Source organism: Perissodus microlepis, chromosome 23 (genome assembly GCF_051167445.1).
Source record: "Perissodus microlepis isolate ML-2025 ecotype Zambia chromosome 23, ASM5116744v1, whole genome shotgun sequence".
In the NCBI taxonomy this organism is placed as follows: Eukaryota; Metazoa; Chordata; class Actinopteri; order Cichliformes; family Cichlidae; genus Perissodus; species Perissodus microlepis.
In genome coordinates this window covers 14,647,084-14,719,172 of record NC_140482.1, presented here as the reverse complement: position 1 = coordinate 14,719,172, position 72,089 = coordinate 14,647,084, and the positions used below count along the sequence as shown (strand labels likewise).

General features: G+C 36.0%; 2 long non-coding RNA genes across 3 annotated transcripts; one reads left to right on the top strand and one right to left on the bottom strand.

Moving 5' to 3' along the window:
- Positions 1-16,636: 16,636 nt before the first annotated feature.
- LOC146361055 (uncharacterized) lies at positions 16,637-18,841 on the top strand. Its single transcript, XR_014799535.1, has 3 exons — positions 16,637-16,916; positions 17,342-17,399; positions 18,355-18,841. It is a non-coding gene; the product is annotated as an uncharacterized LOC146361055 (long non-coding RNA).
- Positions 18,842-20,746: 1,905 nt separating this feature from the next.
- Positions 20,747-26,302, bottom strand: LOC146361054 (uncharacterized). 2 transcript variants are annotated; one of them, XR_014799511.1, is made up of 9 exons: positions 25,944-26,301; positions 25,363-25,443; positions 23,398-23,579; positions 23,142-23,285; positions 22,805-23,029; positions 22,170-22,319; positions 21,809-21,917; positions 21,582-21,703; positions 20,747-21,439 (listed from the first exon to the last, which is right to left on the bottom strand). It is a non-coding gene; the product is annotated as an uncharacterized LOC146361054 (long non-coding RNA). The 2 variants fall into 2 exon arrangements; XR_014799512.1 differs by having other exon boundaries at positions 22,805-23,257; positions 25,944-26,302.
- Positions 26,303-72,089: the final 45,787 nt, after the last annotated feature.

The window sequence follows — 72,089 nt, the reverse complement described above, 5'->3', positions numbered from 1 at the left end:
ATTTCGCCGAGACAGTGCGTTTCTGACTATTACATGCATTTGAATGGAGTTCTCGCACGAAACAAAGTATAGGTTTTCATCTTGTGAATAACTCGAAAATCTTAGCCCAAACAGCTTTAAAACCTGTTTGCTCAACACGGGGATATAGAATTCTATAAGATACAGCCATAAATATGTGTGTCTGAGCCTTCTATCAAAAGTTAAAGCTAACTTCATGAAGTTGTACAAAAAGGCTTTATTTCGCCGAGACAGTGCGTTTCTGACTATTACATGCATTTGAATGGAGTTCTCGCACGAAACAAAGTATAGGTTTTCATCTTGTGAATAACTCGAAAATCTTAGCTCAAACAGCTTTAAAACCTGTTTGCTCAACACGGGGATATAGAATTCTATAAGATAAAGCCATAAATACGTATATCTGAGCCTTCTATCAAAAGTTACAGCTAACTTCATGAAGTTGTACAAAAAGGCTTTATTTCGCCGAGACAGTGCGTTTCTGACTATTACATGCATTTGAATGGAGTTCTCGCCAGAAAACAAAGTATAGGTTTTCATCTTGTGAATAACTCGAAAATCTTAGCTCAAACAGCTTTAAAACCTGTTTGCTCAACACGGGGATATAGAATTCTATAAGATAAAGCCATAAATACGTATATCTGAGCCTTCTATCAAAAGTTAAAGCTAACTTCATGAAGTTGTACAAAAACACTTTATTTCGCCGAGACAGTGCGTTTCTCACTATTACATGCATTTGAATGGAGTTCTCGCCAGAAAACAAAGTATAGGTTTTCATCTTGTGAATAACTCGAAAATCTTAGCTCAAACAGCTTTAAAACCTGTTTGCTCAACACGGGGATATAGAATTCTATGAGATAAAGCCATAAATACGTATATCTGAGCCTTCTATCAAAAGTTACATGTAACTTCATGAAGTTGTACAAAAAGGCTTTATTTCGCCGAGACAGTGCGTTTCTGACTATTACATGCATTTGAATGGAGTTCTCGCACGAAACAAAGTATAGGTTTTCATCTTGTGAATAACTCGAAAATCTTAGCCCAAACAGCTTTAAAACCTGTTTGCTCAACACGGGGATATAGAATTCTATAAGATACAGCCATAAATATGTGTGTCTGAGCCTTCTATCAAAAGTTAAAGCTAACTTCATGAAGTTGTACAAAAAGGCTTTATTTCGCCGAGACAGTGCGTTTCTGACTATTACATGCATTTGAATGGAGTTCTCGCACGAAACAAAGTATAGGTTTTCATCTTGTGAATAACTCGAAAATCTTAGCTCAAACAGCTTTAAAACCTGTTTGCTCAACACGGGGATATAGAATTCTATAAGATAAAGCCATAAATACGTATATCTGAGCCTTCTATCAAAAGTTACAGCTAACTTCATGAAGTTGTACAAAAAGGCTTTATTTCGCCGAGACAGTGCGTTTCTGACTATTACATGCATTTGAATGGAGTTCTCGCCAGAAAACAAAGTATAGGTTTTCATCTTGTGAATAACTCGAAAATCTTAGCTCAAACAGCTTTAAAACCTGTTTGCTCAACACGGGGATATTGAATTCTTTGAGATTAAGCCATAAATACGTATATCTGAGCCTTCTATCAAAAGTTAAAGCTAACTTCATGAAGTTGTACAAAAACACTTTATTTCGCCGAGACAGTGCGTTTCTCACTATTACATGCATTTGAATGGAGTTCTCGCCAGAAAACAAAGTATAGGTTTTCATCTTGTGAATAACTCGAAAATCTTAGCTCAAACAGCTTTAAAACCTGTTTGCTCAACACGGGGATATAGAATTCTATAAGATAAAGCCATAAATACGTATATCTGAGCCTTCTATCAAAAGTTAAAGCTAACTTCATGAAGTTGTACAAAAACACTTTATTTCGCCGAGACAGTGCGTTTCTCACTATTACATGCATTTGAATGGAGTTCTCGCCAGAAAACAAAGTATAGGTTTTCATCTTGTGAATAACTCGAAAATCTTAGCTCAAACAGCTTTAAAACCTGTTTGCTCAACACGGGGATATAGAATTCTATGAGATAAAGCCATAAATACGTATATCTGAGCCTTCTATCAAAAGTTACATGTAACTTCATGAAGTTGTACAAAAAGGCTTTATTTCGCCGAGACAGTGCGTTTCTGACTATTACATGCATTTGAATGGAGTTCTCGCACGAAACAAAGTATAGATTTTCATTATGTGAATAACTCGAAAATCTTAGCTCAAACAGCTTTAAAACCTGCTTGCTCAACACGGGGATATAGAAAAGATAAGATAAAGCCATAAATACGTATATCTGAGCCTTCTATCAAAAGTTACATGTAACTTCATGAAGTTGTACAAAAACACTTTATTTCGCCGAGACAGTGCGTTTCTGACTATTACATGCATTTGCATGGAGTTCTCGACATAAAAAACAAAGTATAGGTTTTCATCTTGTGAATAACTCGAAAATCTTAGCTCAAACAGCTTTAAAACCTGTTTGCTCAACACGGGGATATTGAATTCTTTGAGATAAAGCCATAAATACGTATATCTGAGCCTTCTATCAAAAGTTACATGTAACTTCATGAAGTTGTACAAAAAGGCTTTATTTCGCCGAGACAGTGCGTTTCTGACTATTACATGCATTTGCATGGAGTTCTCGCCAGAAAACAAAGTATAGGTTTTCATCTTGTGAATAACTCGAAAATCTTAGCTCAAACAGCTTTAAAACCTGTTTGCTCAACACGGGGATATTGAATTCTTTGAGATTGAGCCATAAATACGTATATCTGAGCCTTCTATCAAAAGTTAAAGCTAACTTCATGAAGTTGTACAAAAACACTTTATTTCGCCGAGACAGTGCGTTTCTGACTATTACATGCATTTGAATGGAGTTCTCGCCAGAAAACAAAGTATAGGTTTTCATCTTGTGAATAACTCGAAAATCTTAGCTCAAACAGCTTTAAAACCTACTTGCTCAACACGGGGATATTGAATTCTATGAGATAAAACCATAAATATGTGTGTCTGAGCCTTCTATCAAAAGTTACAGCTAACTTCATGAAGTTGTACAAAAAGCCTCTATTTCGCCGAGACAGTGCGTTTCTGACTATTACATGCATTTGAATGGAGTTCTCGCCACAAAACAAAGTATAGGTTTTCATCTTGTGAATAACTCGAAAATCTTAGCTCAAACAGCTTTAAAACCTGTTTGCTCAACACGGGGATATTGAATTCTTTGAGATTAAGCCATAAATACGTATATCTGAGCCTTCTATCAAAAGTTAAAGCTAACTTCATGAAGTTGTACAAAAACACTTTATTTCGCCGAGACAGTGCGTTTCTCACTATTACATGCATTTGAATGGAGTTCTCGCCAGAAAACAAAGTATAGGTTTTCATCTTGTGAATAACTCGAAAATCTTAGCTCAAACAGCTTTAAAACCTGTTTGCTCAACACGGGGATATAGAATTCTATGAGATAAAGCCATAAATAGGTATATCTGAGCCTTCTATGAAAAGTTACATGTAATTTCATGAAGTTGTACAAAAACACTTTATTTCGCCGAGACAGTGCGTTTCTGACTATTACATGCATTTGAATGGAGTTCTCGCCCGACACAAAGTATAGGTTTTCATCTTGTGAATAACTCGAAAATCTTAGCTCAAACAGCTTTAAAACCTGTTTGCTCAACACGGGGATATTGAATTCTTTGAGATAAAGCCATAAATACGTATATCTGAGCCTTCTATCAAAAGTTACAGCTAACTTCATGAAGTTGTACAAAAACACTTTATTTCGCCGAGACAGTGCGTTTCTGACTATTACATGCATTTGAATGGAGTTGTTACCACAAAACAAAGTATAGGTTTTCATCTTGTGAATAACTCGAAAATCTTAGCTCAAACAGCTTTAAAACCTGTTTGCTCAACACGGGGATATAGAATTCTATGAGATAAAACCATAAATACGTGTGTCTGAGCCTTCTATCAAAAGTTAAAGCTAACTTCATGAAGTTGTACAAAAACACTTTATTTCGCCGAGACAGTGCGTTTCTGACTATTACATGCATTTGAATGGAGTTCTCGCACAAAACAAAGTATAGGTTTTCATCTTGTGAATAAGTCGAAAATCTTAGCTCAAACAGCTTTAAAACCTGTTTGCTCAACACGGGGATATAGAATTCTATAAGATAAAGCCATAAATACGTATATCTGAGCCTTCTATCAAAAGTTACATGTAACTTCATGAAGTTGTATCAAAAAGGATTTATTTCGCCGAGACAGTGCGTTTCTGACTATTACATGCATTTGAATGGAGTTCTCGCACGAAACAAAGTATAGGTTTTCATCTTGTGAATAACTCGAAAATCTTAGCTCAAACAGCTTTAAAACCGGTTTGCTCAACACGGGGATATAGAATTCTATAAGATAAAGCCATAAATACGTATATCTGAGCCTTCTATCAAAAGTTACAGCTAACTTCATGAAGTTGTACAAAAACACTTTATTTCGCCGAGACAGTGCGTTTCTGACTATTACATGCATTTGAATGGAGTTCTCGCACGAAACAAAGTATAGGTTTTCATCTTGTGAATAACTCGAAAATCTTAGCCCAAACAGCTTTAAATCCTGTTTGCTCAACACGGGGATATAGAATTCTATAAGATAAAGCCATAAATACGTATATCTGAGCCTTCTATCAAAAGTTACAGCTAACTTCATGAAGTTGTACAAAAAGGCTTTATTTCGCCGAGACAGTGCGTTTCTGACTATTACATGCATTTGAATGGAGTTCTCGCCAGAAAACAAAGTATAGGTTTTCATCTTGTGAATAACTCGAAAATCTTAGCTCAAACAGCTTTAAAACCGGTTTGCTCAACACGGGGATATAGAATTCTATAAGATAAAGCCATAAATACGTATATCTGAGCCTTCTATCAAAAGTTACAGCTAACTTCATGAAGTTGTACAAAAACACTTTATTTCGCCGAGACAGTGCGTTTCTGACTATTACATGCATTTGAATGGAGTTCTCGCACGAAACAAAGTATAGGTTTTCATCTTGTGAATAACTCGAAAATCTTAGCCCAAACAACTTTAAATCCTGTTTGCTCAACACGGGGATATAGAATTCTATAAGATAAAGCGATAAATACGTATATCTTAGCCTTCTATCAAAAGTTACAGCTAACTTCATGAAGTTGTACAAAAAGGCTTTATTTCGCCGAGACAGTGCGTTTCTGACTATTACATGCATTTGAATGGAGTTCTCGCCAGAAAACAAAGTATAGGTTTTCATCTTGTGAATAACTCGAAAATCTTAGCCCAAACAACTTTACATCCTGTTTGCTCAACACGGGGATATAGAATTCTATAAGATAAAGTGATAAATACGTATATCTGAGCCTTCTATCAAAAGTTACATGTAACTTCATGAAGTTGTACAAAAAGGCTTTATTTCGCCGAGACAGTGCGTTTCTGACTATTACATGCATTTGAATGGAGTTCTCGCCAGAAAACAAAGTATAGGTTTTCATCTTGTGAATAACTCGAAAATCTTAGCTCAAACAGCTTTAAAACCTACTTGCTCAACACGGGAATATTGAATTCTATGAGATAAAACCATAAATATGTGTGTCTGAGCCTTCTATCAAAAGTTACAGCTAACTTCATGAAGTTGTACAAAAAGGCTTTATTTCGCCGAGACAGTGCGTTTCTGACTATTACATGCATTTGAATGGAGTTCTCGCACGAAACAAAGTATCGGTTTTCATCTTGTGAATAACTCGAAAATCTTAGCTCAAACAGCTTTAAAACCTGTTTGCTCAACACGGGGATATAGAATTCTATAAGATAAAGCCATAAATACGTATATCTTAGCCTTCTATCAAAAGTTACAGCTAACTTCATGAAGTTGTACAAAAAGGCTTTATTTCGCCGAGACAGTGCGTTTCTGACTATTACATGCATTTGAATGGAGTTCTCGCCAGAAAACAAAGTATAGGTTTTCATCTTGTGAATAACTCGAAAATCTTAGCTCAAACAGCTTTAAAACCTGTTTGCTCAACACGGGGATATAGAATTCTATAAGATAAAGCCATAAATACGTATATCTGAGCCTTCTATCAAAAGTAACATGTAACTTCATGAAGTTGTACAAAAAGGCTTTATTTCGCCGAGACAGTGCGTTTCTGACTATTACATGCATTTGAATGGAGTTCTCGCCAGAAAACAAAGTATAGGTTTTCATCTTGTGAATAACTCGAAAATCTTAGCTCAAACAGCTTTAAAACCTACTTGCTCAACACGGGAATATTGAATTCTATGAGATAAAACCATAAATATGTGTGTCTGAGCCTTCTATCAAAAGTTACAGCTAACTTCATGAAGTTGTACAAAAAGGCTTTATTTCGCCGAGACAGTGCGTTTCTGACTATTACATGCATTTGAATGGAGTTCTCGCACGAAACACAGTATCGGTTTTCATCTTGTGAATAACTCGAAAATCTTAGCCCAAAGAGCTTTAAATCCTGTTTGCTCAACACGGGGATATAGAATTCTATAAGATAAAGCCATAAATATGTGTGTCTGAGCCTTCTATCAAAAGTTACAGCTAACTTCATGAAGTTGTACAAAAAGGCTTTATTTCGCCGAGACAGTGCGTTTCTGACTATTACATGCATTTGAATGGAGTTCTCGCACGAAACAAAGTATAGGTTTTCATCTTGTGAATAACTCGAAAATCTTAGCTCAAACAGCTTTAAAACCTGTTTGCTCAACACGGGGATATAGAATTCTATAAGATAAAGCCATAAATACGTATATCTGAGCCTTCTATCAAAAGTTACAGCTAACTTCATGAAGTTGTACAAAAAGGCTTTATTTCGCCGAGACAGTGCGTTTCTGACTATTACATGCATTTGAATGGAGTTCTCGCCAGAAAACAAAGTATAGGTTTTCATCTTGTGAATAACGTGAAAATCTTAGCCCAAACAGCTTTAAAACCTGTTTGCTCAACACGGGGATATAGAATTCTATAAGATAAAGCCATAAATACGTATATCTTAGCCTTCTATCAAAAGTTACAGCTAACTTCATGAAGTTGTACAAAAAGGCTTTATTTCGCCGAGACAGTGCGTTTCTGACTATTACATGCATTTGAATGGAGTTCTCGCCAGAAAACAAAGTATAGGTTTTCATCTTGTGAATAACTCGAAAATCTTAGCTCAAACAGCTTTAAATCCTGTTTGCTCAACACGGGGATATAGAATTCTATAAGATAAAGTGATAAATACGTATATCTGAGCCTTCTATCAAAAGTTACATGTAACTTCATGAAGTTGTACAAAAAGGCTTTATTTCGCCGAGACAGTGCGTTTCTGACTATTACATGCATTTGAATGGAGTTCTCGCCAGAAAACAAAGTATAGGTTTTCATCTTGTGAATAACTCGAAAATCTTAGCTCAAACAGCTTTAAAACCTACTTGCTCAACACGGGGATATAGAATTCTATAAGATAAAACCATAAATATGTGTGTCTGAGCCTTCTATCAAAAGTTACAGCTAACTTCATGAAGTTGTACAAAAAGGCTTTATTTCGCCGAGACAGTGCGTTTCTGACTATTACATGCATTTGAATGGAGTTCTCGCACGAAACAAAGTATCGGTTTTCATCTTGTGAATAACTCGAAAATGTTAGCCCAAACAGCTTTAAATCCTGTTTGCTCAACACGGGGATATAGAATTCTATAAGATAAAGCCATAAATATGTGTGTCTGAGCCTTCTATCAAAAGTTACAGCTAACTTCATGAAGTTGTACAAAAAGGCTTTATTTCGCCGAGACAGTGCGTTTCTGACTATTACATGCATTTGAATGGAGTTCTCGCACGAAACAAAGTATAGGTTTTCATCTTGTGAATAACTCGAAAATCTTAGCTCAAACAGCTTTAAAACCTGTTTGCTCAACACGGGGATATAGAATTCTATAAGATAAAGCCATAAATACGTATATCTGAGCCTTCTATCAAAAGTTACATGTAACTTCATGAAGTTGTACAAAAAGGCTTTATTTCGCCGAGACAGTGCGTTTCTGACTATTACATGCATTTGAATGGAGTTCTCGCCAGAAAACAAAGTATAGGTTTTCATCTTGTGAATAACGTGAAAATCTTAGCCCAAACAGCTTTAAAACCTGTTTGCTCAACACGGGGATATAGAATTCTATAAGATAAAGCCATAAATACGTATATCTGAGCCTTCTATCAAAAGTTACATGTAACTTCATGAAGTTGTACAAAAACACTTTATTTCGCCGAGACAGTGCGTTTCTGACTATTACATGCATTTGAATGGAATTCTCGCACGAAACAAAGTATAGGTTTTCATCTTGTGAATAACTCGAAAATCTTAGCTCAAACAGCTTTAAAACCTGCTTGCTCAAGACGGGGATATTGAATTCTATGAGATAAAACCATAAATATGTGTGTCTGAGCCTTCTATCAAAAGTTACAGCTAACTTCATGAAGTTGTACAAAAAGGCTTTATTTCGCCGAGACAGTGCGTTTCTGACTATTACATGAATTTGAATGGAGTTCTCGCACGAAACAAAGTATAGGTTTTCATCTTGTGAATAACTCGAAAATCTTAGCTCAAACAGCTTTAAAACCTGTTTGCTCAACACGGGGATATAGAATTCTATAAGATAAAGCCATAAATACGTATATCTGAGCCTTCTATCAAAAGTTACATGTAACTTCATGAAGTTGTACAAAAAAACACTTTATTTCGCCGAGACAGTGCGTTTCTGACTATTACATGCATTTGAATGGAGTTCTCGCACGAAACAAAGTATAGGTTTTCATCTTGTGAATAACTCGAAAATCTTAGCTCAAACAGCTTTAAAACCTGTTTGCTCAACACGGGGATATTGAATTCTTTGAGATTAAGCCATAAATACGTATATCTGAGCCTTCTATCAAAAGTTAAAGCTAACTTCATGAAGTTGTACAAAAACACTTTATTTCGCCGAGACAGTGCGTTTCTGACTATTACATGCATTTGAATGGAGTTCTCGCACGAAACAAAGTATAGGTTTTCATCTTGTGAATAACTCGAAAATCTTAGCCCAAACAACTTTAAATCCTGTTTGCTCAACACGGGGATATAGAATTCTATAAGATAAAGCGATAAATACGTATATCTTAGCCTTCTATCAAAAGTTACAGCTAACTTCATGAAGTTGTACAAAAAGGCTTTATTTCGCCGAGACAGTGCGTTTCTGACTATTACATGCATTTGAATGGAGTTCTCGCCAGAAAACAAAGTATAGGTTTTCATCTTGTGAATAACTCGAAAATCTTAGCCCAAACAACTTTACATCCTGTTTGCTCAACACGGGGATATAGAATTCTATAAGATAAAGTGATAAATACGTATATCTGAGCCTTCTATCAAAAGTTACATGTAACTTCATGAAGTTGTACAAAAAGGCTTTATTTCGCCGAGACAGTGCGTTTCTGACTATTACATGCATTTGAATGGAGTTCTCGCCAGAAAACAAAGTATAGGTTTTCATCTTGTGAATAACTCGAAAATCTTAGCTCAAACAGCTTTAAAACCTACTTGCTCAACACGGGAATATTGAATTCTATGAGATAAAACCATAAATATGTGTGTCTGAGCCTTCTATCAAAAGTTACAGCTAACTTCATGAAGTTGTACAAAAAGGCTTTATTTCGCCGAGACAGTGCGTTTCTGACTATTACATGCATTTGAATGGAGTTCTCGCACGAAACAAAGTATCGGTTTTCATCTTGTGAATAACTCGAAAATCTTAGCTCAAACAGCTTTAAAACCTGTTTGCTCAACACGGGGATATAGAATTCTATAAGATAAAGCCATAAATACGTATATCTTAGCCTTCTATCAAAAGTTACAGCTAACTTCATGAAGTTGTACAAAAAGGCTTTATTTCGCCGAGACAGTGCGTTTCTGACTATTACATGCATTTGAATGGAGTTCTCGCCAGAAAACAAAGTATAGGTTTTCATCTTGTGAATAACTCGAAAATCTTAGCTCAAACAGCTTTAAAACCTGTTTGCTCAACACGGGGATATAGAATTCTATAAGATAAAGCCATAAATACGTATATCTGAGCCTTCTATCAAAAGTAACATGTAACTTCATGAAGTTGTACAAAAAGGCTTTATTTCGCCGAGACAGTGCGTTTCTGACTATTACATGCATTTGAATGGAGTTCTCGCCAGAAAACAAAGTATAGGTTTTCATCTTGTGAATAACTCGAAAATCTTAGCTCAAACAGCTTTAAAACCTACTTGCTCAACACGGGAATATTGAATTCTATGAGATAAAACCATAAATATGTGTGTCTGAGCCTTCTATCAAAAGTTACAGCTAACTTCATGAAGTTGTACAAAAAGGCTTTATTTCGCCGAGACAGTGCGTTTCTGACTATTACATGCATTTGAATGGAGTTCTCGCACGAAACACAGTATCGGTTTTCATCTTGTGAATAACTCGAAAATCTTAGCCCAAAGAGCTTTAAATCCTGTTTGCTCAACACGGGGATATAGAATTCTATAAGATAAAGCCATAAATATGTGTGTCTGAGCCTTCTATCAAAAGTTACAGCTAACTTCATGAAGTTGTACAAAAAGGCTTTATTTCGCCGAGACAGTGCGTTTCTGACTATTACATGCATTTGAATGGAGTTCTCGCACGAAACAAAGTATAGGTTTTCATCTTGTGAATAACTCGAAAATCTTAGCTCAAACAGCTTTAAAACCTGTTTGCTCAACACGGGGATATAGAATTCTATAAGATAAAGCCATAAATACGTATATCTGAGCCTTCTATCAAAAGTTACAGCTAACTTCATGAAGTTGTACAAAAAGGCTTTATTTCGCCGAGACAGTGCGTTTCTGACTATTACATGCATTTGAATGGAGTTCTCGCCAGAAAACAAAGTATAGGTTTTCATCTTGTGAATAACGTGAAAATCTTAGCCCAAACAGCTTTAAAACCTGTTTGCTCAACACGGGGATATAGAATTCTATAAGATAAAGCCATAAATACGTATATCTTAGCCTTCTATCAAAAGTTACAGCTAACTTCATGAAGTTGTACAAAAAGGCTTTATTTCGCCGAGACAGTGCGTTTCTGACTATTACATGCATTTGAATGGAGTTCTCGCCAGAAAACAAAGTATAGGTTTTCATCTTGTGAATAACTCGAAAATCTTAGCTCAAACAGCTTTAAATCCTGTTTGCTCAACACGGGGATATAGAATTCTATAAGATAAAGTGATAAATACGTATATCTGAGCCTTCTATCAAAAGTTACATGTAACTTCATGAAGTTGTACAAAAAGGCTTTATTTCGCCGAGACAGTGCGTTTCTGACTATTACATGCATTTGAATGGAGTTCTCGCCAGAAAACAAAGTATAGGTTTTCATCTTGTGAATAACTCGAAAATCTTAGCTCAAACAGCTTTAAAACCTACTTGCTCAACACGGGGATATAGAATTCTATAAGATAAAACCATAAATATGTGTGTCTGAGCCTTCTATCAAAAGTTACAGCTAACTTCATGAAGTTGTACAAAAAGGCTTTATTTCGCCGAGACAGTGCGTTTCTGACTATTACATGCATTTGAATGGAGTTCTCGCACGAAACAAAGTATCGGTTTTCATCTTGTGAATAACTCGAAAATGTTAGCCCAAACAGCTTTAAATCCTGTTTGCTCAACACGGGGATATAGAATTCTATAAGATAAAGCCATAAATATGTGTGTCTGAGCCTTCTATCAAAAGTTACAGCTAACTTCATGAAGTTGTACAAAAAGGCTTTATTTCGCCGAGACAGTGCGTTTCTGACTATTACATGCATTTGAATGGAGTTCTCGCACGAAACAAAGTATAGGTTTTCATCTTGTGAATAACTCGAAAATCTTAGCTCAAACAGCTTTAAAACCTGTTTGCTCAACACGGGGATATAGAATTCTATAAGATAAAGCCATAAATACGTATATCTGAGCCTTCTATCAAAAGTTACATGTAACTTCATGAAGTTGTACAAAAAGGCTTTATTTCGCCGAGACAGTGCGTTTCTGACTATTACATGCATTTGAATGGAGTTCTCGCCAGAAAACAAAGTATAGGTTTTCATCTTGTGAATAACGTGAAAATCTTAGCCCAAACAGCTTTAAAACCTGTTTGCTCAACACGGGGATATAGAATTCTATAAGATAAAGCCATAAATACGTATATCTGAGCCTTCTATCAAAAGTTACATGTAACTTCATGAAGTTGTACAAAAACACTTTATTTCGCCGAGACAGTGCGTTTCTGACTATTACATGCATTTGAATGGAATTCTCGCACGAAACAAAGTATAGGTTTTCATCTTGTGAATAACTCGAAAATCTTAGCTCAAACAGCTTTAAAACCTGCTTGCTCAAGACGGGGATATTGAATTCTATGAGATAAAACCATAAATATGTGTGTCTGAGCCTTCTATCAAAAGTTACAGCTAACTTCATGAAGTTGTACAAAAAGGCTTTATTTCGCCGAGACAGTGCGTTTCTGACTATTACATGAATTTGAATGGAGTTCTCGCACGAAACAAAGTATAGGTTTTCATCTTGTGAATAACTCGAAAATCTTAGCTCAAACAGCTTTAAAACCTGTTTGCTCAACACGGGGATATAGAATTCTATAAGATAAAGCCATAAATACGTATATCTGAGCCTTCTATCAAAAGTTACATGTAACTTCATGAAGTTGTACAAAAAAACACTTTATTTCGCCGAGACAGTGCGTTTCTGACTATTACATGCATTTGAATGGAGTTCTCGCACGAAACAAAGTATAGGTTTTCATCTTGTGAATAACTCGAAAATCTTAGCTCAAACAGCTTTAAAACCTGTTTGCTCAACACGGGGATATTGAATTCTTTGAGATTAAGCCATAAATACGTATATCTGAGCCTTCTATCAAAAGTTAAAGCTAACTTCATGAAGTTGTACAAAAACACTTTATTTCGCCGAGACAGTGCGTTTCTCACTATTACATGCATTTGAATGGAGTTCTCGCCAGAAAACAAAGTATAGGTTTTCATCTTGTGAATAACTCGAAAATCTTAGCTCAAACAGCTTTAAAACCTGTTTGCTCAACACGGGGATATAGAATTCTATGAGATAAAGCCATAAATAGGTATATCTGAGCCTTCTATGAAAAGTTACATGTAATTTCATGAAGTTGTAGAAAAACACTTTATTTCGCCGAGACAGTGCGTTTCTGACTATTACATGCATTTGAATGGAGTTCTCGCCCGACACAAAGTATAGGTTTTCATCTTGTGAATAACTCGAAAATCTTAGCTCAAACAGCTTTAAAACCTGTTTGCTCAACACGGGGATATAGAATTCTATAAGATAAAGCCATAAATACGTATATCTGAGCCTTCTATCAAAAGTTACATGTAACTTCATGAAGTTGTACAAAAACACTTTATTTCGCCGAGACAGTGCGTTTCTGACTATTACATGCATTTGAATGGAGTTCTCGCACGAAACAAAGTATAGGTTTTCATCTTGTGAATAACTCGAAAATCTTAGCTCAAACAGCTTTAAAACCTGCTTGCTCAACACGGGAATATTGAATTCTATGAGATAAAACCATAAATATGTGTGTCTGAGCCTTCTATCAAAAGTTACAGCTAACTTCATGAAGTTGTACAAAAAGGCTTTATTTCGCCGAGACAGTGCGTTTCTGACTATTACATGCATTTGAATGGAGTTCTCGCACGAAACAAAGTATAGGTTTTCATCTTGTGAATAACTCGAAAATCTTAGCTCAAACAGCTTTAAAACCTGCTTGCTCAACACGGGAATATTGAATTCTATGAGATAAAACCATAAATATGTGTGTCTGAGCCTTCTATCAAAAGTTACAGCTAACTTCATGAAGTTGTACAAAAAGGCTTTATTTCGCCGAGACAGTGCGTTTCTGACTATTACATGCATTTGAATGGAGTTCTCGCACGAAACAAAGTATAGGTTTTCATCTTGTGAATAACTCGAAAATCTTAGCTCAAACAACTTTAAAACCTTTTTGCTCAACACGGGGATATAGAATTCTATGAGATAAAACCATAAATATGTGTGTGTGAGCCTTCTATCAAAAGTTACATGTAACTTCATGAAGTTGTATAAAAACACTTTATTTCGCCGAGACAGTGCGTTTCTGACTATTACATGCATTTGAATGGAGTTCTCGCCAGAAAACAAAGTATAGGTTTTCATCTTGTGAATAACTCGAAAATCTTAGCTCAAACAGCTTTAAAACCTGTTTGCTCAACACGGGGATATAGAATTCTATAAGATAAAGCCATAAATACGTATATCTGAGCCTTCTATCAAAAGTTACAGCTAACTTCATGAAGTTGTACAAAAAGGCTTTATTTCGCCGAGACAGTGCGTTTCTGCATTTGAATCGAGTTCTCGCCCGACACAAAGTATAGGTTTTCATTTTGTGAATAACTTGAAAATCTTAGCTCACACAGCTGCAAAACCTATTTCCCCAGCACGGAGATGCTGAATTTTATAAGGCAAAGCCATATTTATGTGTGTCTGAGTCTTCTATCAAAATTTACAGCTGTCTTTATGAAATGGCGTTATTAGCACAAATCAGTCCCATAGATATGGACCATCTCCTGCTAGATTGTTCAGAAGGTTGTTATCATCCATCCAGATGGAGGATCACTAACAGGAGCGTGGGAAGACTCCAGAATCCACTCTGGCTGGAATCCGGTGAATACAGCAGTGTTTACAGGTAAGACCATTTAAACGGACAGCATTTATAGAATGACTATTAAAAGTCAGCGAGTGTCAATAATGTTAATGTGGTTATGTTAGTAATACACCGAGTGCTAATATAACAGCTTTAAGATGCATTTGTAGATATTATTACGTGTTTTACTGTCTTTATGGTGCTAGCTTAAAGTTACGGTGTAAACGTTAGCTTATATTAGAGTAAAGCTGTTACTGTTTAAACGATGTTAGCACAGAAATATTAGCTTCTGTCATGACTGATGAAGTTACTAGTTAATAAAGTTTCCAGTAAAGTGTTTAATCGCAGCCACAGATTGACAGCAAATATCTCGATTAGCTTCAGTGCATCTGTAATAAATATGTGCAAGTTTCAGTGCTTCGTTTAAACTGTATGATACTTATACTGACCCAGGGTCAGTGTAAAATACAATCCTAGCTGTGTGAACAAAGCCTGGCTCCTTTAATCCTGCATGAAAAACCTCAGGATGCAGGTTATTATTACTCTTTCCTGCTGGCACACCTGTCACACCTGAGAGTCAGCTAGAAACGTACAGTGACGTGGACATCATGCAAAGACTGCCAGACTCTGTAATACTGTAAGTGATCAGTGACTCAAGTTAACACTAAACTTTAAACGGTACCTCTGTGTCTCTGTGTGTCTCTGAACATTTAGGATTGAGTCAGGCTGCATTGACTTTATTTATTGGGACTTTAATGTGTTAAAAGCAGGTTGAAGACGGCTCAGAAACATTTGAAGATTAAAATTTAGCATTATGGCTGCTGGTGGTTTGTAAAGCCTATACTCAGCTGTATTTTTGTTACTAATTTATGTTTGTTGTTGTTTAACACAGATTTCAGAAGAGCAAATATGCTTAATAGTTTAACTAGATTTCATTTGTCAGTGTGGGACTGCTGAGTCACCTGAAGAACTCATTTCATTCATTCTCCACATGATGTTCATTTACAGAAATGTTTCACAGGAACTGATTCCTCCCAAAAGGGTGAACTAGTGTGTTTCAATAGATTATCTCTGTATGAATGTACTTCTTAAATGAAGGCAAGTGTTTGTCCTTTTTTGTTCCTCAATTACAGTACGTGATATCAAGGGCAGGCGGTCAACACTGGGGGAAGACAAGAAGCAGACGTACTTCCAAGAGGGAGCTGCAGTGAGGACACAGCCAGGTCACTGAGGTCAGAATCTGAAACAGCTCAGGTTTGTATTTTAGGGGTTATAAAAAATCAAAATGTATTTATGAAGAAACCTTTAAATAATAGTCATAATTATGATTATTATAACAAATATCAAACATTTAAGTGGATTTTCTGTTACACATATTGTGTTAGCCCTGCAATAAACTGGCAGCCTGTCCTGTCTCTGTCCTGTATCAGCTGGGATAGGCTTCATCCTCCCGCAACCCTGAATTGGATACATTGTATTCCAATTATGTAATCTGATCATTTACAAACTCAAGGTATCTAATCAAAATGTAAGTAATAATTATAAAATGGGAAAGCAGAAATAAATGTGACATAAATGTAAATGTGCTAACTGACATAGAGGACAGCTACATGCAGTCTGAAAAACCTTTGTTGTCAAGTTTGCAGGTATATCAGCACAAGACATTCTTACACTGTAACTCAGTGAAGCATTATTGGTCCAGTCTGTTTGGATAAATATAGTAAGTTGATGTATGTCCATTTATTGACACATTTTCTTAAGTGCTTATCCAGTTCAGGATCACAGTGGAGCTGCAGCTGGATATGTTCACTAAATAAACCTTACAAAAGTTAACAATAAACCTGCATCCCTGTATGTTGTTGTCCACAGGATGAGAAAATCAAACTGGAACACTGTGGAACATGTTAATAAATGTTTGTGTTTATCCCTGTGTCTTTCACAGGAGGCGCTGGAAGGTTTCCCTATAGTTCCCTAATAGCAGAACCATAAAGGTTGCTGGATTGCATGATGGCCTTACCCCTGAGCAGTCATCCTGTTAAAGGAGGAACCAGTTAGAAGCTGTTTTCAAAGTAGCTGAGCAGATTTCATCTCAAGTAAGCGATTAACTGTTTGTTAGTCTGTTCTGCCACTTAAAGCATTTAAGGACATCTTTTGAGTGTCCAGTTGAATTAATTCTACTGGCTCTCATGGTCATTTGTTATTATAGACATATTTTTCATGTTCATCCAGCTATTTAGTAAATTCTATCTATTTAGTAATATCCGTCAGCTATAAAATGTAATATAAATATAAAAAATATCTAAATATCTCCTGCCCTTTATATTTTAATGATGTAAGTCTGTTATCGTGTTACATTAGCATTCCTCACATATCAATGAGATGCTGTACAGTACAATCCTACTGACGCAGCAGAGGGATAACGACGGCTATTCAACATCGTTACATGACACATTCGAGCTGCATGACGCAGACAAAGTGACTAAATCATCTTTTTTGTGGTTTATTGTCTTCAAACCAGCAGACAAAGCTGATGGCAGAAGATGTCGGAGAAGAACTTCAGGCCGTGTACTGAAAAGGTATTTTTTTCTTGTTATCAAAAGACATTTGGAGTGACGGCTTCTACAACTGGTTGTGTTAAAGTAAAGCTTACAGTCTAAGAAATCACAGTGTTGATATTCAGCACAAAGAGAAAAGCTCACTCTTTTGAATTTATTTACAATCATAGTTTTATAAATTCTGACTGTAAACATCTTTTACAGCTTTGATATTGTTTGACACTAGATATCAGGTTTAATTTAAAGGTTTCTGTGTCCCAATGAGCCATTTACACTGACCAGTGTTTCACTTTAACTGTAACACATTCATTATTTAGTTCCAACATTTCTAAGAGAAATAACTGAATGTAAAAAATGGCAGCCCTCAGGCCAGGTTTAATTGATAGAGATATATGCATGCATTATGAAATTTATGTATCCCAGATAATTGTTATTCATCTAGTCATGGCATACCCACCCCTTCCTCCCAAGTTAACTGCAACCCAAAATAACTAGTGGGGCTATTTACACACTCACAACCAGTGTGGGGTAAAAAGAGCCACCAAAAAGCTGTCAGCCACAGATGTGCTAGAAGAGTTAGAAACTCTACTTATGGAGAAACTTTCTAAGTCTAACAGGGGACAGGTACTCCTGCCCAAATAACATGATATAACCCCACATACAGCCCAGCCATAAAATGAACCAAGTCATTTAGTTAAAGACAGCATGGGACCAAATGCATGTAACCAGCCTGCACCAACCTGGCATTTCTTCCTCCTGAATTAAATGAATGAATGGATGAAAGTTAAATGACTACAAACGTAAAGCCACTAGTTCCCACACTGGAATTCCCTGACACTGTGTGTTAACCGTATTTAGCTTGTATCAACAGTTGTAACAGGCTAAGCCACCTGAGACACTGCATTGAATGATTGTTCCTGTCTTAATGATTTCAGCTGACTGGTTTCAGCTCAGATGTTCTGCTTTTTCCTTTCAGTAGATCAAATCAGCTCGTGCTCCTTCTGCTTCCAATTTAATGGCAAGAAGAAGAAGAAGAATGCTTCAGCGAAGTGGCGTTCATGGTCTCAGTGAACAGTCATGGTCACACACTGCATGTGGTTTTAAAAGCAACATGTCTGTTCACTACAACGATCGAGATGTGTAATATTAGTGCAGCTACGGTTTGTTCTTGAACATCAGTTCTGTTTTCTACTTTGATCACTTAGACCAAAAAAGTGTTGTTTTCAGATTCTTTCTTTTAAATCTATAAAGCACCTGCTCATTTTTATTACAATTAGTTTCACATAAATGTTAGTGTTTCCTTTATAATCTTTTAATGCTTACACTACACTGTACATGTCTACATTAGAGACATTTCTGTTACCTGTTTCTGTTGACTCAGAGTTGTGAAATGTTCTTTTATTTGATGCACAATATGAAGTTCATAATTTTCTTACAAATAAAACTCTAATGACAAACATGAACAGCTGTGCTTATTTCTGAGACATGAGTTTTTGAATGTGTTCATATTTAGACAGTGTGCATCTGTAGGCTGAAACTGTAATGGTGAACCTGAGGTGATGGTCAACAGAAGGCAAATATATATCAATATAAAACAATATTGAAGTAATGTCTTTACCCTCTGCAGCGTGTGGACGCTGTGCACACAATCACCTTATTTACTGTAGTAAACGTGCACCGCTAGCTCACGTGACTGACTGTCTCCATAGTTACATCGTATATTATTAGCTATGTAAACAGCTTCCAAAGATACCGCCAGAGCTCTCTGCAGCTGTAACACTTTCACACTTTGCAAATCATTTCACGTTTTTGATAGTTATGAAGACAGAATATGTTTTTAAGGTCATGCTAGGCGGTTGCTATGGTGGTTGCTGTGGACTTGGGTGGACCGCGTCCGATTCCTGTTATTAGCTGTCCGCCGTAGGAAGGCTGCGTTCCATTTACAAGTAGTGACAGTCTGCCGTAACTCGAACTCAAACCCCGCTTTGTTCTTTAATTATAGGCCTTTTATAGCCGTTCATGACACGCACACACACACATAAAGCACTTTGCCTCACCATGAGAATGCAACTTTACCTAACCTAACTTTTAAAGTATCTGATATAGGATAGAAAAATGAAGCAACCAGAGATTTAATGATGGAGACTCTGGGTTCTGTAGTGACCTGAATGACTCTTTGCATACAATTTATTGAAGAGGACTTTAGAATGCACTTTACATTTAGACTGTTGCTGTTTAATTTTTTACATTGTTGCGGTGTTATGTCATGAATAAGGTTCACCTGCTGGGGGTTTGATGGATCAGCTGGACAATACAGTCAAAGACAGACTTCATTCATCATATGCAAGAATCCTAGTTGGATTTTTGTTGTCACTCATGTTTTTGAACCAAATATTGAAAACAATTCTGACAGACTGGATACCTGGCCAGGTTTACATTACCTTGTACTCAAGCATCCCAGGACAGAGCCCTGCCCCACCATGAGTCTGGGTGGATACGTGGTTATAATATAAAAGGACCGATACTGAATATGAATATTTCATGAAAATTGAATTATAATACAAATTAGTAATAAGGGTTTCTCTGCGCCCTTATCTACCCCATACTCAAAGAGCTGCGGGCAGAGAGGGTGACAGGAGAGGATGGCACTGAAGAGAAGATGCTCGGTTTCTGGAGTCTCCTGGTCCTGTCAGTATTAGTAGGATGCATCTGCTGTGTTCTCGTGGATGCTCACCTACCTTGACTTGTTCCAGCCTGGTATGGATTTCCCAACACTGCGGACAGTGGCCCACGTCAGAGACGTTTAATATTGATTACATATGTCTGAATTGCTAACCCTAACCCTAACCCTAGCTCAACAGACCACAATGCTCTGGACTGTCAGTATTATTACATGCTGTGAACATAAGTAGCTTTGATCACAGTTTATGTTGTAAAGAGAAGGAATATTGAAAAAAAGATCAACATTGTGATACTATTTCTTCCAAACTGACCAGAAACATGCTTGTCATACTCTCACAGCAAAGGATCAGACTCACTGTGCATGACGGCTCAGGCCAATGATGTCTGTTAGATTGTCAGTTGTTTAGTGTGCTTCTGTACAGTTAGGGTCACCGTCTCTATTTCAGAATAATTAATATGCGGAAAACACTAAAAGTTGATTGTCTTCCAATATTCTAACATAATTAAAAAACTTTAAGTTTGTAAGTACATATTGTTACAGTCCTAATGCCAATATGATTCTTCATAACTCCTGCTTTGAAATACTGAACTTTAAAATTTACCTGATGAAAGATAATTTACAGTGGCACTCTGTCAGGATAATTCTGACTATAAGATCACTCTATTAATCTGAATCCTTCTGAAATGTGCTGTGAATGAATGCTGATGCAACTCACTGTGGGAAAGCTGTTAATAAAATGAATCTGTGACACATGCAACACATTCACAGAGGAAGAGAACAGAAAGGGAGGACACGCAGAGGCTGTGTTAAAGTCAGAAATCCAAATCTTTAGTCAAAAACAGGCAGCGGTTACAAACAGGAAGACAAGCAGTCCATCAAACAGTCTACAGGGTCAAACATTCAGAGAATTCAAACAGCAGTAAAAACTAACTGGACACTGAAAAACTTAAAGCAATAAAAGGAAGCAGCGCAGTATATTCACTGAATTATCATCAATTACAAAAGAGAAAAAGAGAAAAGGAGAAAAACTATGATTTCTAAGAAAATAAACCTTGATGGAAACATACAGAATGTAAACTATGTGAGTTTGGTGAACTTTGTTAGTAACAAATGAGGTAAAAACCCAAAACAGACAAAACACAGAAAGAGGCTCTCAGTATTCATTAATAATTAGAAAGCATCTAAACATTCTGGTCGTGGATTTTTACAGTCTTAGTTCCGCTCGCTGTCATCATTATAATCATCATAATCAATTGGTCCTGAGGTGGGCGGGACTGTCTCTGGTGATGTCACCATGAAGGAACAGCATCTGGCACGTGTTACTGAAACGTCCCAGTACACTGGTGTAGTTTCCTCTCCAGTTGTTTGACATTTGACACTTCAACATTAAGGGGAAGAAGAAGAAACAGTGTTAGGTCAGGTGACCACATGGTTTCTAAAGTAACTGACAGGAAGTAACCAGGCCGTTAGAAATGGATGGCATGTGTTTAGAGTTACTGGAGTTGGGTAACTCTACTTACCAAAAGCAGAAGCACACAGATGACAGATCAGATGCTGAATGTTGCAGGAACATGCTCATGTGTGGTGATCATTCAATGCTGCTCCGGCAGGTTAGACAGTCCAAGACTGATATACTGCCCATCTGAGAGTTTGAAAACACACATGCAAAGATTTATTTTGTATTACAGTCAAAGTTGGATGTTCATTTTTGTCCTTTAAAAATGTTTGTGTATTTGAAAGCACTAACATTTAAGGATGACTTGGATTGTCTCCTTTAAAGGGGAGACAAGTGTATCCACTGATCCACGTCACTTTACCTGGATGATGACTCCTCTCCCCCTCACTCAGAAACACTCCTAATATAACCAAGCAAATAAATAATATTGAAGATTTACTTACATCATTACAAAAACATCAAAAACATCTCCCTTTGATTCTATTTCTCCATTCCTGCTGAACATCAGGCAACAAATATCTCAATAAATCACAGTAAAATGTAAAGCACATATTTTCTCTGCTTTGTCAAACCTCTGCAGAGCCTCTGTCAAGAAAAACATATCTGTAAGCATAAAACAAATATACATTTCATAACACGTCACTGGACAAACCTCGGTCAGTTGATTTCCTCTGTGCAGTGCAGACGAGCATCAGTCAGCAAGTCAAGGTGGTGAGATGGACTGGTGCCCTTTGTGACACTCTTCTGAGGAAACAGCACCGTCTTTCCACACCGTCACCATCTGTGAGCACAAACTGCCGCTCTGCCAGCATGTAGGACATCACATATCACACACAAAGGGGTGAAGAAACATTAGAGCTCAACTTTGGATACTTTAGATCTAAACAGATCAAAGTAGCTCTTAGCTTCAACAATCAGTGAACAGACAAACAATGATACCATACTGATTCTGTATGAATACAATATGGTATTTTCAATACAGGTGTCAAATTAATTTATTAAAACTAATACAGATATATGTATATATTTTTTTTGATAAATTAGTTTGCTAAATTATAAGAATATATATATTTTTTTTCATTTAACAATTGCAACTGAAAGAAATTAAATATTGAACAAAAATATATTGTCACATTCTGAGCATGCTCAGCATGCTGACAGACTTGAAGTTGCTACAGATTTTAAGAAGTGATAATTATATTATATTATATTATAATTTCATCCGTTTAATCAAACATTTGATGCCTTAGATGTCTCAGTCTATAGCGTTCTGCAACTACAACTAACCTGAGGCTTGGATTTGGCTGCAGGTGCCCCTGTACATCCTTCTCAGCAGCACACATGTGGGTACCATTTAATCACACTTCTTCCTGAGCTTTTCTTCATCACAAGACCAAAGGTGGCATCCCGTGTCACAGTCTTATCATCATCCAGAAGAAACATTTGAAGAAACATCATGGAGAAGAAACATTTACGCGCCTCCTGGTTTTGTTTTCTGATCCTGCAAAAAGACTGAGGACAACAAAGCCCAGAGAACACGAGATATACAATATCCAACATTCAGACTCAATGAAGAGCACCAGGTTGGTTCAGTTATAGTAGATATAAGCATACTTCACATTACTGGGTATGAATAATAATGAGGATCTGCATCTTTGAAGATGCAGAGCATGATGTCCCATCATCAGACTGTAAACAAACATCCACCAGGCTTCTTTGTTGGCAAAATTGATGATTCTCCTATCAGGGATCAGTAGAGTGTATTAACCTGTGGTATAAGCAGCAGTCACTGAAATATTACTGTTTCAGATTCTAGATTTAGATTTCAGAATCTAGCACATAAAAGCCAGGGTGGGAGGGATCTCTGCAAACTGACTTACCTCTGCAAGTGTGAAGCTCAACAAAAATCTGACTCTCCAGTCACAGACAAACAAAAAACTCCAGCTGGGAGATAGAAAACGCTGTCTGGGTCTTGCTGGATGTTGCTGGTCAGAGTCCACACATTAGCAGAGTGCTTCTTGGTCCCACTGACCCATATGGACAGTGACTGTGGAGAACTGTTCTGGAAAACAGAAAAGAGAATTAAAATAACAAAAAGCCAAAGAGGATTTCCACAAAGACTCTCTTGGAATCAGCAATCAAAAAATCACTGGTTCATATTTCAATTAAATATGAACAGGTTCCTTAAATGTACGCAGTTCAGATCTGATTTAATTTAATTTCCTTCACACAGCACATTTGTCCAGGCTGACAGGTAAACATAGAATTAATCTCAGGTAAGATGACTCATAGTAGAGATTCAGTAAGAAAGATTGCAGGCGCTAATATTATTACCACACAATCCAAGGACACACCAACAGCTCAGATTTCTAGAACTATTTAAACAAATGTCTTCTGAATATTCAATTCATGTTCACAGTGGGAGGGTGGAGGGTGTTGTGGAATTTTTTAAATAAAGTCTGCAACACAGAAAGAATTTTGATCAAGCTATTTATTACTGCGCACAGGAGAGCAAACACACATCAAACATCACAGTTCAGTCATGTCAGCTCTGCCACTTCATGTGTCTCGCTATGAAACCTAACGGATCAATGGTTATGCTGTTTTGTGCCCTTGGCGTTATCAGCACCTGTAAAGGGAGTTGTTTTCTCAAACTGCTGACGCTGAAGTAAGTTCATCTAGTTTTAGAAACTTTCACTGAACAGTCTATAACAGTGTCACAACTAAGCATATGCATAAGCACTTAAATACTTTAAATGAAAATATCAGAAAAATTCTATTACAGAGGCTAGAGCCTGTCCCAGTAGTCATAGGTAGAGCACACCTGGACAGGTCACCAGTCTGTCAGAGGACAAACACAGAGACAGACATCAGAGTAACAAATCTATTTAAAATTAATGTAAGTTTGCTGCAGCTGTATGTATGAACATGTGTTTCTGTGCTCACAGTCCACCTCTCAGGAACCTGCAGTTCATTTTTAGTCTACTTTAAACAGACCTCACAAAAGGCTGATGTGGCTGGATCAGTAGTCTGATTTAAGTACGATACCTTTGGCCAGGGATTAATCTGGTACATCGCTTCACTGCAGTCTTACGTATTTTCCCCACACCTGAATTAAAAAAAATACTGATATATACAAATAACAGCTTCAGCTGATGCAGCCCGACTCAATCCTAAATGTTCAGAGACACACAGAGACACAGAGGTACCGTTTAAAGTTTAGTGTTAACTTGAGTCACTGATCATTTGCAGTATTACAGAGTCTGGCAGTCTTTGCATGATGTCCACGTCACTGTACGTTTCTAGCTGACTCTCAGGTGTGACAGGTGTGCCAGCAGGAAAGAGTAATAATAACCTGCATCCTGAGGTTTTTCATGCAGGATTAAAGGAGCCAGGCTTTGTTCACACAGCTAGGATTGTATTTTACACTGACCCTGGGTCAGTATAAGTATCATACAGTTTAAACGAAGCACTGAAACTTGCACATATTTATTACAGATGCACTGAAGCTAATCGAGATATTTGCTGTCAATCTGTGGCTGCGATTAAACACTTTACTGGAAACTTTATTAACTAGTAACTTCATCAGTCATGACAGAAGCTAATATTTCTGTGCTAACATCGTTTAAACAGTAACAGCTTTACTACAATATAAGCTAACGTTTACACTGTAACTTTAAGCTAGCACCATAAAGACGGTAAAACACGTAATAATATCTACAAATGCATCTTAAAGCTGTTATATTAGCATTCGGTGTATTACTAACATAACCACATTAACATTATTGACACTCGCTGACTTTTAATAGTCATTCTATAAATGCTGTCCGTTTAAATGGTCTTACCTGTACACACTGCTGTATTCACCGGATTCCAGCCAGAGTGGATTCTGGAGTCTTCCCACGCTCCTGTTAGTGATCCTCCATCTGGATGGATGATAGCAACCTTCTGAACAATCTAGCAGGAGATGGTCCATATCTATGGGACTGATTTGTGCTAATAACGCCCATTGTATGGACTGATAACAGCCGAAGCGGGTGAATAAAGTCACCCAGTCGCTAGCTGTGCCATTACCCAGCATACACCAGCACAATATTTTGCACAGCACCACCATAGACATTTTCAGTGGTTTTGAATGCAGGACATGGTTATCTTACCTTGTAAAACGCATGACAATAAAACAGCTAACCACCATAAAATGGTATTGTGTGTGTATGTATGTGCATGTGTGTGTGTGTGTGTGTGTGTGTGTGTGTGTGTGTGTGTGTGTGTGTGAGAGAGAGAGAGAGAGAGAGAGAGAGAGAGGGAGAGAGATCAAAGGCGTGCGTTTATGTTTTTTCTTGATCAAGAGTGAGCCTCCTCTCTCTTATTGGATGTATGGTATAGCATGTTTATTCAGGTGCACCTTTGAAGTCTATGAGAATACTTTGCAGCCTGGTCTGAGTGGTCATTTCTGCACAGACACAATGAAGCGTGCACTCAGTTTAGAGGAGGCTGTTGCTGCAGTTTTGCACTCTTCAGAAAGTGAAAACGATACCACAAGCAGTGGAGATACTTCTGACAGCGAAGAAGAATTTTTGCCAGGCACCGAAGAGCTTTGCAGCTCGTGTGAGGAGGAGGAGAAGGAGGAAGAAGAGCAGGAGGAAGAGACAAGACTGGAGGATGGCCAGTGGAGATCTAAAAATGGAGAAATCATGTGGCAACCCACACATGAAGAGGTCCTGCCATTTTTTCCTCCTCCCATTTTAACCCCAGGACCAACCCATTATGCAATTCGTAGGATCAGCAGCCCTGTGAGCACTTTCCATTTTTTTTTTTTGCAGAGGACATTATGCAGCAAATCCTGCATTTCACCAACCTGCAGGGCAACAGGTCAGTAAAAGACTGGAAGGGCATAGATGAGGAGTTGCAGGCTTACATGGGGCTTGTGATGCTGGCTGGCCTGTACAGGTCTCAACATGAAACGACAACAAGCCTGTGGGATGGGGAGACAGGGCTCTTCTGTTTCCTGCTACCATGTCAAAAAAAAAGATTTGAGCAAATTAATTGGGCAGTAAGATTCGATGATCGTCTCTCCCGTCCAGGTCGCTACAGGGGGACAAGGCTGTGATTTCCTACATCCCCAAGCAGAGAAAAAATGTTGTCTTATTGAGCACCAGGCACCGTGAGCTACAAGTCCAGGACTCTGGGAAGAGAAAGCCCCACATCATCCTGGATTATAACAAATGCAAAGGGGCTGTGGATCATCTGGACCAGGTAAGCACAATTATAAGTCATTTATTTGCCAAATTGTTTACCGTTTCTCATTGTTATAACTGATAAAGTCAGATAATGTGATTATGATAGTTTTGATATGAAATGATAGTTTTAGACTATGATAGTTTTGATAGTTACAGAAAGGAGGGGGGGGGGTATAGTTTGACGCCCACAGGCAGGAAGAATCTATGAAGTTTATGAAAAAACGCTTTATTTCACCACATAAATATGTGTGTCTGAGCCTTCTATCAAAAGTTACATGTAACTTCATGAAGTTGTACAAAAACACTTTATTTCGCCGAGACAGTGCGTTTCTGACTATTACATGCATTTGAATGGAGTTCTCGCCAGAAAACAAAGTATAGGTTTTCATCTTGTGAATAACTCGAAAATCTTACCTCCAACAGCTTTAAAACCTGTTTGCTCAACACGGGGATATAGAATTCTATGAGATAAAACCATAAATATGTGTGTCTGAGCCTTCTATCAAAAGTTAAAGCTAACTTCATGAAGTTGTACAAAAACACTTTATTTCGCCGAGACAGTGCGTTTCTGACTATTACATGCATTTGAATGGAGTTCTCGCCAGAAAACAAAGTATAGGTTTTCATCTTGTGAATAACTCGAAAATCTTAGCTCAAACAGCTTTAAAATCTTTTTGCTCAACACGGGGATATAGAATTCTATGAGATAAAACCATAAATATGTGTGTCTGAGCCTTCTATCAAAAGTTACATGTAACTTCATGAAGTTGTACAAAAACACTTTATTTCGCCGAGACAGTGCGTTTCTGACTATTACATGCATTTGAATGGAGTTCTCGCCAGAAAACAAAGTATAGGTTTTCATCTTGTGAATAACTCGAAAATCTTAGCTCAAACAGCTTTAAAACCTGTTTGCTCAACACGGGGATATAGAATTCTATAAGATAAAGCCATAAATACGTATATCTGAGCCTTCTATCAAAAGTTAAAGCTAACTTCATGAAGTTGTACAAAAACACTTTATTTCGCCGAGACAGTGCGTTTCTGACTATTACATGCATTTGAATGGAGTTCTCGCCAGAAAACAAAGTATAGGTTTTCATCTTGTGAATAACTCGAAAATCTTAGCTCAAACAGCTTTAAAACCTGTTTGCTCAACACGGGGATATAGAATTCTATAAGATAAAGCCATAAATAGGTATATCTGAGCCTTCTATCAAAAGTTACAGCTAACTTCATGAAGTTGTACAAAAAGGCTTTATTTCGCCGAGACAGTGCGTTTCTGACTATTACATGCATTTGAATGGAGTTCTCGCCAGAAAACAAAGTATAGGTTTTCATCTTGTGAATAACTCGAAAATCTTAGCTCAAACAGCTTTAAAACCTGTTTGCTCAACACGGGGATATTGAATTCTATAAGATAAAGCCATAAATATGTGTGTCTGAGCCTTCTATCAAAAGTTACATGTAACTTCATGAAGTTGTACAAAAACACTTTATTTCGCCGAGACAGTGCGTTTCTGACTATTACATGCATTTGAATGGAGTTCTCGCCAGAAAACAAAGTATAGGTTTTCATCTTGTGAATAACTCGAAAATCTTAGCTCAAACAGCTTTAAAACCTGTTTGCTCAACACGGGGATATAGAATTCTACAAGATAAAGCCATAAATATGTGTGTCTGAGCCTTCTATCAAAAGTTACAGCTAACTTCATGAAGTTGTACAAAAAGGCTTTATTTCGCCGAGACAGTGCGTTTCTGACTATTACATGCATTTGAATGGAGTTCTCGCCAGAAAACAAAGTATAGGTTTTCATCTTGTGAATAACTCGAAAATCTTAGCTCAAACAGCTTTAAAATCTTTTTGCTCAACACGGGGATATAGAATTCTATGAGATAAAACCATAAATATGTGTGTCTGAGCCTTCTATCAAAAGTTACAGCTAACTTCATGAAGTTGTACAAAAACACTTTATTTCGCCGAGACAGTGCGTTTCTGACTATTACATGCATTTGAATGGAGTTCTCGCCAGAAAACAAAGTATAGGTTTTCATCTTGTGAATAACTCGAAAATCTTAGCTCAAACAGCTTTAAAACCTGTTTGCTCAACACGGGGATATAGAATTCTATGAGATAAAACCATAAATATGTGTGTCTGAGCCTTCTATCAAAAGTTACATGTAACTTCATGAAGTTGTACAAAAACACTTTATTTCGCCGAGACAGTGCGTTTCTGACTATTACATGCATTTGAATGGAGTTCTCGCCAGAAAACAAAGTATAGGTTTTCATCTTGTGAATAACTCGAAAATCTTAGCTCAAACAGCTTTAAAACCTGTTTGCTCAACACGGGGATATAGAATTCTATAAGATAAAGCCATAAATACGTATATCTGAGCCTTCTATCAAAAGTTACAGCTAACTTCATGAAGTTTTACAAAAACACTTTATTTCGGCGAGACAGTGCGTTTCTGACTATTACATGCATTTGAATGGAGTTCTCGACAGAAAACAAAGTATAGGTTTTCATCTTGTGAATAACTCGAAAATCTTAGCTCAAACAGCTTTAAAACCTGTTTGCTCAACACGGGGATATAGAATTCTATGAGATAAAACCATAAATATGTGTGTCTGAGCCTTCTATCAAAAGTTAAAGCTAACTTCATGAAGTTGTACAAAAAGGCTTTATTTCGCCGAGACAGTGCGTTTCTGACTATTACATGCATTTGAATGGAGTTCTCGCCAGAAAACAAAGTATAGGTTTTCATCTTGTGAATAACTCGAAAATCTTAACTCAAACAGCTTTAAAATCTTTTTGCTCAACACGGGGATATAGAATTCTATAAGATAAAGCCATAAATACGTATATCTGAGCCTTCTATCAAAAGTTACAGCTAACTTCATGAAGTTTTACAAAAACACTTTATTTCGGCGAGACAGTGCGTTTCTGACTATTACATGCATTTGAATGGAGTTCTCGACAGAAAACAAAGTATAGGTTTTCATCTTGTGAATTACACGAAAATCTTAGCTCAAACAGCTTTAAAATCTTTTTGCTCAACACGGGGATATAGAATTCTATGAGATAAAACCATAAATATGTGTGTCTGAGCCTTCTATCAAAAGTTACATGTAACTTCATGAAGTTGTACAAAAACACTTTATTTCGCCGAGACAGTGCGTTTCTGACCATTACATGCATTTGAATGGAGTTCTCGCCAGAAAACAAAGTATAGGTTTTCATCTTGTGAATAACTCGAAAATCTTAGCTCAAACAGCTTTAAAATCTTTTTGCTCAACACGGGGATATAGAATTCTATGAGATAAAACCATAAATATGTGTGTCTGAGCCTTCTATCAAAAGTTACATGTAACTTCATGAAGTTGTACAAAAACACTTTATTTCGCCGAGACAGTGCGTTTCTGACTATTACATGCATTTGAATGGAGTTCTGCACGAAACAAAGTATAGGTTTTCATCTTGTGAATAACTCATAAATCTTAGCTCAAACAGCTTTAAAACCTGTTTGCTCAACACGGGGATATTGAATTCTATAAGATAAAGCCATAAATATGTGTGTCTGAGCCTTCTATCAAAAGTTACAGCTAACTTCATGAAGTTGTACAAAAACACTTTATTTCGCCGAGACAGTGCGTTTCTGACCATTACATGCATTTGAATGGAGTTCTCGCCAGAAAACAAAGTATAGGTTTTCATCTTGTGAATAACTCGAAAATCTTAGCTCAAACAGCTTTAAAATCTTTTTGCTCAACACGGGGATATAGAATTCTATGAGATAAAACCATAAATATGTGTGTCTGAGCCTTCTATCAAAAGTTACATGTAACTTCATGAAGTTGTACAAAAACACTTTATTTCGCCGAGACAGTGCGTTTCTGACTATTACATGCATTTGAATGGAGTTCTCGCACGAAACAAAGTATAGGTTTTCATCTTGTGAATAACTCGAAAATCTTAGCTCAAACAGCTTTAAAACCTGTTTGCTCAACACGGGGATATAGAATTCTATGAGATAAAGCCATAAATATGTGTGTCTGAGCCTTCTATCAAAAGTTACAGCTAACTTCATGAAGTTGTATAAAAAGGCTTTATTTCGCCGAGACAGTGCGTTTCTGACTATTACATGCATTTGAATGGAGTTCTCGCCAGAAAACAAAGTATAGGTTTTCATCTTGTGAATAACTCATAAATCTTAGCTCAAACAGCTTTAAAACCTGTTTGCTCAACACGGGGATATAGAATTCTATAAGATAAAGCCATAAATACGTATATCTGAGCCTTCTATCAAAAGTTACATGTAACTTCATGAAGTTGTACAAAAACACTTTATTTCGCCGAGACAGTGCGTTTCTGACCATTACATGCATTTGAATGGAGTTCTCGCCAGAAAACAAAGTATAGGTTTTCATCTTGTGAATAACTCGAAAATCTTAGCTCAAACAGGTTTAAAATCTTTTTGCTCAACACGGGGATATAGAATTCTATGAGATAAAACCATAAATATGTGTGTCTGAGCCTTCTATCAAAAGTTACATGTAACTTCATGAAGTTGTACAAAAACACTTTATTTCGCCGAGACAGTGCGTTTCTGACTATTACATGCATTTGAATGGAGTTCTCGCACGAAACAAAGTATAGGTTTTCATCTTGTGAATAACTCGAAAATCTTAGCTCAAACAGCTTTAAAACCTGTTTGCTCAACACGGGGATATAGAATTCTATGAGATAAAACCATAAATATCTGTGTCTGAGCCTTCTATCAAAAGTTACAGCTAACTTCATGAAGTTGTATAAAAAGGCTTTATTTCACCGAGACAGTGCGTTTCTGACTATTACATGCATTTGAATGGAGTTCTGCACGAAACAAAGTATAGGTTTTCATCTTGTGAATAACTCATAAATCTTAGCTCAAACAGCTTTAAAACCTGTTTGCTCAACACGGGGATATAGAATTCTATAAGATAAAGCCATAAATATGTGTGTCTGAGCCTTCTATCAAAAGTTACAGCTAACTTCATGAAGTTGTACAAAAACACTTTATTTCGCCGAGACAGTGCGTTTCTGACCATTACATGCATTTGAATGGAGTTCTCGCCAGAAAACAAAGTATAGGTTTTCATCTTGTGAATAACTCGAAAATCTTAGCTCAAACAGCTTTAAAATCTTTTTGCTCAACACGGGGATATAGAATTCTATGAGATAAAACCATAAATATGTGTGTCTGAGCCTTCTATCAAAAGTTACATGTAACTTCATGAAGTTGTACAAAAACACTTTATTTCGCCGAGACAGTGCGTTTCTGACTATTACATGCATTTGAATGGAGTTCTCGCCAGAAAACAAAGTATAGGTTTTCATCTTGTGAATAACTCGAAAATCTTAGCTCAAACAGCTTTAAAACCTGTTTGCTCAACACGGGGATATAGAATTCTATGAGATAAAACCATAAATATGTGTGTCTGAGCCTTCTATCAAAAGTTACATGTAACTTCATGAAGTTGTACAAAAACACTTTATTTCGCCGAGACAGTGCGTTTCTGACTATTACATGCATTTGAATGGAGTTCTGCACGAAACAAAGTATAGGTTTTCATCTTGTGAATAACTCATAAATCTTAGCTCAAACAGCTTTAAAACCTGTTTACTCAACACGGGGATATTGAATTCTATAAGATAAAGCCATAAATATGTGTGTCTGAGCCTTCTATCAAAAGTTACAGCTAACTTCATGAAGTTGTACAAAAACACTTTATTTCGCCGAGACAGTGCGTTTCTGACTATTACATGCATTTGAATGGAGTTCTCGCCAGAAAACAAAGTATAGGTTTTCATCTTGTGAATTACACGAAAATCTTAGCTCAAACAGCTTTAAAATCTTTTTGCTCAACACGGGGATATAGAATTCTATGAGATAAAACCATAAATATGTGTGTCTGAGCCTTCTATCAAAAGTTACATGTAACTTCATGAAGTTGTACAAAAACACTTTATTTCGCCGAGACAGTGCGTTTCTGACCATTACATGCATTTGAATGGAGTTCTCGCCAGAAAACAAAGTATAGGTTTTCATCTTGTGAATAACTCATAAATCTTAGCTCAAACAGCTTTAAAACCTGTTTGCTCAACACGGGGATATAGAATTCTATAAGATAAAGCCATAAATATGTGTGTCTGAGCCTTCTATCAAAAGTTACAGCTAACTTCATGAAGTTGTACAAAAACACTTTATTTCGCCGAGACAGTGCGTTTCTGACCATTACATGCATTTGAATGGAGTTCTCGCCAGAAAACAAAGTATAGGTTTTCATCTTGTGAATAACTCGAAAATCTTAGCTCAAACAGCTTTAAAATCTTTTTGCTCAACACGGGGATATAGAATTCTATGAGATAAAACCATAAATATGTGTGTCTGAGCCTTCTATCAAAAGTTACATGTAACTTCATGAAGTTGTACAAAAACACTTTATTTCGCCGAGACAGTGCGTTTCTGACTATTACATGCATTTGAACGGAGTTCTCGCCAGAAAACAAAGTATAGGTTTTCATCTTGTGAATAACTCGAAAATCTTAGCTCAAACAGCTTTAAAATCTTTTTGCTCAACACGGGGATATAGAATTCTATGAGATAAAACCATAAATATGTGTGTCTGAGCCTTCTATCAAAAGTTACATGTAACTTCATGAAGTTGTACAAAAACACTTTATTTCGCCGAGACAGTGCGTTTCTGACTATTACATGCATTTGAATGGAGTTCTCGCCAGAAAACAAAGTATAGGTTTTCATCTTGTGAATAACTCGAAAATCTTAGCTCAAACAGCTTTACCTGTTTGCTCAACACGGGGATATAGAATTCTATAAGATAAAGTCATAAATACGTATATCTGAGCCTTCTATCAAAAGTTACAGCTAACTTCATGAAGTTGTACAAAAAGGCTTTATTTCGCCGAGACAGTGCGTTTCTGACTATTACATGCATTTGAATGGAGTTCTCGCACGAAACAAAGTATAGGTTTTCATCTTGTGAATAACTCGAAAATCTTAGCTCAAACAGCTTTAAAACCTGTTTGCTCAACACGGGGATATAGAATTCTATAAGATAAAGTCATAAATACGTATATCTGAGCCTTCTATCAAAAGTTACAGCTAACTTCATGAAGTTGTACAAAAAGGCTTTATTTCGCCGAGACAGTGCGTTTCTGACTATTACATGCATTTGAATGGAGTTCTCGCACGAAACAAAGTATAGGTTTTCATCTTGTGAATAACTCGAAAATCTTAGCTCAAACAGCTTTAAAACCTGTTTGCTCAACACGGGGATATAGAATTCTATGAGATAAAGCCATAAATATGTGTGTCTGAGCCTTCTATCAAAAGTTACAGCTAACTTCATGAAGTTGTATAAAAAGCCTTTATTTCACCGAGACAGTGCGTTTCTGACTATTACATGCATTTGAATGGAGTTCTGCACGAAACAAAGTATAGGTTTTCATCTTGTGAATAATTCATAAATCTTAGCTCAAACAGCTTTAAAACCTGTTTGCTCAACACGGGGATATTGAATTCTATAAGATAAAGCCATAAATATGTGTGTCTGAGCCTTCTATCAAAAGTTACAGCTAACTTCATGAAGTTGTACAAAAACACTTTATTTCGCCGAGACAGTGCGTTTCTGACTATTACATGCATTTGAATGGAGTTCTCGCCAGAAAACAAAGTATAGGTTTTCATCTTGTGAATAATTCATAAATCTTAGCTCAAACAGCTTTAAAACCTGTTTGCTCAACACGGGGATATAGAATTCTATAAGATAAAGCCATAAATACGTATATCTGAGCCTTCTATCAAAAGTTACAGCTAACTTCATGAAGTTGTACAAAAAGGCTTTATTTCGCCGAGACAGTGCGTTGCTGACTATTACATGCATTTGAATGGAGTTCTCGCCAGAAAACAAAGTATAGGTTTTCATCTTGTGAATAACTCGAAAATCTTAGCTCAAACAGCTTTAAAACCTGTTTGCTCAACACGGGGATATAGAATTCTATAAGATAAAGCCATAAATACGTATATCTGAGCCTTCTATCAAAAGTTACATGTAACTTCATGAAGTTGTACAAAAAGGCTTTAAAACCTTTTTGCTCAACACGGGGATATAGAATTCTATAAGATAAAGCCATAAATACGTATATCTGAGCCTTCTATCAAAAGTTACATGTAACTTCATGAAGTTGTACAAAAAGGCTTTATTTCGCCGAGACAGTGCGTTTCTGACTATTACATGCATTTGAATGGAGTTCTCGCCAAAAGAAAGTATAGGTTTTCATCTTGTGAATAACTCGAAAATCTTACCTCAAACAGCTTTAAAACCTGTTTGCTCAACACGGGGATATAGAATTCTATAAGATAAAGCCATAAATACGTATATCTGAGCCTTCTATCAAAAGTTACAGCTAACTTCATGAAGTTGTACAAAAAGGCTTTATTTCGCCGAGACAGTGCGTTTCTGACTGTTACATGCATTTGAATGGAGTTCTCGCCAGAAAACAAAGTATAGGTTTTCATCTTGTGAATAACTCGAAAATCTTAGCTCAAACAGCTTTAAAACCTGTTTGCTCAACACGGGGATATAGAATTCTATAAGATAAAGCCATAAATACGTATATCTGAGCCTTCTATCAAAAGTTACAGCTAACTTCATGAAGTTGTACAAAAAGGCTTTATTTCGCCGAGACAGTGCGTTTCTGACTATTACATGCATTTGAATGGAGTTCTCGCCAGAAAACAAAGTATAGGTTTTCATCTTGTGAATAACTCGAAAATCTTAGCTCAAACAGCTTTAAAATCTTTTTGCTCAACACGGGGATATAGAATTCTATGAGATAAAACCATAAATATGTGTGTCTGAGCCTTCTATCAAAAGTTACATGTAACTTCATGAAGTTGTACAAAAACACTTTATTTCGCCGAGACAGTGCGTTTCTGACTATTACATGCATTTGAATGGAGTTCTCGACACAAAACAAAGTATAGGTTTTCATCTGGTGAATAACTCGAAAATCTTAGCTCAAACAGCTTTAAAACCTGTTTGCTCAACACGGGGATATAGAATTCTATGAGAAAAAACCATAAATATGTGTGTCTGAGCCTTCTATCAAAAGTTAAAGCTAACTTCATGAAGTTGTACAAAAACACTTTATTTTGCCGAGACAGTGCGTTTCTGACTATTACATGCATTTGAATGGAGTTCTCGCCAGAAAACAAAGTATAGGTTTTCATCTTGTGAATAACTCGAAAATCTTAGCTCAAACAGCTTTAAAATCTTTTTGCTCAACACGGGGATATAGAATTCTATGAGATAAAACCATAAATATGTGTGTCTGAGCCTTCTATCAAAAGTTACAGCTAACTTCATGAAGTTGTACAAAAACACTTTATTTCGCCGAGACAGTGCGTTTCTGACTATTACATGCATTTGAATGGAGTTCTCGCCAGAAAACAAAGTATAGGTTTTCATCTTGTGAATAACTCGAAAATCTTAGCTCAAACAGCTTTAAAATCTTTTTGCTCAACACGGGGATATAGAATTCTATGAGATAAAACCATAAATATGTGTGTCTGAGCCTTCTATCAAAAGTTAAAGCTAACTTCATGAAGTTGTACAAAAACACTTTATTTCGCCGAGACAGTGCGTTTCTGACTATTACATGCATTTGAATGGAGTTCTCGCCAGAAAACAAAGTATAGGTTTTCATCTTGTGAATTACACGAAAATCTTAGCTCAAACAGCTTTAAAACCTGTTTGCTCAACACGGGGATATAGAATTCTATAAGATAAAGCCATAAATACGTATATCTGAGCCTTCTATCAAAAGTTACAGCTAACTTCATGAAGTTGTACAAAAACACTTTATTTCGCCGAGACAGTGCGTTTCTGACTGTTACATGCATTTGAATGGAGTTCTCGCCAGAAAACAAAGTATAGGTTTTCATCTTGTGAATAACTCGAAAATCTTAGCTCAAACAGCTTTAAAACCTGTTTGCTCAACACGGGGATATAGAATTCTATGAGATAAAACCATAAATATGTGTGTCTGAGCCTTCTATCAAAAGTTAAAGCTAACTTCATGAAGTTGTACAAAAACACTTTATTTCGCCGAGACAGTGCGTTTCTGACTATTACATGCATTTGAATGGAGTTCTCGCCAGAAAACAAAGTATAGGTTTTCATCTTGTGAATAACTCGAAAATCTTAGCTCAAACAGCTTTAAAACCTGTTTGCTCAACACGGGGATATAGAATTCTATGAGATAAAGCCATAAATACGTATATCTGAGCCTTCTATCAAAAGTTACAACTAACTTCATGAAGTTGTACAAAAAGGCTTTATTTCGCCGAGACAGTGCGTTTCTGACTATTACATGCATTTGAATGGAGTTCTCGCCAGAAAACAAAGTATAGGTTTTCATCTTGTGAATAACTCGAAAATCTTAGCTCAAACAGCTTTAAAACCTGTTTGCGCAACACGGGGATATAGAATTCTATAAGATAAAGCCATAAATACGTATATCTGAGCCTTCTATCAAAAGTTACAGCTAACTTCATGAAGTTGTACAAAAACACTTTATTTCGCCGAGACAGTGCGTTTCTGACTATTACATGCATTTGAATGGAGTTCTCGCCAGAAAACAAAGTATAGGTTTTCATCTTGTGAATAACTCGAAAATCTTAGCTCAAACAGCTTTAAAATCTTTTTGCTCAACACGGGGATATAGAATTCTATGAGATAAAACCATAAATATGTGTGTCTGAGCCTTCTATCAAAAGTTACATGTAACTTCATGAAGTTGTACAAAAACACTTTATTTCGCCGAGACAGTGCGTTTCTGACTATTACATGCATTTGAATGGAGTTCTCGCCAGAAAACAAAGTATAGGTTTTCATCTTGTGAATAACTCGAAAATCTTAGCTCAAACAGCTTTAAAACCTGTTTGCTCAACACGGGGATATTGAATTCTATGAGATAAAACCATAAATATGTGTGTCTGAGCCTTCTATCAAAAGTTACATGTAACTTCATGAAGTTGTACAAAAACACTTTATTTCGCCGAGACAGTGCGTTTCTGACTATTACATGCATTTGAATGGAGTTCTCGCACGAAACAAAGTATAGGTTTTCATCTTGTGAATAACTCGAAAATCTTAGCTCAAACAGCTTTAAAACCTGTTTGCTCAACACGGGGATATAGAATTCTATAAGATAAAGCCATAAATACGTATATCTGAGCCTTCTATCAAAAGTTACATGTAACTTCATGAAGTTGTACAAAAAGGCTTTATTTCGCCGAGACAGTGCGTTTCTGACTATTACATGCATTTGAATGGAGTTCTCGCACGAAACAAAGTATAGGTTTTCATCTTGTGAATAACTCGAAAATCTTAGCTCAAACAGCTTTAAAACCTGTTTGCTCAACACGGGGATATAGAATTCTATAAGATAAAGCCATAAATACGTATATCTGAGCCTTCTATCAAAAGTTACAGCTAACTTCATGAAGTTGTACAAAAAGGCTTTATTTCGCCGAGACAGTGCGTTTCTGACTATTACATGCATTTGAATGGAGTTCTCGCACGAAACAAAGTATAGGTTTTCATCTTGTGAATAACTCGAAAATCTTAGCTCAAACAGCTTTAAAATCTTTTTGCTCAACACGGGGATATAGAATTCTATAAGATAAAACCATAAATATGTGTGTCTGAGCCTTCTATCAAAAGTTACAGCTAACTTCATGAAGTTGTATAAAAAGGCTTTATTTCACCGAGACAGTGCGTTTCTGACTATTACATGCATTTGAATGGAGTTCTCGCCAGAAAACAAAGTATAGGTTTTGATCTTGTGAATAACTCGAAAATCTTAGCTCAAACAGCTTTAAAACCTGTTTGCTCAACACGGGGATATAGAATTCTATGAGATAAAACCATAAATATGTGTGTCTGAGCCTTCTATCAAAAGTTACATGTAACTTCATGAAGTTGTACAAAAAGGCTTTAAAACCTTTTTGCTCAACACGGGGATATAGAATTCTATAAGATAAAGCCATAAATACGTATATCTGAGCCTTCTATCAAAAGTTACATGTAACTTCATGAAGTTGTACAAAAAGGCTTTATTTCGCCGAGACAGTGCGTTTCTGACTATTACATGCATTTGAATGGAGTTCTCGCCAAAACAAAGTATAGATTTTCATCTTGTGAATAACTCGAAAATCTTAGCTCAAACAGCTTTAAAACCTGTTTGCTCAACACGGGGATATAGAATTCTATGAGATAAAACCATAAATATGTGTGTCTGAGTCTTCTATCAAAAGTTAAAGCTAACTTCATGAAGTTGTACAAAAACACTTTATTTCGCCGAGACAGTGCGTTTCTGACTATTACATGCATTTGAATGGAGTTCTCGCACGAAACAAAGTATAGGTTTTCATCTTGTGAATAACTCGAAAATCTTAGCTCAAACAGCTTTAAAACCTGTTTGCTCAACACGGGGATATAGAATTCTATAAGATAAAGCCATAAATACGTATATCTGAGCCTTCTATCAAAAGTTACAGCTAACTTCATGAAGTTGTACAAAAAGGCTTTATTTCGCCGAGACAGTGCGTTTCTGACTATTACATGCATTTGAATGGAGTTCTCGCCAGAAAACAAAGTATAGGTTTTGATCTTGTGAATAACTCGAAAATCTTAGCTCAAACAGCTTTAAAACCTGTTTGCTCAACACGGGGATATAGAATTCTATAAGATAAAGCCATAAATACGTATATCTGAGCCTTCTATCAAAAGTTACAGCTAACTTCATGAAGTTGTACAAAAAGGCTTTATTTCGCCGAGACAGTGCGTTTCTGACTATTACATGCATTTGAATGGAGTTCTCGCCAGAAAACAAAGTATAGGTTTTGATCTTGTGAATAACTCGAAAATCTTAGCTCAAACAGCTTTAAAACCTGTTTGCTCAACACGGGGATATTGAATTCTATGAGATAAAACCATAAATATGTGTGTCTGAGCCTTCTATCAAAAGTTACATGTAACTTCATGAAGTTGTACAAAAACACTTTATTTCGCTGAGACAGTGCGTTTCTGACTATTACATGCATTTGAATGGAGTTCTCGCACGAAACAAAGTATAGGTTTTCATCTTGTGAATAACTCGAAAATCTTAGCTCAAACAGCTTTAAAACCTGTTTGCTCAACACGGGGATATAGAATTCTATAAGATAAAGCCATAAATACGTATATCTGAGCCTTCTATCAAAAGTTACATGTAACTTCATGAAGTTGTACAAAAAGGCTTTATTTCGCCGAGACAGTGCGTTTCTGACTATTACATGCATTTGAATGGAGTTCTCGCACGAAACAAAGTATAGGTTTTCATCTTGTGAATAACTCGAAAATCTTAGCTCAAACAGCTTTAAAACCTGTTTGCTCAACACGGGGATATAGAATTCTATAAGATAAAGCCATAAATACGTATATCTGAGCCTTCTATCAAAAGTTACAGCTAACTTCATGAAGTTGTACAAAAAGGCTTTATTTCGCCGAGACAGTGCGTTTCTGACTATTACATGCATTTGAATGGAGTTCTCGCACGAAACAAAGTATAGGTTTTCATCTTGTGAATAACTCGAAAATCTTAGCTCAAACAGCTTTAAAATCTTTTTGCTCAACACGGGGATATAGAATTCTATGAGATAAAACCATAAATATGTGTGTCTGAGCCTTCTATCAAAAGTTACAGCTAACTTCATGAAGTTGTACAAAAACACTTTATTTCGCCGAGACAGTGCGTTTCTGACTATTACATGCATTTGAATGGAGTTCTCGCCAGAAAACAAAGTATAGGTTTTCATCTTGTGAATAACTCGAAAATCTTAGCTCAAACAGCTTTAAAACCTGTTTGCTCAACACGGGGATATAAAATTCTATAAGATAAAGCCATAAATACGTATATCTGAGCCTTCTATCAAAAGTTACATGTAACTTCATGAAGTTGTACAAAAAGACTTTAAAACCTTTTTGCTCAACACGGGGATATAGAATTCTATAAGATAAAGCCATAAATACGTATATCTGAGCCTTCTATCAAAAGTTACATGTAACTTCATGAAGTTGTACAAAAAGGCTTTATTTCGCCGAGACAGTGCGTTTCTGACTATTACATGCATTTGAATGGAGTTCTCGCCAAAACAAAGTATAGGTTTTCATCTTGTGAATAACTCGAAAATCTTAGCTCAAACAGCTTTAAAACCTTTTTGCTCAACACGGGGATATAGAATTCTATGAGATAAAACCATAAATATGTGTGTCTGAGTCTTCTATCAAAAGTTAAAGCTAACTTCATGAAGTTGTACAAAAACACTTTATTTCGCCGAGACAGTGCGTTTCTGACTATTACATGCATTTGAATGGAGTTCTCGCCAGAAAACAAAGTATAGGTTTTCATCTTGTGAATAACTCGAAAATCTTAGCTCAAACAGCTTTAAAACCTGTTTGCTCAACACGGGGATATTGAATTCTATGAGATAAAACCATAAATATGTGTGTCTGAGCCTTCTATCAAAAGTTAAAGCTAACTTCATGAAGTTGTACAAAAACACTTTATTTCGCCGAGACAGTGCGTTTCTGACTATTACATGCATTTGAATGGAGTTCTCGCCAGAAAACAAAGTATAGGTTTTCATCTTGTGAATAACACGAAAATCTTAGCTCAAACAGCTTTAAAACTTTTTTGCTCAACACGGGGATATAGAATTCTATAAGATAAATCCATAAATACGTATATCTGAGCCTTCTATCAAAAGTTACAGCTAACTTCATGAAGTTGTACAAAAAGGCTTTATTTCGCCGAGACAGTGCGTTTCTGACTATTACATGCATTTGAATGGAGTTCTCGCACGAAACAAAGTATAGGTTTTCATCTTGTGAATAACTCGAAAATCTTAGCTCAAACAGCTTTAAAACCTGTTTGCTCAACACGGGGATATAGAATTCTATAAGATAAAGCCATAAATACGTATATCTGAGCCTTCTATCAAAAGTTACAGCTAACTTCATGAAGTTGTACAAAAAGGCTTTATTTCGCCGAGACAGTGCGTTTCTGACTATTACATGCATTTGAATGGAGTTCTCGCACGAAACAAAGTATAGGTTTTCATCTTGTGAATAACTCGAAAATCTTAGCTCAAACAGCTTTAAAATCTTTTTGCTCAACACGGGGATATAGAATTCTATGAGATAAAACCATAAATATGTGTGTCTGAGCCTTCTATCAAAAGTTACAGCTAACTTCATGAAGTTGTACAAAAACACTTTATTTCGCCGAGACAGTGCGTTTCTGACTATTACATGCATTTGAATGGAGTTCTCGCCAGAAAACAAAGTATAGGTTTTCATCTTGTGAATAACTCGAAAATCTTAGCTCAAACAGCTTTAAAACCTGTTTGCTCAACACGGGGATATAGAATTCTATAAGATAAAGCCATAAATACGTATATCTGAGCCTTCTATCAAAAGTTACATGTAACTTCATGAAGTTGTACAAAAAGACTTTAAAACCTTTTTGCTCAACACGGGGATATAGAATTCTATAAGATAAAGCCATAAATACGTATATCTGAGCCTTCTATCAAAAGTTACATGTAACTTCATGAAGTTGTACAAAAAGGCTTTATTTCGCCGAGACAGTGCGTTTCTGACTATTACATGCATTTGAATGGAGTTCTCGCCAAAACAAAGTATAGGTTTTCATCTTGTGAATAACTCGAAAATCTTAGCTCAAACAGCTTTAAAACCTTTTTGCTCAACACGGGGATATAGAATTCTATGAGATAAAACCATAAATATGTGTGTCTGAGTCTTCTATCAAAAGTTAAAGCTAACTTCATGAAGTTGTACAAAAACACTTTATTTCGCCGAGACAGTGCGTTTCTGACTATTACATGCATTTGAATGGAGTTCTCGCCAGAAAACAAAGTATAGGTTTTCATCTTGTGAATAACTCGAAAATCTTAGCTCAAACAGCTTTAAAACCTGTTTGCTCAACACGGGGATATTGAATTCTATGAGATAAAACCATAAATATGTGTGTCTGAGCCTTCTATCAAAAGTTAAAGCTAACTTCATGAAGTTGTACAAAAACACTTTATTTCGCCGAGACAGTGCGTTTCTGACTATTACATGCATTTGAATGGAGTTCTCGCCAGAAAACAAAGTATAGGTTTTCATCTTGTGAATAACACGAAAATCTTAGCTCAAACAGCTTTAAAACTTTTTTGCTCAACACGGGGATATAGAATTCTATAAGATAAATCCATAAATACGTATATCTGAGCCTTCTATCAAAAGTTACAGCTAACTTCATGAAGTTGTACAAAAACACTTTATTTCGCCGAGACAGTGCGTTTCTGACTATTACATGCATTTGAATGGAGTTCTCGCCAGAAAACAAAGTATAGGTTTTCATCTGGTGAATAACTCGAAAATCTTAGCTCAAACAGCTTTAAAACCTGTTTGCTCAACACGGGGATATAGAATTCTATAAGATAAAGCCATAAATACGTATATCTGAGCCTTCTATCAAAAGTTACAGCTAACTTCATGAAGTTGTACAAAAAGGCTTTATTTCGCCGAGACAGTGCGTTTCTGACTGTTACATGCATTTGAATGGAGTTCTCGCCAGAAAACAAAGTATAGGTTTTCATCTTGTGAATAACTCGAAAATCTTAGCTCAAACAGCTTTAAAACCTGTTTGCTCAACACGGGGATATAGAATTCTATGAGAAAAAACCATAAATATGTGTGTCTGAGCCTTCTATCAAAAGTTAAAGCTAACTTCATGAAGTTGTACAAAAACACTTTATTTCGCCGAGACAGTGCGTTTCTGACTATTACATGCATTTGAATGGAGTTCTCGCCAGAAAACAAAGTATAGGTTTTCATCTTGTGAATAACTCGAAAATCTTAGCTCAAACAGCTTTAAAATCTTTTTGCTCAAAACGGGGATATAGAATTCTATGAGATAAAACCATAAATATGTGTGTCTGAGCCTTCTATCAAAAGTTAAAGCTAACTTCATGAAGTTGTACAAAAACACTTTATTTCGCCGAGACAGTGCGTTTCTGACTATTACATGCATTTGAATGGAGTTCTCGCCAGAAAACAAAGTATAGGTTTTCATCTTGTGAATAACTCGAAAATCTTAGCTCAAACAGCTTTAAAATCTTTTTGCTCAACACGGGGATATAGAATTCTATGAGATAAAACCATAAATATGTGTGTCTGAGCCTTCTATCAAAAGTTAAAGCTAACTTCATGAAGTTGTACAAAAACACTTTATTTCGCCGAGACAGTGCGTTTCTGACTATTACATGCATTTGAATGGAGTTCTCGCCAGAAAACAAAGTATAGGTTTTCATCTTGTGAATAACACAAAAATCTTAGCTCAAACAGCTTTAAAACTTTTTTGCTCAACACGGGGATATAGAATTCTATAAGATAAAGCCATAAATACGTATATCTGAGCCTTCTATCAAAAGTTACAGCTAACTTCATGAAGTTGTACAAAAACACTTTATTTCGCCGAGACAGTGCGTTTCTGACTATTACATGCATTTGAATGGAGTTCTCGCCAGAAAACAAAGTATAGGTTTTCATCTGGTGAATAACTCGAAAATCTTAGCTCAAACAGCTTTAAAACCTGTTTGCTCAACACGGGGATATAGAATTCTATAAGATAAAGCCATAAATACGTATATCTGAGCCTTCTATCAAAAGTTACAGCTAACTTCATGAAGTTGTACAAAAAGGCTTTATTTCGCCGAGACAGTGCGTTTCTGACTATTACATGCATTTGAATGGAGTTCTCGCCAGAAAACAAAGTATAGGTTTTCATCTTGTGAATAACTCGAAAATCTTAGCTCAAACAGCTTTAAAACCTGTTTGCTCAACACGGGGATATAGAATTCTATGAGAAAAAACCATAAATATGTGTGTCTGAGCCTTCTATCAAAAGTTAAAGCTAACTTCATGAAGTTGTACAAAAACACTTTATTTCGCCGAGACAGTGCGTTTCTGACTATTACATGCATTTGAATGGAGTTCTCGCCAGAAAACAAAGTATAGGTTTTGATCTTGTGAATAACTCGAAAATCTTAGCTCAAACAGCTTTAAAACCTGTTTGCTCAACACGGGGATATAGAATTCTATGAGATAAAACCATAAATATGTGTGTCTGAGCCTTCTATCAAAAGTTACACGTAACTTCATGAAGTTGTACAAAAACACTTTATTTCGCCGAGACAGTGCGTTTCTGACTATTACATGCATTTGAATGGAGTTCTCGCCAGAAAACAAAGTATAGGTTTTCATCTTGTGAATAACTCGAAAATCTTAGCTCAAACAGCTTTAAAACCTGTTTGCTCAACACGGGGATATAGAATTCTATAAGATAAAGCCATAAATACGTATATCTGAGCCTTCTATCAAAAGTTACAGCTAACTTCATGAAGTTGTACAAAAAGGCTTTATTTCGCCGAGACAGTGCGTTTCTGACTATTACATGCATTTGAATGGAGTTCTCGCACGAAACAAAGTATAGGTTTTCATCTTGTGAATAACTCAAAAATCTTAGCTCAACCAGCTTTAAAACCTGTTTGCTCAACACGGGGATATTGAATTCTATAAGATAAAGCCATAAATATGTGTGTCTGAGCCTTCTATCAAAAGTTACAGCTAACTTCATGAAGTTGTACAAAAACACTTTATTTCGCCGAGACAGTGCGTTTCTGACTATTACATGCATTTGAATGGAGTTCTCGCCAGAAAACAAAGTATAGGTTTTCATCTTGTGAATTACACGAAAACCTTAGCTCAAACAGCTTTAAAACCTGTTTGCTCAACACGGGGATATAGAATTCTATAAGATAAAGCCATAAATACGTATATCTGAGCCTTCTATCAAAAGTTACAGCTAACTTCATGAAGTTGTACAAAAACACTTTATTTCGCCGAGACAGTGCGTTTCTGACTGTTACATGCATTTGAATGGAGTTCTCGCCAGAAAACAAAGTATAGGTTTTGATCTTGTGAATAACTCAAAAATCTTAGCTCAAACAGCTTTAAAACCTGTTTGCTCAACACGGGGATATTGAATTCTATGAGATAAAACCATAAATATGTGTGTCTGAGCCTTCTATCAAAAGTTAAAGCTAACTTCATTAAGTTGTACAAAAAGGCTTTATTTCGCCGAGACAGTGCGTTTCTGACTATTACAAGCATTTGAATGGAGTTCTCGCCAGAAAACAAAGTATAGGTTTTCATCTTGTGAATAACTCGAAAATCTTAGCTCAAACAGCTTTAAAACCTGTTTGCTCAACACGGGGATATAGAATTCTATAAGATAAAGCCATAAATACGTATATCTGAGCCTTCTATCAAAAGTTACAGCTAACTTCATGAAGTTGTACAAAAAGGCTTTATTTCGCCGAGACAGTGCGTTTCTGACTATTACATGCATTTGAATGGAGTTCTCGCCAGAAAACAAAGTATAGGTTTTCATCTTGTGAATAACTCGAAAATCTTAGCTCAAACAGCTTTAAAACCTGTTTGCGCAACACGGGGATATAGAATTCTATAAGATAAAGCCATAAATACGTATATCTGAGCCTTCTAACAAAAGTTACAGCTAACTTCATGAAGTTGTACAAAAACACTTTATTTCGCCGAGACAGTGCGTTTCTGACTATTACATGCATTTGAATGGAGTTCTCGCCAGAAAACAAAGTATAGGTTTTCATCTTGTGAATAACTCGAAAATCTTAGCTCAAACAGCTTTAAAACCTGTTTGCTCAACACGGGGATATAGAATTCTATAAGATAAAGCCATAAATACGTATATCTGAGCCTTCTATCAAAAGTTACATGTAACTTCATGAAGTTGTACAAAAAGGCTTTAAAACCTTTTTGCTCAACACGGGGATATAGAATTCTATAAGATAAAGCCATAAATACGTATATCTGAGCCTTCTATCAAAAGTTACATGTAACTTCATGAAGTTGTACAAAAAGGCTTTATTTCGCCGAGACAGTGCGTTTCTGACTATTACATGCATTTGAATGGAGTTCTCGCACGAAACAAAGTATAGGTTTTCATCTTGTGAATAACTCGAAAATCTTAGCTCAAACAGCTTTAAAACCTGTTTGCTCAACACGGGGATATAGAATTCTATAAGATAAAGCCATAAATACGTATATCTGAGCCTTCTATCAAAAGTTACAGCTAACTTCATGAAGTTGTACAAAAAGGCTTTATTTCGCCGAGACAGTGCGTTTCTGACTATTACAAGCATTTGAATGGAGTTCTCGCCAGAAAACAAAGTATAGGTTTTCATCTTGTGAATAACTCGAAAATCTTAGCTCAAACAGCTTTAAAACCTGTTTGCTCAACACGGGGATATAGAATTCTATAAGATAAAGCCATAAATACGTATATCTGAGCCTTCTATCAAAAGTTACAGCTAACTTCATGAAGTTGTACAAAAAGGCTTTATTTCGCCGAGACAGTGCGTTTCTGACTATTACATGCATTTGAATGGAGTTCTCGCCAGAAAACAAAGTATAGGTTTTCATCTTGTGAATAACTCGAAAATCTTAGCTCAAACAGCTTTAAAACCTGTTTGCGCAACACGGGGATATAGAATTCTATAAGATAAAGCCATAAATACGTATATCTGAGCCTTCTAACAAAAGTTACAGCTAACTTCATGAAGTTGTACAAAAACACTTTATTTCGCCGAGACAGTGCGTTTCTGACTATTACATGCATTTGAATGGAGTTCTCGCCAGAAAACAAAGTATAGGTTTTCATCTTGTGAATAACTCGAAAATCTTAGCTCAAACAGCTTTAAAACCTGTTTGCTCAACACGGGGATATAGAATTCTATAAGATAAAGCCATAAATACGTATATCTGAGCCTTCTATCAAAAGTTACATGTAACTTCATGAAGTTGTACAAAAAGGCTTTAAAACCTTTTTGCTCAACACGGGGATATAGAATTCTATAAGATAAAGCCATAAATACGTATATCTGAGCCTTCTATCAAAAGTTACATGTAACTTCATGAAGTTGTACAAAAAGGCTTTATTTCGCCGAGACAGTGCGTTTCTGACTATTACATGCATTTGAATGGAGTTCTCGCACGAAACAAAGTATAGGTTTTCATCTTGTGAATAACTCGAAAATCTTAGCTCAAACAGCTTTAAAACCTGTTTGCTCAACACGGGGATATAGAATTCTATAAGATAAAGCCATAAATACGTATATCTGAGCCTTCTATCAAAAGTTACAGCTAACTTCATGAAGTTGTACAAAAAGGCTTTATTTCGCCGAGACAGTGCGTTTCTGACTATTACATGCATTTGAATGGAGTTCTCGCCAGAAAACAAAGTATAGGTTTTCATCTTGTGAATAACTCGAAAATCTTAGCTCAAACAGCTTTAAAACCTGTTTGCGCAACACGGGGATATAGAATTCTATAAGATAAAGCCATAAATACGTATATCTGAGCCTTCTAACAAAAGTTACAGCTAACTTCATGAAGTTGTACAAAAACACTTTATTTCGCCGAGACAGTGCGTTTCTGACTATTACATGCATTTGAATGGAGTTCTCGCCAGAAAACAAAGTATAGGTTTTCATCTTGTGAATAACTCGAAAATCTTAGCTCAAACAGCTTTAAAACCTGTTTGCTCAACACGGGGATATAGAATTCTATAAGATAAAGCCATAAATACGTATATCTGAGCCTTCTATCAAAAGTTACATGTAACTTCATGAAGTTGTACAAAAAGGCTTTAAAACCTTTTTGCTCAACACGGGGATATAGAATTCTATAAGATAAAGCCATAAATACGTATATCTGAGCCTTCTATCAAAAGTTACATGTAACTTCATGAAGTTGTACAAAAAGGCTTTATTTCGCCGAGACAGTGCGTTTCTGACTATTACATGCATTTGAATGGAGTTCTCGCACGAAACAAAGTATAGGTTTTCATCTTGTGAATAACTCGAAAATCTTAGCTCAAACAGCTTTAAAACCTGTTTGCTCAACACGGGGATATAGAATTCTATAAGATAAAGCCATAAATACGTATATCTGAGCCTTCTATCAAAAGTTACAGCTAACTTCATGAAGTTGTACAAAAAGGCTTTATTTCGCCGAGACAGTGCGTTTCTGACTATTACATGCATTTGAATGGAGTTCTCGCACGAAACAAAGTATAGGTTTTCATCTTGTGAATAACTCGAAAATCTTAGCTCAAACAGCTTTAAAATCTTTTTGCTCAACACGGGGATATAGATTTCTATGAGATAAAACCATAAATATGTGTGTCTGAGCCTTCTATCAAAAGTTACAGCTAACTTCATGAAGTTGTACAAAAACACTTTATTTCGCCGAGACAGTGCGTTTCTGACTATTACATGCATTTGAATGGAGTTCTCGCCAGAAAACAAAGTATAGGTTTTCATCTTGTGAATAACTCGAAAATCTTAGCTCAAACAGCTTTAAAATCTTTTTGCTCAACACGGGGATATAGAATTCTATGAGATAAAACCATAAATATGTGTGTCTGAGCCTTCTATCAAAAGTTACATGTAACTTCATGAAGTTGTACAAAAACACTTTATTTCGCCGAGACAGTGCGTTTCTGACTATTACATGCATTTGAATGGAGTTCTCGCACGAAACAAAGTATAGGTTTTCATCTTGTGAATAACTCGAAAATCTTAGCTCAAACAGCTTTAAAACCTGTTTGCGCAACACGGGGATATAGAATTCTATAAGATAAAGCCATAAATACGTATATCTGAGCCTTCTAACAAAAGTTACAGCTAACTTCATGAAGTTGTACAAAAACACTTTATTTCGCCGAGACAGTGCGTTTCTGACTATTACATGCATTTGAATGGAGTTCTCGCCAGAAAACAAAGTATAGGTTTTCATCTTGTGAATAACTCGAAAATCTTAGCTCAAACAGCTTTAAAATCTTTTTGCTCAACACGGGGATATAGAATTCTATGAGATAAAACCATAAATATGTGTGTCTGAGCCTTCTATCAAAAGTTACATGTAACTTCATGAAGTTGTACAAAAACACTTTATTTCGCCGAGACAGTGCGTTTCTGACTATTACATGCATTTGAATGGAGTTCTCGCACGAAACAAAGTATAGGTTTTCATCTTGTGAATAACTCGAAAATCTTAGCTCAAACAGCTTTAAAACCTGTTTGCTCAACACGGGGATATAGAATTCTATAAGATAAAGCCATAAATACGTATATCTGAGCCTTCTATCAAAAGTTACAGCTAACTTCATGAAGTTGTACAAAAAGGCTTTATTTCGCCGAGACAGTGCGTTTCTGACTATTACATGCATTTGAATGGAGTTCTCGCACGAAACAAAGTATAGGTTTTCATCTTGTGAATAACTCGAAAATCTTAGCTCAAACAGCTTTAAAATCTTTTTGCTCAACACGGGGATATAGAATTCTATGAGATAAAACCATAAATATGTGTGTCTGAGCCTTCTATCAAAAGTTACAGCTAACTTCATGAAGTTGTACAAAAACACTTTATTTCGCCGAGACAGTGCGTTTCTGACTATTACATGCATTTGAATGGAGTTCTCGCCAGAAAACAAAGTATAGGTTTTCATCTTGTGAATAACTCGAAAATCTTAGCTCAAACAGCTTTAAAACCTGTTTGCTCAACACGGGGATATAGAATTCTATGAGATAAAACCATAAATATGTGTGTCTGAGCCTTCTATCAAAAGTTAAAGCTAACTTCATGAAGTTGTACAAAAACACTTTATTTCGCCGAGACAGTGCGTTTCTGACTATTACATGCATTTGAATGGAGTTCTCGCCAGAAAACAAAGTATAGGTTTTTATCTTGTGAATAACTCGAAAATCTTAGCTCAAACAGCTTTAAAACCTGTTTGCTCAACACGGGGATATAGAATTCTATAAGATAAAGCCATAAATACGTATATCTGAGCCTTCTATCAAAAGTTACAGCTAACTTCATGAAGTTGTACAAAAAGGCTTTATTTCGCCGAGACAGTGCGTTTCTGACTATTACATGCATTTGAATGGAGTTCTCGCCAGAAAACAAAGTATAGGTTTTCATCTTGTGAATAACTCGAAAATCTTAGCTCAAACAGCTTTAAAACCTGTTTGCTCAACACGGGGATATAGAATTCTATAAGATAAAGCCATAAATACGTATATCTGAGCCTTCTATCAAAAGTTACAGCTAACTTCATGAAGTTGTACAAAAAGGCTTTATTTCGGCGAGACAGTGCGTTTCTGACTATTACATGCATTTGAATGGAGTTCTCGCCAGAAAACAAAGTATAGGTTTTCATCTTGTGAATAACTCGAAAATCTTAGCTCAAACAGCTTTAAAATCTTTTTGCTCAACACGGGGATATAGAATTCTATGAGATAAAACCATAAATATGTGTGTCTGAGCCTTCTATCAAAAGTTACATGTAACTTCATGAAGTTGTACAAAAAGGCTTTATTTCGCCGAGACAGTGCGTTTCTGACTATTACATGCATTTGAATGGAGTTCTCGCACGAAACAAAGTATAGGTTTTCATCTTGTGAATAACTCGAAAATCTTAGCTCAAACAGCTTTAAAACCTGTTTGCTCAACACGGGGATATAGAATTCTATAAGATAAAGCCATAAATACGTATATCTGAGCCTTCTATCAAAAGTTACAGCTAACTTCATGAAGTTGTACAAAAAGGCTTTATTTCGCCGAGACAGTGCGTTTCTGACTATTACATGCATTTGAATGGAGTTCTCGCACGAAACAAAGTATAGGTTTTCATCTTGTGAATAACTCGAAAATCTTAGCTCAAACAGCTTTAAAATCTTTTTGCTCAACACGGGGATATAGATTTCTATGAGATAAAACCATAAATATGTGTGTCTGAGCCTTCTATCAAAAGTTACAGCTAACTTCATGAAGTTGTACAAAAACACTTTATTTCGCCGAGACAGTGCGTTTCTGACTATTACATGCATTTGAATGGAGTTCTCGCCAGAAAACAAAGTATAGGTTTTCATCTTGTGAATAACTCGAAAATCTTAGCTCAAACAGCTTTAAAATCTTTTTGCTCAACACGGGGATATAGAATTCTATGAGATAAAACCATAAATATGTGTGTCTGAGCCTTCTATCAAAAGTTAAAGCTAACTTCATGAAGTTGTACAAAAACACTTTATTTCGCCGAGACAGTGCGTTTCTGACTATTACATGCATTTGAATGGAGTTCTCGCACGAAACAAAGTATAGGTTTTCATCTTGTGAATAACTCGAAAATCTTAGCTCAAACAGCTTTAAAACCTGTTTGCTCAACACGGGGATATAGAATTCTATAAGATAAAGCCATAAATACGTATATCTGAGCCTTCTATCAAAAGTTAAAGCTAACTTCATGAAGTTGTACAAAAAGGCTTTATTTCGCCGAGACAGTGCGTTTCTGACTATTACATGCATTTGAATGGAGTTCTCGCCAGAAAACAAAGTATAGGTTTTCATCTTGTGAATAACTCGAAAATCTTAGCTCAAACAGCTTTAAAACCTATTTGCTCAACACGGGGATATAGAATTCTATGAGATAAAACCATAAATATGTGTGTCTGAGCCTTCTATCAAAAGTTACAGCTAACTTCATGAAGTTGTATAAAAAGGCTTTATTTCGCCGAGACAGTGCGTTTCTGACTATTACATGCATTTGAATGGAGTTCTCGCCAGAAAACAAAGTATAGGTTTTCATCTTGTGAATAACTCGAAAATCTTAGCTCAAACAGCTTTAAAACCTGTTTGCTCAACACGGGGATATAGAATTCTATAAGATAAAGCCATAAATACGTATATCTGAGCCTTCTATCAAAAGTTACAGCTAACTTCATGAAGTTGTACAAAAGCACTTTATTTCGCCGAGACAGTGCGTTTCTGACTATTACATGCATTTGAATGGAGTTCTCGCCAGAAAACAAAGTATAGGTTTTGATCTTGTGAATAACTCGAAAATCTTAGCTCAAACAGCTTTAAAACCTGTTTGCTCAACACGGGGATATAGAATTCTATGAGATAAAACCATAAATATGTGTGTCTGAGCCTTCTATCAAAAGTTAAAGCTAACTTCATGAAGTTGTACAAAAAGGCTTTATTTCGCCGAGACAGTGCGTTTCTGACTATTACAAGCATTTGAATGGAGTTCTCGCCAGAAAACAAAGTATAGGTTTTCATCTTGTGAATAACTCGAAAATCTTAGCTCAAACAGCTTTAAAACCTGTTTGCTCAACACGGGGATATAGAATTCTATAAGATAAAGCCATAAATACGTATATCTGAGCCTTCTATCAAAAGTTACAGCTAACTTCATGAAGTTGTACAAAAAGGCTTTATTTCGCCGAGACAGTGCGTTTCTGACTATTACATGCATTTGAATGGAGTTCTCGCCAGAAAACAAAGTATAGGTTTTCATCTTGTGAATAACTCGAAAATCTTAGCTCAAACAGCTTTAAAACCTGTTTGCGCAACACGGGGATATAGAATTCTATAAGATAAAGCCATAAATACGTATATCTGAGCCTTCTAACAAAAGTTACAGCTAACTTCATGAAGTTGTACAAAAACACTTTATTTCGCCGAGACAGTGCGTTTCTGACTATTACATGCATTTGAATGGAGTTCTCGCCAGAAAACAAAGTATAGGTTTTCATCTTGTGAATAACTCGAAAATCTTAGCTCAATCAGCTTTAAAACCTGTTTGCTCAACACGGGGATATAGAATTCTATAAGATAAAGCCATAAATACGTATATCTGAGCCTTCTATCAAAAGTTACAGCTAACTTCATGAAGTTGTACAAAAACACTTTATTTCGCCGAGACAGTGCGTTTCTGACTATTACATGCATTTGAATGGAGTTCTCGCCAGAAAACAAAGTATAGGTTTTGATCTTGTGAATAACTCGAAAATCTTAGCTCAAACAGCTTTAAAACCTGTTTGCTCAACACGGGGATATAGAATTCTATAAGATAAAGCCATAAATACGTATATCTGAGCCTTCTATCAAAAGTTACAGCTAACTTCATGAAGTTGTACAAAAAGGCTTTATTTCGCCGAGACAGTGCGTTTCTGACTATTACATGCATTTGAATGGAGTTCTCGCACGAAACAAAGTATAGGTTTTCATCTTGTGAATAACTCGAAAATCTTAGCTCAAACAGCTTTAAAACCTGTTTGCTCAACACGGGGATATAGAATTCTATAAGATGAAACCATAAATATGTGTGTCTGAGCCTTCTATCAAAAGTTAAAGCTAACTTCATGAAGTTGTACAAAAAGGCTTTATTTCGCCGAGACAGTGCGTTTCTGACTATTACATGCATTTGAATGGAGTTCTCGCCAGAAAACAAAGTATAGGTTTTCATCTTGTGAATAACTCGAAAATCTTAGCTCAAACAGCTTTAAAACCTGTTTGCTCAACACGGGGATATAGAATTCTATAAGATAAAGCCATAAATACGTATATCTGAGCCTTCTATCAAAAGTTACAGCTAACTTCATGAAGTTGTACAAAAACACTTTATTTCGCCGAGACAGTGCGTTTCTGACTATTACATGCATTTGAATGGAGTTCTCGCCAGAAAACAAAGTATAGGTTTTCATCTTGTGAATAACTCGAAAATCTTAGCTCAAACAGCTTTAAAACCTGTTTGCTCAACACGGGGATATAGAATTCTATAAGATAAAGCCATAAATACGTATATCTGAGCCTTCTATCAAAAGTTACAGCTAACTTCATGAAGTTGTACAAAAAGGCTTTATTTCGCCGAGACAGTGTGTTTCTGACTATTACATGCATTTGAATGGAGTTCTCGCCAGAAAACAAAGTATAGGTTTTCATCTTGTGAATAACTCGAAAATCTTAGCGAAAACAGCTTTAAAACCTCTTTGCTCAACACGGGGATATAGAATTCTATAAGATAAAGCCATAAATACGTATATCTGAGCCTTCTATCAAAAGTTACATGTAACTTCATGAAGTTGAACAAAAAGGCTTTAAAACCTTTTTGCTCAACACGGGGATATAGAATTCTATGAGATAAAACCATAAATATGTGTGTCTGAGCCTTCTATCAAAAGTTAACGCTAACTTCATTAAGTTGTACAAAAAGGCTTTATTTCGCCGAGACAGTGCGTTTCTGACTATTACATGCATTTGAATGGAGTTCTCGCCAGAAAACAAAGTATAGGTTTTCATCTTGTGAATAACTCGAAAATCTTAGCTCAAACAGCTTTAAAACCTGTTTGCTCAACACGGGGATATAGAATTCTATAAGATAAAGCCATAAATACGTATATCTGAGCCTTCTATCAAAAGTTACAGCTAACTTCATGAAGTTGTACAAAAAGGCTTTATTTCGCCGAGACAGTGCGTTTCTGACTATTACATGCATTTGAATGGAGTTCTCGCCAGAAAACAAAGTATAGGTTTTCATCTTGTGAATAACTCGAAAATCTTAGCTCAAACAGCTTTAAAACCTGTTTGCTCAACACGGGGATATAGAATTCTATAAGATAAAGCCATAAATACGTATATCTGAGCCTTCTATCAAAAGTTACAGCTAACTTCATGAAGTTGTACAAAAAGGCTTTATTTCGCCGAGACAGTGCGTTTCTGACTATTACATGCATTTGAATGGAGTTCTCGCCAGAAAACAAAGTATAGGTTTTCATCTTGTGAATAACTCGAAAATCTTAGCTCAAACAGCTTTAAAACCTGTTTGCTCAACACGGGGATATAGAATTCTATAAGATAAAGCCATAAATACGTATATCTGAGCCTTCTATCAAAAGTTACATGTAACTTCATGAAGTTGTACAAAAAGGCTTTATTTCGCCGAGACAGTGCGTTTCTGACTATTACATGCATTTGAATGGAGTTCTCGCCAGAAAACAAAGTATAGGTTTTCATCTTGTGAATAACTCGAAAATCTTAGCTCAAACAGCTTTAAAACCTGTTTGCTCAACACGGGGATATAGAATTCTATAAGATAAAGCCATAAATACGTATATCTGAGCCTTCTATCAAAAGTTACAGCTAACTTCATGAAGTTGTACAAAAACACTTTATTTCGCCGAGACAGTGCGTTTCTGACTATTACATGCATTTGAATGGAGTTCTCGCACGAAACAAAGTATAGGTTTTCATCTTGTGAATAACTCGAAAATCTTAGCTCAAACAGCTTTAAAACCTGTTTGCTCAACACGGGGATATAGAATTCTATAAGATAAAGCCATAAATACGTATATCTGAGCCTTCTATCAAAAGTTACAGCTAACTTCATGAAGTTGTACAAAAACACTTTATTTCGCCGAGACAGTGCGTTTCTGACTATTACATGCATTTGAATGGAGTTCTCGCACGAAACAAAGTATAGGTTTTCATCTTGTGAATAACTCGAAAATCTTAGCTCAAACAGCTTTAAAACCTGTTTGCTCAACACGGGGATATAGAATTCTATAAGATAAAGCCATAAATACGTATATCTGAGCCTTCTATCAAAAGTTACAGCTAACTTCATGAAGTTGTACAAAAAGGCTTTATTTCGCCGAGACAGTGCGTTTCTGACTATTACATGCATTTGAATGGAGTTCTCGCCAGAAAACAAAGTATAGGTTTTCATCTTGTGAATAACTCGAAAATCTTAGCTCAAACAGCTTTAAAACCTGTTTGCTCAACACGGGGATATAGAATTCTATAAGATAAAGCCATAAATACGTATATCTGAGCCTTCTATCAAAAGTTACATGTAACTTCATGAAGTTGTACAAAAAGGCTTTATTTCGCCGAGACAGTGCGTTTCTGACTATTACATGCATTTGAATGGAGTTCTCGCCAGAAAACAAAGTATAGGTTTTCATCTTGTGAATAACTCGAAAATCTTAGCTCAAACAGCTTTAAAACCTGTTTGCTCAACACGGGGATATAGAATTCTATAAGATAAAGCCATAAATACGTATATCTGAGCCTTCTATCAAAAGTTACAGCTAACTTCATGAAGTTGTACAAAAACACTTTATTTCGCCGAGACAGTGCGTTTCTGACTATTACATGCATTTGAATGGAGTTCTCGCACGAAACAAAGTATAGGTTTTCATCTTGTGAATAACTCGAAAATCTTAGCTCAAACAGCTTTAAAACCTGTTTGCTCAACACGGGGATATAGAATTCTATAAGATAAAGCCATAAATACGTATATCTGAGCCTTCTATCAAAAGTTACATGTAACTTCATGAAGTTGTACAAAAAGGCTTTATTTCGCCGAGACAGTGCGTTTCTGACTATTACATGCATTTGAATGGAGTTCTCGCACGAAACAAAGTATAGGTTTTCATCTTGTGAATAACTCGAAAATCTTAGCTCAAACAGCTTTAAAACCTGTTTGCTCAACACGGGGATATAGAATTCTATAAGATAAAGCCATAAATACGTATATCTGAGCCTTCTATCAAAAGTTACAGCTAACTTCATGAAGTTGTACAAAAAGGCTTTATTTCGCCGAGACAGTGCGTTTCTGACTATTACATGCATTTGAATGGAGTTCTCGACAGAAAACAAAGTATAGGTTTTCATCTTGTGAATAACTCGAAAATCTTAGCTCAAACAGCTTTAAAACCTGTTTGCTCAACACGGGGATATTGAATTCTATGAGATAAAACCATAAATATGTGTGTCTGAGCCTTCTATCAAAAGTTACATGTAACTTCATGAAGTTGTACAAAAACACTTTATTTCGCCGAGACAGTGCGTTTCTGACTATTACATGCATTTGAATGGAGTTCTCGCACGAAACAAAGTATAGGTTTTCATCTTGTGAATAACTCGAAAATCTTAGCTCAAACAGCTTTAAAACCTGTTTGCTCAACACGGGGATATAGAATTCTATAAGATAAAGCCATAAATACGTATATCTGAGCCTTCTATCAAAAGTTAAAGCTAACTTCATGAAGTTGTACAAAAAGGCTTTATTTCGCCGAGACAGTGCGTTTCTGACTATTACATGCATTTGAATGGAGTTCTCGCCAGAAAAAAAGTATAGGTTTTCATCTTGTGAATAACTCGAAAATCTTAGCTCAAACAGCTTTAAAACCTCTTTGCTCAACACGGGGATATAGAATTCTATAAGATAAAGCCATAAATACGTATATCTGAGCCTTCTATCAAAAGTTACATGTAACTTCATGAAGTTGTACAAAAAGGCTTTATTTCGCCGAGACAGTGCGTTTCTGACTATTACATGCATTTGAATGGAGTTCTCGCCAGAAAACAAAGTATAGGTTTTCATCTTGTGAATAACTCGAAAATCTTAGCTCAAACAGCTTTAAAACCTGTTTGCTCAACACGGGGATATAGAATTCTATAAGATAAAGCCATAAATACGTATATCTGAGCCTTCTATCAAAAGTTACAGCTAACTTCATGAAGTTGTACAAAAACACTTTATTTCGCCGAGACAGTGCGTTTCTGACTATTACATGCATTTGAATGGAGTTCTCGCACGAAACAAAGTATAGGTTTTCATCTTGTGAATAACTCGAAAATCTTAGCTCAAACAGCTTTAAAACCTGTTTGCTCAACACGGGGATATAGAATTCTATAAGATAAAGCCATAAATACGTATATCTGAGCCTTCTATCAAAAGTTACAGCTAACTTCATGAAGTTGTACAAAAACACTTTATTTCGCCGAGACAGTGCGTTTCTGACTATTACATGCATTTGAATGGAGTTCTCGCACGAAACAAAGTATAGGTTTTCATCTTGTGAATAACTCGAAAATCTTAGCTCAAACAGCTTTAAAACCTATTTGCTCAACACGGGGATATAGAATTCTATAAGATAAAGCCATAAATACGTATATCTGAGCCTTCTATCAAAAGTTACATGTAACTTCATGAAGTTGTACAAAAAGGCTTTATTTCGCCGAGACAGTGCGTTTCTGACTATTACATGCATTTGAATGGAGTTCTCGCACGAAACAAAGTATAGGTTTTCATCTTGTGAATAACTCGAAAATCTTAGCTCAAACAGCTTTAAAACCTGTTTGCTCAACACGGGGATATAGAATTCTATAAGATAAAGCCATAAATACGTATATCTGAGCCTTCTATCAAAAGTTACAGCTAACTTCATGAAGTTGTACAAAAAGGCTTTATTTCGCCGAGACAGTGCGTTTCTGACTATTACATGCATTTGAATGGAGTTCTCGACAGAAAACAAAGTATAGGTTTTCATCTTGTGAATAACTCGAAAATCTTAGCTCAAACAGCTTTAAAACCTGTTTGCTCAACACGGGGATATTGAATTCTATGAGATAAAACCATAAATATGTGTGTCTGAGCCTTCTATCAAAAGTTACATGTAACTTCATGAAGTTGTACAAAAACACTTTATTTCGCCGAGACAGTGCGTTTCTGACTATTACATGCATTTGAATGGAGTTCTCGCACGAAACAAAGTATAGGTTTTCATCTTGTGAATAACTCGAAAATCTTAGCTCAAACAGCTTTAAAACCTGTTTGCTCAACACCGGGATATAGAATTCTATAAGATAAAGCCATAAATACGTATATCTGAGCCTTCTATCAAAAGTTACATGTAACTTCATGAAGTTGAACAAAAAGGCTTTAAAACCTTTTTGCTCAACTTGGGGATATAGAATTCTATGAGATAAAACCATAAATATGTGTGTCTGAGCCTTCTATCAAAAGTTAACGCTAACTTCATGAAGTTGTACAAAAAGGCTTTATTTCGCCGAGACAGTGCGTTTCTGACTATTACATGCATTTGAATGGCGTTCTCGCCAGAAAACAAAGTATAGGTTTTCATCTTGTGAATAACTCGAAAATCTTAGCTCAAACAGCTTTAAAACTTGTTTGCGCAACACGGGGATATAGAATTCTATAAGATAAAGCCATAAATACGTATATCTGAGCCTTCTATCAAAAGTTACAGCTAACTTCATGAAGTTGTACAAAAACACTTTATTTCGCCGAGACAGTGCGTTTCTGACTATTACATGCATTTGAATGGAGTTCTCGCACGAAACAAAGTATAGGTTTTCATCTTGTGAATAACTCGAAAATCTTAGCTCAAACAGCTTTAAAACCTGTTTGCTCAACACGGGGATATAGAATTCTATAAGATAAAGCCATAAATACGTATATCTGAGCCTTCTATCAAAAGTTACAGCTAACTTCATGAAGTTGTACAAAAACACTTTATTTCGCCGAGACAGTGCGTTTCTGACTATTACATGCATTTGAATGGAGTTCTCGCACGAAACAAAGTATAGGTTTTCATCTTGTGGATAACTCGAAAATCTTAGCTCAAACAGCTTCAAAACCTGTTTGCTCAACACGGGGATATAGAATTCTATAAGATAAAGCCATAAATACGTATATCTGAGCCTTCTATCAAAAGTTACAGCTAACTTCATGAAGTTGTACAAAAACACTTTATTTCGCCGAGACAGTGCGTTTCTGACTATTACATGCATTTGAATGGAGTTCTCGCCAGAAAACAAAGTATAGGTTTTGATCTTGTGAATAACTCGAAAATCTTAGCTCAAACAGCTTTAAAACCTGTTTGCTCAACACGGGGATATAGAATTCTATAAGATAAAGCCATAAATACGTATATCTGAGCCTTCTATCAAAAGTTACAGCTAACTTCATGAAGTTGTACAAAAAGGCTTTATTTCGCCGAGACAGTGCGTTTCTGACTATTACATGCATTTGAATGGAGTTCTCGACAGAAAACAAAGTATAGGTTTTCATCTTGTGAATAACTCGAAAATCTTAGCTCAAACAGCTTTAAAACCTGTTTGCTCAACACGGGGATATTGAATTCTATGAGATAAAACCATAAATATGTGTGTCTGAGCCTTCTATCAAAAGTTACATGTAACTTCATGAAGTTGTACAAAAACACTTTATTTCGCCGAGACAGTGCGTTTCTGACTATTACATGCATTTGAATGGAGTTCTCGCACGAAACAAAGTATAGGTTTTCATCTTGTGAATAACTCGAAAATCTTAGCTCAAACAGCTTTAAAACCTGTTTGCTCAACACGGGGATATAGAATTCTATAAGATAAAGCCATAAATACGTATATCTGAGCCTTCTATCAAAAGTTAAAGCTAACTTCATGAAGTTGTACAAAAAGGCTTTATTTCGCCGAGACAGTGCGTTTCTGACTATTACATGCATTTGAATGGAGTTCTCGCCAGAAAACAAAGTATAGGTTTTCATCTTGTGAATAACTCGAAAATCTTAGCTCAAACAGCTTTAAAACCTGTTTGCTCAACACGGGGATATAGAATTCTATAAGATAAAGCCATAAATACGTATATCTGAGCCTTCTATCAAAAGTTACAGCTAACTTCATGAAGTTGTACAAAAACACTTTATTTCGCCGAGACAGTGCGTTTCTGACTATTACATGCATTTGAATGGAGTTCTCGCCAGAAAACAAAGTATAGGTTTTCATCTTGTGAATAACTCGAAAATCTTAGCTCAAACAGCTTTAAAACCTGTTTGCTCAACACGGGGATATAGAATTCTATAAGATAAAGCCATAAATACGTATATCTGAGCCTTCTATCAAAAGTTACAGCTAACTTCATGAAGTTGTACAAAAAGGCTTTATTTCGCCGAGACAGTGTGTTTCTGACTATTACATGCATTTGAATGGAGTTCTCGCCAGAAAACAAAGTATAGGTTTTCATCTTGTGAATAACTCGAAAATCTTAGCGAAAACAGTTTTAAAACCTCTTTGCTCAACACGGGGATATAGAATTCTATAAGATAAAGCCATAAATACGTATATCTGAGCCTTCTATCAAAAGTTACATGTAACTTCATGAAGTTGAACAAAAAGGCTTTATTTCGCCGAGACAGTGCGTTTCTGACTATTACATGCATTTGAATGGAGTTCTCGCCAGAAAACAAAGTATAGGTTTTCATCTTGTGAATAACTCGAAAATCTTAGCGAAAACAGTTTTAAAACCTTTTTGCTCAACACGGGGATATAGAGTTCTATGAGATAAAACCATAAATATGTGTGTCTGAGCCTTCTATCAAAAGTTAACGCTAACTTCATGAAGTTGTACAAAAAGGCTTTATTTCGCCGAGACAGTGCGTTTCTGACTATTACATGCATTTGAATGGAGTTCTCGCACGAAACAAAGTATAGGTTTTCATCTTGTGGATAACTCGAAAATCTTAGCTCAAACAGCTTCAAAACCTGTTTGCTCAACACGGGGATATAGAATTCTATAAGATAAAGCCATAAATACGTATATCTGAGCCTTCTATCAAAAGTTACAGCTAACTTCATGAAGTTGTACAAAAACACTTTATTTCGCCGAGACAGTGCGTTTCTGACTATTACATGCATTTGAATGGAGTTCTCGCCAGAAAACAAAGTATAGGTTTTGATCTTGTGAATAACTCGAAAATCTTAGCTCAAACAGCTTTAAAACCTGTTTGCTCAACACGGGGATATAGAATTCTATAAGATAAAGCCATAAATACGTATATCTGAGCCTTCTATCAAAAGTTACAGCTAACTTCATGAAGTTGTACAAAAAGGCTTTATTTCGCCGAGACAGTGCGTTTCTGACTATTACATGCATTTGAATGGAGTTCTCGACAGAAAACAAAGTATAGGTTTTCATCTTGTGAATAACTCGAAAATCTTAGCTCAAACAGCTTTAAAACCTGTTTGCTCAACACGGGGATATTGAATTCTATGAGATAAAACCATAAATATGTGTGTCTGAGCCTTCTATCAAAAGTTACATGTAACTTCATGAAGTTGTACAAAAACACTTTATTTCGCCGAGACAGTGCGTTTCTGACTATTACATGCATTTGAATGGAGTTCTCGCACGAAACAAAGTATAGGTTTTCATCTTGTGAATAACTCGAAAATCTTAGCTCAAACAGCTTTAAAACCTGTTTGCTCAACACGGGGATATAGAATTCTATAAGATAAAGCCATAAATACGTATATCTGAGCCTTCTATCAAAAGTTAAAGCTAACTTCATGAAGTTGTACAAAAAGGCTTTATTTCGCCGAGACAGTGCGTTTCTGACTATTACATGCATTTGAATGGAGTTCTCGCCAGAAAACAAAGTATAGGTTTTCATCTTGTGAATAACTCGAAAATCTTAGCTCAAACAGCTTTAAAACCTGTTTGCTCAACACGGGGATATAGAATTCTATAAGATAAAGCCATAAATACGTATATCTGAGCCTTCTATCAAAAGTTACAGCTAACTTCATGAAGTTGTACAAAAACACTTTATTTCGCCGAGACAGTGCGTTTCTGACTATTACATGCATTTGAATGGAGTTCTCGCCAGAAAACAAAGTATAGGTTTTCATCTTGTGAATAACTCGAAAATCTTAGCTCAAACAGCTTTAAAACCTGTTTGCTCAACACGGGGATATAGAATTCTATAAGATAAAGCCATAAATACGTATATCTGAGCCTTCTATCAAAAGTTACAGCTAACTTCATGAAGTTGTACAAAAAGGCTTTATTTCGCCGAGACAGTGTGTTTCTGACTATTACATGCATTTGAATGGAGTTCTCGCCAGAAAACAAAGTATAGGTTTTCATCTTGTGAATAACTCGAAAATCTTAGCGAAAACAGTTTTAAAACCTCTTTGCTCAACACGGGGATATAGAATTCTCTAAGATAAAGCCATAAATACGTATATCTGAGCCTTCTATCAAAAGTTACATGTAACTTCATGAAGTTGAACAAAAAGGCTTTATTTCGCCGAGACAGTGCGTTTCTGACTATTACATGCATTTGAATGGAGTTCTCGCCAGAAAACAAAGTATAGGTTTTCATCTTGTGAATAACTCGAAAATCTTAGCGAAAACAGTTTTAAAACCTTTTTGCTCAACACGGGGATATAGAATTCTATGAGATAAAACCATAAATATGTGTGTCTGAGCCTTCTATCAAAAGTTAACGCTAACTTCATTAAGTTGTACAAAAAGGCTTTATTTCGCCGAGACAGTGCGTTTCTGACTATTACATGCATTTGAATGGAGTTCTCGCACGAAACAAAGTATAGGTTTTCATCTTGTGGATAACTCGAAAATCTTAGCTCAAACAGCTTCAAAACCTGTTTGCTCAACACGGGGATATAGAATTCTATAAGATAAAGCCATAAATACGTATATCTGAGCCTTCTATCAAAAGTTACAGCTAACTTCATGAAGTTGTACAAAAACACTTTATTTCGCCGAGACAGTGCGTTTCTGACTATTACATGCATTTGAATGGAGTTCTCGCCAGAAAACAAAGTATAGGTTTTGATCTTGTGAATAACTCAAAAATCTTAGCTCAAACAGCTTTAAAACCTGTTTGCTCAACACGGGGATATAGAATTCTATAAGATAAAGCCATAAATACGTATATCTGAGCCTTCTATCAAAAGTTACAGCTAACTTCATGAAGTTGTACAAAAAGCCTTTATTTCGCCGAGACAGTGCGTTTCTGACTATTACATGCATTTGAATGGAGTTCTCGACAGAAAACAAAGTATAGGTTTTCATCTTGTGAATAACTCGAAAATCTTAGCTCAAACAGCTTTAAAACCTGTTTGCTCAACACGGGGATATTGAATTCTATGAGATAAAACCATAAATATGTGTGTCTGAGCCTTCTATCAAAAGTTACATGTAACTTCATGAAGTTGTACAAAAACACTTTATTTCGCCGAGACAGTGCGTTTCTGACTATTACATGCATTTGAATGGAGTTCTCGCACGAAACAAAGTATAGGTTTTCATCTTGTGAATAACTCGAAAATCTTAGCTCAAACAGCTTTAAAACCTGTTTGCTCAACACGGGGATATAGAATTCTATAAGATAAAGCCATAAATACGTATATCTGAGCCTTCTATCAAAAGTTAAAGCTAACTTCATGAAGTTGTACAAAAAGGCTTTATTTCGCCGAGACAGTGCGTTTCTGACTATTACATGCATTTGAATGGAGTTCTCGCCAGAAAACAAAGTATAGGTTTTCATCTTGTGAATAACTCGAAAATCTTAGCTCAAACAGCTTTAAAACCTGTTTGCTCAACACGGGGATATAGAATTCTATAAGATAAAGCCATAAATACGTATATCTGAGCCTTCTATCAAAAGTTACAGCTAACTTCATGAAGTTGTACAAAAACACTTTATTTCGCCGAGACAGTGCGTTTCTGACTATTACATGCATTTGAATGGAGTTCTCGACAGAAAACAAAGTATAGGTTTTCATCTTGTGAATAACTCGAAAATCTTAGCTCAAACAGCTTTAAAACCTGTTTGCTCAACACGGGGATATAGAATTCTATAAGATAAAGCCATAAATACGTATATCTGAGCCTTCTATCAAAAGTTACATGTAACTTCATGAAGTTGAACAAAAAGGCTTTATTTCGCCGAGACAGTGCGTTTCTGACTATTACATGCATTTGAATGGAGTTCTCGCCAGAAAACAAAGTATAGGTTTTCATCTTGTGAATAACTCGAAAATCTTAGCGAAAACAGTTTTAAAACCTTTTTGCTCAACACGGGGATATAGAATTCTATGAGATAAAACCATAAATATGTGTGTCTGAGCCTTCTATCAAAAGTTAACGCTAACTTCATTAAGTTGTACAAAAAGGCTTTATTTCGCCGAGACAGTGCGTTTCTGACTATTACATGCATTTGAATGGAGTTCTCGCCAGAAAACAAAGTATAGGTTTTCATCTTGTGAATAACTCGAAAATCTTAGCTCAAACAGCTTTAAAACCTGTTTGCGCAACACGGGGATATAGAATTCTATAAGATAAAGCCATAAATACGTATATCTGAGCCTTCTATCAAAAGTTACAGCTAACTTCATGAAGTTGTACAAAAAGGCTTTATTTCGCCGAGACAGTGCGTTTCTGACTATTACATGCATTTGAATGGAGTTCTCGCCAGAAAACAAAGTATAGGTTTTCATCTTGTGAATAACTCGAAAATCTTAGCTCAAACAGCTTTAAAACCTCTTTGCTCAACACGGGGATATAGAATTCTATAAGATAAAGCCATAAATACGTATATCTGAGCCTTCTATCAAAAGTTACATGTAACTTCATGAAGTTGTACAAAAAGGCTTTATTTCGCCGAGACAGTGCGTTTCTGACTATTACATGCATTTGAATGGAGTTCTCGCCAGAAAACAAAGTATAGGTTTTCATCTTGTGAATAACTCGAAAATCTTAGCTCAAACAGCTTTAAAACCTGTTTGCTCAACACGGGGATATAGAATTCTATAAGATAAAGCCATAAATACGTATATCTGAGCCTTCTATCAAAAGTTACATGTAACTTCATGAAGTTGTACAAAAAGGCTTTATTTCGCCGAGACAGTGCGTTTCTGACTATTACATGCATTTGAATGGAGTTCTCGCACGAAACAAAGTATAGGTTTTCATCTTGTGAATAACTCGAAAATCTTAGCTCAAACAGCTTTAAAACCTGTTTGCTCAACACGGGGATATAGAATTCTATAAGATAAAGCCATAAATACGTATATCTGAGCCTTCTATCAAAAGTTACAGCTAACTTCATGAAGTTGTACAAAAACACTTTATTTCGCCGAGACAGTGCGTTTCTGACTATTACATGCATTTGAATGGAGTTCTCGCACGAAACAAAGTATAGGTTTTCATCTTGTGAATAACTCGAAAATCTTAGCTCAAACAGCTTTAAAACCTGTTTGCTCAACACGGGGATATAGAATTCTATAAGATAAAGCCATAAATACGTATATCTGAGCCTTCTATCAAAAGTTACATGTAACTTCATGAAGTTGTACAAAAAGGCTTTATTTCGCCGAGACAGTGCGTTTCTGACTATTACATGCATTTGAATGGAGTTCTCGCACGAAACAAAGTATAGGTTTTCATCTTGTGAATAACTCGAAAATCTTAGCTCAAACAGCTTTAAAACCTGTTTGCTCAACACGGGGATATAGAATTCTATAAGATAAAGCCATAAATACGTATATCTGAGCCTTCTATCAAAAGTTACAGCAAAATTCATGAAGTTGTACAAAAAGGCTTTATTTCGCCGAGACAGTGCGTTTCTGACTATTACATGCATTTGAATGGAGTTCTCGACAGAAAACAAAGTATAGGTTTTCATCTTGTGAATAACTCGAAAATCTTAGCTCAAACAGCTTTAAAACCTGTTTGCTCAACACGGGGATATTGAATTCTATGAGATAAAACCATAAATATGTGTGTCTGAGCCTTCTATCAAAAGTTACATGTAACTTCATGAAGTTGTACAAAAACACTTTATTTCGCCGAGACAGTGCGTTTCTGACTATTACATGCATTTGAATGGAGTTCTCGCACGAAACAAAGTATAGGTTTTCATCTTGTGAATAACTCGAAAATCTTAGCTCAAACAGCTTTAAAACCTGTTTGCTCAACACGGGGATATAGAATTCTATAAGATAAAGCCATAAATACGTATATCTGAGCCTTCTATCAAAAGTTACATGTAACTTCATGAAGTTGAACAAAAAGGCTTTAAAACCTTTTTGCTCAACACGGGGATATAGAATTCTATGAGATAAAACCATAAATATGTGTGTCTGAGCCTTCTATCAAAAGTTAACGCTAACTTCATGAAGTTGTACAAAAAGGCTTTATTTCGCCGAGACAGTGCGTTTCTGACTATTACATGCATTTGAATGGCGTTCTCGCCAGAAAACAAAGTATAGGTTTTCATCTTGTGAATAACTCGAAAATCTTAGCTCAAACAGCTTTAAAACTTGTTTGCGCAACACGGGGATATAGAATTCTATAAGATAAAGCCATAAATACGTATATCTGAGCCTTCTATCAAAAGTTACAGCTAACTTCATGAAGTTGTACAAAAAGCCTTTATTTCGCCGAGACAGTGCGTTTCTGACTATTACATGCATTTGAATGGAGTTCTCGCACGAAACAAAGTATAGGTTTTCATCTTGTGAATAACTCGAAAATCTTAGCTCAAACAGCTTTAAAACCTGTTTGCTCAACACGGGGATATAGAATTCTATAAGATAAAGCCATAAATACGTATATCTGAGCCTTCTATCAAAAGTTACAGCTAACTTCATGAAGTTGTACAAAAACACTTTATTTCGCCGAGACAGTGCGTTTCTGACTATTACATGCATTTGAATGGAGTTCTCGCACGAAACAAAGTATAGGTTTTCATCTTGTGGATAACTCGAAAATCTTAGCTCAAACAGCTTCAAAACCTGTTTGCTCAACACGGGGATATAGAATTCTATAAGATAAAGCCATAAATACGTATATCTGAGCCTTCTATCAAAAGTTACAGCTAACTTCATGAAGTTGTACAAAAACACTTTATTTCGCCGAGACAGTGCGTTTCTGACTATTACATGCATTTGAATGGAGTTCTCGCCAGAAAACAAAGTATAGGTTTTGATCTTGTGAATAACTCGAAAATCTTAGCTCAAACAGCTTTAAAACCTGTTTGCTCAACACGGGGATATAGAATTCTATAAGATAAAGCCATAAATACGTATATCTGAGCCTTCTATCAAAAGTTACAGCTAACTTCATGAAGTTGTACAAAAAGGCTTTATTTCGCCGAGACAGTGCGTTTCTGACTATTACATGCATTTGAATGGAGTTCTCGCACGAAACAAAGTATAGGTTTTCATCTTGTGAATAACTCGAAAATCTTAGCTCAAACAGCTTTAAAACCTGTTTGCTCAACACGGGGATATAGAATTCTATAAGATAAAGCCATAAATACGTATATCTGAGCCTTCTATCAAAAGTTACATGTAACTTCATGAAGTTGTACAAAAAGGCTTTATTTCGCCGAGACAGTGCGTTTCTGACTATTACATGCATTTGAATGGAGTTCTCGCACGAAACAAAGTATAGGTTTTCATCTTGTGAATAACTCGAAAATCTTAGCTCAAACAGCTTTAAAACCTGTTTGCTCAACACGGGGATATAGAATTCTATAAGATAAAGCCATAAATACGTATATCTGAGCCTTCTATCAAAAGTTACAGCTAACTTCATGAAGTTGTACAAAAAGGCTTTATTTCGCCGAGACAGTGCGTTTCTGACTATTACATGCATTTGAATGGCGTTCTCGCCAGAAAACAAAGTATAGGTTTTCATCTTGTGAATAACTCGAAAATCTTAGCTCAAACAGCTTTAAAACTTGTTTGCGCAACACGGGGATATAGAATTCTATAAGATAAAGCCATAAATACGTATATCTGAGCCTTCTATCAAAAGTTACAGCTAACTTCATGAAGTTGTACAAAAAGCCTTTATTTCGCCGAGACAGTGCGTTTCTGACTATTACATGCATTTGAATGGAGTTCTCGCACGAAACAAAGTATAGGTTTTCATCTTGTGAATAACTCGAAAATCTTAGCTCAAACAGCTTTAAAACCTGTTTGCTCAACACGGGGATATAGAATTCTATAAGATAAAGCCATAAATACGTATATCTGAGCCTTCTATCAAAAGTTACAGCTAACTTCATGAAGTTGTACAAAAAGGCTTTATTTCGCCGAGACAGTGCGTTTCTGACTATTACATGCATTTGAATGGAGTTCTCGCCAGAAAACAAAGTATAGGTTTTCATCTTGTGAATAACTCGAAAATCTTAGCTCAAACAGCTTTAAAACCTCTTTGCTCAACACGGGGATATAGAATTCTATAAGATAAAGCCATAAATACGTATATCTGAGCCTTCTATCAAAAGTTACATGTAACTTCATGAAGTTGTACAAAAAGGCTTTATTTCGCCGAGACAGTGCGTTTCTGACTATTACATGCATTTGAATGGAGTTCTCGCCAGAAAACAAAGTATAGGTTTTCATCTTGTGAATAACTCGAAAATCTTAGCTCAAACAGCTTTAAAACCTGTTTGCTCAACACGGGGATATAGAATTCTATAAGATAAAGCCATAAATACGTATATCTGAGCCTTCTATCAAAAGTTACAGCTAACTTCATGAAGTTGTACAAAAACACTTTATTTCGCCGAGACAGTGCGTTTCTGACTATTACATGCATTTGAATGGAGTTCTCGACAGAAAACAAAGTATAGGTTTTCATCTTGTGAATAACTCGAAAATCTTAGCTCAAACAGCTTTAAAACCTGTTTGCTCAACACGGGGATATTGAATTCTATGAGATAAAACCATAAATACGTGTGTCTGAGCCTTCTATCAAAAGTTACATGTAACTTCATGAAGTTGTACAAAAACACTTTATTTCGCCGAGACAGTGCGTTTCTGACTATTACATGCATTTGAATGGAGTTCTCGCACGAAACAAAGTATAGGTTTTCATCTTGTGAATAACTCGAAAATCTTAGCTCAAACAGCTTTAAAACCTGTTTGCTCAACACGGGGATATAGAATTCTATAAGATAAAGCCATAAATACGTATATCTGAGCCTTCTATCAAAAGTTACATGTAACTTCATGAAGTTGAACAAAAAGGCTTTAAAACCTTTTTGCTCAACACGGGGATATAGAATTCTATGAGATAAAACCATAAATATGTGTGTCTGAGCCTTCTATCAAAAGTTAACGCTAACTTCATGAAGTTGTACAAAAAGGCTTTATTTCGCCGAGACAGTGCGTTTCTGACTATTACATGCATTTGAATGGCGTTCTCGCCAGAAAACAAAGTATAGGTTTTCATCTTGTGAATAACTCGAAAATCTTAGCTCAAACAGCTTTAAAACTTGTTTGCGCAACACGGGGATATAGAATTCTATAAGATAAAGCCATAAATACGTATATCTGAGCCTTCTATCAAAAGTTACAGCTAACTTCATGAAGTTGTACAAAAAGGCTTTATTTCGCCGAGACAGTGCGTTTCTGACTATTACATGCATTTGAATGGAGTTCTCGCCAGAAAACAAAGTATAGGTTTTCATCTTGTGAATAACTCGAAAATCTTAGCTCAAACAGCTTTAAAACCTGTTTGCTCAACACGGGGATATAGAATTCTATAAGATAAAGCCATAAATACGTATATCTGAGCCTTCTATCAAAAGTTAAAGCTAACTTCATGAAGTTGTACAAAAAGGCTTTATTTCGCCGAGACAGTGCGTTTCTGACTATTACATGCATTTGAATGGAGTTCTCGCCAGAAAACAAAGTATAGGTTTTCATCTTGTGAATAACTCGAAAATCTTAGCTCAAACAGCTTTAAAACCTGTTTGCTCAACACGGGGATATAGAATTCTATAAGATAAAGCCATAAATACGTATATCTGAGCCTTCTATCAAAAGTTACAGCTAACTTCATGAAGTTGTACAAAAACACTTTATTTCGCCGAGACAGTGCGTTTCTGACTATTACATGCATTTGAATGGAGTTCTCGACAGAAAACAAAGTATAGGTTTTCATCTTGTGAATAACTCGAAAATCTTAGCTCAAACAGCTTTAAAACCTGTTTGCTCAACACGGGGATATAGAATTCTATAAGATAAAGCCATAAATACGTATATCTGAGCCTTCTATCAAAAGTTACATGTAACTTCATGAAGTTGAACAAAAAGGCTTTATTTCGCCGAGACAGTGCGTTTCTGACTATTACATGCATTTGAATGGAGTTCTCGCCAGAAAACAAAGTATAGGTTTTCATCTTGTGAATAACTCGAAAATCTTAGCGAAAACAGTTTTAAAACCTTTTTGCTCAACACGGGGATATAGAATTCTATGAGATAAAACCATAAATATGTGTGTCTGAGCCTTCTATCAAAAGTTAACGCTAACTTCATTAAGTTGTACAAAAAGGCTTTATTTCGCCGAGACAGTGCGTTTCTGACTATTACATGCATTTGAATGGAGTTCTCGCCAGAAAACAAAGTATAGGTTTTCATCTTGTGAATAACTCGAAAATCTTAGCTCAAACAGCTTTAAAACCTGTTTGCGCAACACGGGGATATAGAATTCTATAAGATAAAGCCATAAATACGTATATCTGAGCCTTCTATCAAAAGTTACAGCTAACTTCATGAAGTTGTACAAAAA